General features: G+C 43.6%; 3 protein-coding genes across 6 annotated transcripts in view; 1 reads left to right on the top strand and 2 right to left on the bottom strand.

Annotated features, from left to right (window-relative positions):
- The window catches only part of KRCC1 (lysine rich coiled-coil 1), a 16,643-nt gene extending 4,963 nt beyond the window's left edge, over positions 1 to 11,680 (bottom strand). For 2 of the 3 annotated variants that reach the window (XM_047069111.1, XM_047069112.1), the window contains exons 1-2: positions 11,572 to 11,680; positions 1 to 113 (exon numbers count right to left, since the gene is read on the bottom strand). The gene's annotated coding sequence lies outside the window, so the exon portion shown is untranslated. Of the gene's footprint in view, positions 114 to 10,552; positions 10,639 to 11,571 lie in introns of those variants that run through there. The other variant, XM_047069113.1, reaches the window with a different exon arrangement.
- Positions 11,681 to 19,862: 8,182 nt separating this feature from the next.
- Positions 19,863 to 59,674, top strand: SMYD1 (SET and MYND domain containing 1). Of its 2 annotated transcripts, XM_047069666.1 has the most exons (10): positions 19,863 to 19,999; positions 34,414 to 34,590; positions 38,045 to 38,258; positions 43,943 to 44,073; positions 46,435 to 46,473; positions 49,393 to 49,582; positions 54,374 to 54,466; positions 56,616 to 56,779; positions 58,051 to 58,219; positions 59,515 to 59,674. In XM_047069666.1, the coding sequence occupies exons 1-10, from the start codon at positions 19,863 to 19,865 to the stop codon at positions 59,671 to 59,673; spliced, it is 1,473 nt and encodes a 490-aa protein (XP_046925622.1). In that variant the 3' UTR covers position 59,674. The 2 variants fall into 2 exon arrangements, with proteins under 2 accessions (XP_046925622.1, XP_046925623.1); XM_047069667.1 differs by lacking the exon at positions 46,435 to 46,473.
- An 8,704-nt stretch (positions 59,675 to 68,378) lies between these two features.
- Positions 68,379 to 71,589, bottom strand: part of FABP1 (fatty acid binding protein 1) — a 5,738-nt gene continuing 2,527 nt past the window's right edge. Inside the window, exons 3-4 of the mRNA XM_047067661.1 lie at positions 70,305 to 70,397; positions 68,379 to 68,429 (exon numbers count right to left, since the gene is read on the bottom strand). Of these exons, the coding sequence (XP_046923617.1) occupies positions 68,379 to 68,429; positions 70,305 to 70,397 (144 nt within the window). The remainder of the gene's footprint in view (positions 68,430 to 70,304; positions 70,398 to 71,589) is intronic.

The following is a 71,589-nucleotide window of genomic DNA, read 5'->3' on the forward strand; positions in this document are numbered from 1 at the left end:
CTTTATCAGGCTGGGAACTTGGTGAAGAGATCTGATCATATTCCCCCATTAATTGCTTCAGTTTTCTAGCATGGACTTTCCCCAAATGGTGAGACCGTGCAACAACCAGGAAGCTAAAAAACATGATGCAGAGATCCCAAAATCTATTTTTGTCTAATATTCCACTCCCAGTCATCTGAAACCAAGTACAATCTTGTTACAAAGATTAAATAGTTCAAAGTTTAGACTCATACCACCAACATAGATCCAGTATCTGAAAATTCACAAATCCATATCCTTTTTTATCATTTTACTTCCTATAAACCTGAAAGTTAGGCTAACTTTTTGAGCATATATTTTACTCCGGAAAAATAAATAATATTTTGTTTTACAACACAGTGACCCCAAATGTCTACCTCTAAATTTGAAAATAGCTTTCATGATTTTTAACACAGTCTGAACTAAAAGTTTAAGGACAGAGCTTTGTTTGCATTCAAATCAAAGTATCAGCTTCAGTAGAAATTATCCTATGATTCAGAAGATCTTTATTTTCAACCTCCCTCATAATATGAAATCCTTTGCAATTCAAACTATATCACTACTTCCCATATACCTTTTACAAAGAGTATGTGTAAAAGCTCAATATTTATTCATTCAATGTGGTATCTATGAATAAAATAAAGGGAGGGAAGATTGAAGATCGTATCAAACATTTAAGGTAATTATTTTCAATCTGTAACTAGATATCACTTCACATACCATCTCAAATCTTAATTTCCTGAGTGCTTGCAAGACTATCTACTAACTTTTTGCTAATTAGAATGAAATTTCAGTATGAAAACATTTAGTAAGGCTCTACTATTTAATATGGTAGTATATTCTTATTTAGTCCAGAATATATTCTGAAAGGGAAGTTACTGGGTCACCAGTAGGAGTCTGGACTTTATGGAAATGATCTATATTGAAAGGCTGGGAGAAGATATCTGGCCTTGGCATTTTTGTGTTTTATAGCAGACAATTTCAAGAAATAGTCTATTTTAAGATAGTTACTGATTCTAGCTGTATCTCTCAGGTCATCTGGGAATCACAGAGAGGAACCACAAACGATCTTTACCTGTGGTGGGCAACAGTCCTCTATAGTTGTACAAAAATGATCACAAGCAAGGCTCCCTAAACAAGGCTCAGATAAGCCACTCAAAGCTATAGTCATATTCACATATTAACTTCCAGAACTTTTGCTCAAAGTGTTCCTCACCTCAATAAATAGTCTACACCAAACTTACCACATGTATACTTGAGGTCTATACTATCTAAAGTTCCTAACAGTTGAAACGTATTTTTATTGAAATTTACTAATTTATAGCCAAATTATGGGAAGAGCCTAAATGTCCATCACCTGATGAATGGATAAAGAAGTTGTGGTTTATATACACAGTGGAATACTACTTGGCAATGAGAAAGAATGAAATATGGCCTTTTGTAGCAACGTGGATGGAACTGGAGAGTGTAATGCTAAGTGAAATAAGCCATACAGAGAAAGACAGATACCATGTTTTCACTCTTATGTGGATCCTGAGAAACTTAACAGAAGACCATGGGGGAGGGGAAGGGGAAAAAAAAGTTAGAGAGGGAGGGAGGCAAACCACAAGAGACTCTTAAAAACTGAGAACAAACTGAGAGTTGATGGGGGGTGGGAGGGAGGGGAAAGTGGGTGATAGGCATTGAGGAGGGCACCTGTTGGGATGAGCACTGGGTGTTGTATGGAAACAAATTTGACAATACATTTCATATATATATATATAAAGAAATTTACTAGTTTATAAATATGATACCAATCATAGAACGTCAAAATTGTACATCCTATGCAGCCACTTAAGTGAATATGAATTGGAACCACATGTACTGTCATGGAGAAAAGTCCATGATATATTAAGGGGAAAAAACAAGATGTAGAACTCTAGCTATCTACCTACCTGAGTACCTATCTGTTGATCAATCTCAAATCCAATTTTAGTATAAAAACACAACACAGAACCAAAAAATAAATATATTCACATGTATTTATTGTAAGGAAGGAGTTAAAGGAGCTGGGCTGCAATCCATTCACTTCCTTTCTGGGGGTGGGGGGAGAGGGAAGAAGGTAGGTGACTTCTGGACCTCTGAGAAAAGAGACCAATGATACTGGCTAAAAGAATAGGAACTTATCTTTGAAATGCCCTTAGCAAGATGTTCCTGGCTAAGGATGATCTACAGTAAATAAATTCAGGACCAATGAGGCATAGCTCTATGAAGAATGTCACATAAGCAAGGGTATATAAAATGATTCATAATTTAAATACCCACACTGTGTGAGGTGATCCTTATTTAGAAACCTCATCTATTATTTTGGGTTAGAGATGCAGGTCTGAGGAGCCATCTTTCATGTCCTAGAGATCTTTGCTTCTTTAGAGTTGCTTGATTGCTTGTATCCTTGAAATACTTAGAAAGCCTTGATACTAGGTAATATTACTGATTTGTGTTAGTGTGATTTGACAGTCTGATCTTGTATATCTCAATACCCATAGAAAAAAAAATCTGAAAGATATACACTTAATGGGGCTTGGGATATGAACTTAGGAAAGGAGTAAGAGACAATATTTAACATTCTGCTCTCTGCGTATGTCTGTACTGTTTTAATTTGTGCAAAAAAATTACTTTGTAATTAAAAACTCCATAAAAATTGAATTTAAAGGTTCTACAGGTTAATTTTCAGAACAAGTGTATAGATTAAAAAGGTTTGGCTAAAAATATTGAGTTCAAGAACTGTAAATGATAAACTTTTTAGAAAGGATGATATTTAAAAATGTTTCTCTAATATATATAGTATCTCTCTGAATTATTTCTGAGTTGTTATAATGTATATAATTTACTTATGACTCTAAAATTAAAATGAAAAGCAAGCCATAAAGTGGGAGAAAATATTCCCATCTCATATATCAGACAAAGGACTTGTATCTAGAATATATATATAACTCTTATGACTCAGTAAGATAAACACAAATTAAAATGGATGGGCAAAAGATTTTAACAGACACCTCAAAGAGTGTATATGTGTGTGTGTGTGTGTGTGTGTGTGTGTGTGTGTGTGTATGGCTAAGTAAATGCAAATTAAAACCACAATGAGATACTACTACACTATCACTGGAAATGATTAAAATTAAAAGGACTAAAAATACCAAATGTGGGTAAGGATGTTGAACAACTGTAATTCTCACACGTTACTAGTTAGAATTTAAAATGGTACAACTTTACAAAGCTGTTTGATAATTTCTTTAAACATTCAACATCTATCACATGACCCAGCCATTTCACTTGTATTTGTTCAAGAGAAACAAAAACATATATCCATGCAAAGCCCTGTACATGAATGTTCATAGCAGCTTTATTTGTAATAGCCCCCAACTAAAACAACCCTAATGTCTGTCAATAGGTTAATGGATAAACAAAACCTGGTATATCAATATGGTAGAATTATTCAGCAACAAAAAAGAAACAAAATAGCAATATATACACAACACGGATGAATCTCAAAGTCATCATGCTTAGTGCAAGATATGAGTACCTACTTGTATGATTCCCTATTTGCAAAAAGTTCTGGAAATATAAACTAATCTATAGTGATAGAAAGCAGATTAGTGGTTGCTGGGGACAGGAGTAGAGGGAGGGATGGATTGTAAAGAGGCATGAGCAAACTCTGGGTGTTGATGGAAATATCTGGCATTTTATTTATGATGGTTGCTGAGTATATACCTGACAAAAACACATTGCCTTGTGTACTTTAAATATGTGTGTATTTTAAGTAAAGTATATCTCAATAAAGTGTACTAGAAGAGCTTAAAGATCTATTAACAGATGTTTTTGGAAAATGAAATAATTTTACCTTAATTTGTTAAACTGGACTTTTAAATGTTGGTTTTCTTCCCCCAGAAAGTTTATCCACCTAACATAAGGCCAATTCACCTATGCAGAACTACTGCCCATCATATTGTGTCACTTATCTTGTTGCTCTTATGAGCCAGACATAGGGACTCTGGAGCCAGTTATTAGCTGTGTAAGCTTGGTTAAATTTCTCAACCTCTCTGTGCCTTAAGTCCCTCATCTCTAAAATAGGGATATAACATATACTTCAAAGAGCTGTTGTGAGCCTTAAGGAAATGAATATACATAAAATGCTTAGAACAGTATATGGTACATAGCAAGTACTGAATGAATGAGCTTTTATTGTTACTCAGGATTTCATCCATTTTACTGACCTAGTGAAATGTTCTCCCAGCCAACCTTTCTCGTAACTACAGAAAGCCAAATAAAGGAAAGGTTATGTGTAAACAGAGCGAGAGTGCCTGACAGGAGTACCTAATTCTTTGTATTTCAAGATAACTCATGTTTTAGAGGATCTTTTTAGTACTTATTTTTTGAAATGTTTATTTTTGAGAGAGAGAGCAAGCAGGGAAGGGCAGAGAAAGAGGGAGGGAGAGAAGCCTAAGCAGGCTCCACGCTGTCAGTGCAGAGCCCAATGCGGAGCTCAAACTCACTAAATGTGAGATCATGACCTGAGCTGAAATCACAAGTTGGACACTTAATCGACTGACTTCAGCTCAGGTCATGATCTCACAGTTGGTGGGTTCCAGCCCCACACTGGGTTTTTCGCTGACAGTATAGAACCTGCTTGGGATTCTCTCTCTCTCTCTCTGCCCCTCCCCTGATCACACTCTCTCAAAAATAAACATAGAAAGAAAGAGAGAAAGAAAGAAATGAAATGAAACGAAATGGAAATGAAATGAAATGAAAACTGGGGGCTCCTGGGTGGCTCAGTTGGTTAAGCGTCTGACTTTGGCTTAGGCCTTCATCTTGTAAGTTCAAGCCCCGCATCCATCTCTCTACTGTCAGTGTGAAGCCCACTTGCGATCCTCTGTCCCCCTTTCTCTGCCCCTCTCTTGCTCTCACTCTTTCAAAAATAAACATTAAAAAAAGAAAGAAAGAAAGAAAGAAAGCTGAAAGTTAGACTTGATCATTATTGTGTCTTCTGGCTGCTCTATTTTGAACCAATTCTTTGAAGATTTCAGTTTATATCCTGTGTTAACTGGTGCCATGTCTACTTTAATACCCAAAAGAGTATGGAATATCAAGCAGAAACCTCTAAGGATACTAGCTAATTTTACTACTTACAGGCTGGTATTAGGTCCCAAGCAAGAAATAGCTTGTCTTGACTGAAACTCATCTGGAGTATTATTTTAGATTTACCTTCTAATATTTTTTGGAAAAAATCTAGCAAAATTCTGAAAACTTTTCTATTTCTAGAAATAGATCTCATGTCCTGATCTGGTCCATAAGATCCAGCCCTGTGTTGGGCTCCAAGCTGAGCAGGGAGTCAGCTTGGGATTCTTTCTCTTGCCCTCTCTCTCTGCCCCTCCACTGCTCTTGCAAGCACGTGTACTCTCTCTCAAAAATAAATATTAAAAAAAATATATTAAAAAATGGAAATTGCAAAGCCTGAGCTTTTGCATTGTATAAAATGTTTTTAGTAAGTCTCAGTTCTGATGAATAAATCAACTGAATTTAAGTGAAAAATCTATTTAAAAAAATGTCATGCCCCACCGCACATCATTTCTGTTGTGACACGGCACTTAAACATTATACAGCATCTTTAAAAAAATGTGTATTAAATATCTCTGAAGAAAAAATGAGCAAAATTAGGATGTTAATTTGGTTAGTTTTAGCTCAGTTCTTTCCCTTTAATAAATACACCCCCAAAATGGTATGGTCTTATACTTTGTTTTTGAAGTTTATTTATTTTGAGAGAGAGAGAGAGAGAGAGAGAGAGAGAGAGAGAGAGAGAGAGAACGTGAGTGGGGAAGAGAGAGAGAATCCCAAGGAGGCTCCACATTGTTAGCTCAGGGCCCAATGCAGGGCCCAAACTCACCAACTGTGAGATCATGACCTGAACTGAAATCAAGAGTCAGATGCTTAACCGACAACTGAGCCATCCAGGCGCCTTACGGTCTAATACTTTTAAATCTAACTCAGTCAGAAGTATTAGGAGACGTTTTATATTTTCCCATTATTTGCATTTTTCTCTCAGCCATGTTATGTAGCATTCTCTGTATTCCATTAAAGCTATCTAAAAGTATTTTGTTTTTTTGATGCAGTAGTAAACAGTATTTTTAAAAATCTGAACTTACTGTTTGTTGCTAATATTGAGCAATACAATTGATTTTGTATATGGAGGTAATATTTTGCCCCCTTGCTAAATTTATTCTAGTAGCCTTTTCTGAGGTTCCTTGGCATTTCCTACATAGATGATCATATCATCTCCAAATAGAGAGTGTTATTTCTCTCCAATCTGAACATCTTTTGTTTTTCTTGTCTGACTGTACTGGCTAGGACCGCCAGTACAATACTGAACAGAAGTGGTGAGAATGTATAGCCTCCCCCCATTCCTGCTCTTGAGTTCTGCAATCTTTTAGCATCATTATAATCTCCGGAAAGGCTAAGCAGAGCATAGCATTACATTTTAGGAGACTAGGTAACTGACTGTTATCTTTGCTATCTTTTGTAACTATTTGTTATCTTTTCAGGTTTTTATTTTTTTATTTTTTACCTATTTATTTTTTAGAGATCTTAATTGTGCTAGACATGCAACCCTGTAGCTGTCAGCCTCGGTAAAAACTCCTAGCTATGTTGGTTATTAACCCTGTCTTTTCAGGAAAGTAGATTAGTATCTGATTTAGGAGTTTGCCAAGCTCTAGCTATTTCACACTAAGACAACAATCACAAAAATAACTAAGGGTTTACTACTATGGCAAATTTCCAATGATAAAATACAAAAGAATTAACAAAATCATTAATTGGGAGTACTACACATTTAATATAAAATTTATGTCTTTAAACTAAGTCTTTGAACATCAATAATTGTAAGTACTCTGTGGCTAGCTAGCTCAAGGATCATGCTTGTGAAGTTAGTTTTACTTGGACCCAAGGCAGACATCCAACATCAGAATGCCAGCAGATGCATTCCATTCCTTTCAAAGGATTAGTAAATGTGAATGTGAATAGGTCTGTAAGAAGTGGGGGAAAGCCTCAATGCTTTCACATAGATGCCCTAACATATATGTGATGAATATAGTAGGGGAAATCTTTTTAGCCATTTTAACATGCTTAGTCACTATTTTCACACACTGACATCTAATAAAGTCAGCAGATCTGCAACTAACAAATAATCATCAATGTCTCTCCAGAGATCTTTCTCCCCAACCATTCTACCCATCTGTCAACACTAGATTTACAACATAACGTGCCCTGGTGTGCATGTAGCAAATATGTCTTGGACAGAGCACAGCTTTATACAAAACAATGAACTACTCCTGATTATCCCAGGAGTCCTGGCTAATCCACATTTAAGACTACATTTTCTTTAATGTGTTCATCCTGCTATTTCTTATCAATTTTAGAAGTTGTCAATTAACCTGTTTCCTCCCCACTCCATGGAGAATTTGACTGCCTCACGCTACTATCCCACATTTCCTCTGCAGCCATTTTGGACTAAGAGATAGAAGTTGTGTGTCAGGAAGAAGAAAGCAATCATGCCAGCTCTGGAGCACTCACCATTAATGTAATTTGAGAGATAAATAAACTTTTATTGTGTTTAAAAGAACAAAAAACCCCCAAACTGCATTTTGTTTTTTCTTTTTCTAATTTCACAAAAAAACATTAACTACTAAGCTCTTTAAAAGGGCTGTGCCTAATTCATCAGTATATCCTTGGGACTGAGCACAGTACCTGATACATACCAGGAGCTCAAAAAATGTTTTCTGAATAATACAACAATGGCTATTAGCTAGATTTTTCTGTCATTTGATCCAAATCTCTGCTTACTATCATGAAAACAAAGGAAAACATTTTTAGGTAATGCTATGTAAATGGGTTACTGATTCAATAAGGAGTCAAAAATGTCCTTCATTCTAAAACCAAGTTCATTTAATTTCTTGAAAAGAAGCAAATAAGCTGGAATTGTTTTTTTGTGGTTTTGTTTTTACTAATCCTTCAGGAATATGATTACTTAAAAAAATTTTTTTAACTGTCAAAAATACTTGAGAAACCAAAAAACTTTTTATGAGAAACCTCACTGAATGAATCAGAGTGTCCTGGAAAACGTTATGACAACTTCACCATAAATTCTATATATGTGTCTTTTCATAGAAGTCTGGTTATGCGGTATTTCTTTGGGTTTTTGTGAGTGAGTTTAATTTCTCAATTTCCTATTTGTAATCTGACACTTTCTACATATTCTCTGCTTGCCAATATTTAATCCTTACTGACATCTGTTCATTATCAAGCCCATACAAAGGAGCTCCTCTCAGTGTTACAGCTATAGGTGAAAATGGTTTAGCAGATGTTCTTCAAATCAGTTTGAATGGTCCTATCAGGATCTTGACAGTCACTGGGATTTTAGTAACTGGAAGCACACTAATTCTTTCATACATTTAAGGTAAATCTCCTAACCAAGTCTTTTAAGGAAAAAAAAATACTGGGTCAGTAACAAGCAACATTTTTTCCCCCTCTTGTTTATGTACTGTCTTACCTGGCAATTATTTAAGGCTTTTACAAATATCTCAAGTAAAAATATATGACTTCTACTAGTGTTTTAAATAGTATAATATGCCACATATTTACCATTTGTTAGGTAGCAGTTAACTGAACAGTTAATGAAGGATATTTACCCAAAATAATGTCACAAGAGGTAATTTTTAGGTAGCGAATTATATTTTGTTTTTCATATCCTCATGAATAGTCTCAATCTTAACTCAGAGATTTCATCACTCTTTGAATGCCACCTGACGGCCATTATAGGTCGAGGTTTCGTGTTTTATGAACTGCTCTTCCAGTACACAGCCAGCCCATGGAAATATCAATACCGAACTGTAAAGCCAGTTAACAATTTTAAGGACCTCAGAGTTTGGTTGGTGCAGAGGTCCTCAACCTTGACACTACTGACATTTTGGGTAGGAGAATCCTTTGTTGGGGTGGGTGTGGGACTGCCCTGTGCATTTTATTTCTATCAAATAGATGCCAGGTAGCACCTGTGCTCACCCCGTCCTTCCTTGCCCAGTGGTGGAAACCAAAAATGTCTGCCAAATGTCCTCTGGGGTAGGGGTGCAAAATAACCCCTGGCTGAGAACCACTCAATTGGGCTAATCCCATTCCCCCTCCCCACAGATGACAAAACTCAAAATGGAAGTTTGGGACTTCGAAAGTTTGAAAAAAAAAGTTTGGGACTTACTCAAGTCATACAACTAGTGGACAAACTAGCACTAGAACCTAGTACTAGTCAAGATTCCTATTCCAGTATTCTCATTATACCACCTTGAAGTCATATAGAAAGGTTACTGCTAGCACTGTGTGAAGTGACACTGTACAAAGTCTTAAGAAATTGCACATATTTAAAGTCATCACACACACGAAAAACAAAAAATGCCATCTGGCAAAAAACTTGTTTTTCTGAGAAACTGTTTCCAAATCTTCCTGTGATCTGGCTGAGAGCCAAACTGAATTGTATAAACTATAAACCGTATAAAAATTATAAACTGTATTACAAATTACATAATCTATAAACTGCTCAGGCTTACTTGTTGGTGAGAGGCAGTAAGTCTGGTATGAAAACTAAATCCAGAGTTTATTTTTGACCTCAGAACAATGATAACTAACCTAGGCTGACTCAAGACGTTAAATCTAGTCTTCCGAAGGTTGCCTTCATTCAGAGATTTACTAGAACATCATTTGGTTGCAATGACTTCCTCATTCCATTTTTAGTGCATGGAATTTATATAAAGTGCTTATAAAAATGTTTTAAGAAACGTATACTTTTTTTTTTTACTTTGCCATTCCACCAAAGTGAAATATGTAAAAGATTATGGAATAGCACAGAAAAATAGAATATATCACGAAAAAGAGTAAAAACAAAATTATTTTCATGAGGTTATTATATTGATGCCTCTCCAGAAAAAAGGAATCTAAATTATTCTACAATATTTTGGCTTCCACTGTCTTTTCCCTCTGGGGACAAAAAGCAACATAAGTCAACACGATAAGTACTAAAAATGATGAGACTGAAGATGGTGAAATGTTTTACTGAGACCTGCAACGCGATCAAGCTCCACCATCTAAAATCCTTTCCTAAACTGCCTTACAGTCTTACCTCATAGTTTGGGACAAATAGGGTGTTCACAGGCATATAGTACTTGTAGGAACTTAAACATCTGTTAGATCGAGATGATGAAGAAATAGCTTTTTGTGTTAGGGGAAATGTGTTGGTGAGAACTGTGAAAACTTGGGCAGAAACACTCCTTCCAAACTCCTGCAGGGAGACTTGACCAAATTTTAACTTGGCCTCTAGCAGCTTAAGGCTGAATCCCAGCGATGACCCAGCCCCCTTTGGAGCTCCTGCAAGAAAAACCTCAGGGCTGTCAAAAAGAAATCTGCTGTTTTTAGAGCCAACACCTGATAACAGGTCCCCATCTCTCTTTTTAAGAGTACTTACTGAATTTGGATTGTGAATCCTTCCTGTCTCTGAGAAGGATGTGTCCCTCCTACAACTCAGGAGTGTCCTTCTCAAAGACCTGAAAGCCATTCCATTGAAGTGTAATCATCGGGAAGGAGACGCCTAGGTCTCCCAGTGGCTGTGGGAGGATAGAATCCTAAGGTCCCTCCCTACTTGCCAGCAGCCAGACACAGCTGGCCTAACAACATCCCCTTTGTAATTCCTCACTTCCTTGACTCTTCTGGAACCCCCACCTCTCCTCCAGTCCCTCATTTTCCCTTTGAAACTCCCAGTCACCTCTGCGCAAATGCAAATGGAGCTCAGCTCTTTCCCCTACAGTCGGGAGTGTCTGGTTAAATTCTGCTTTTCACCGCTCTCACTACTGTCCACTTTGCTACCTTTGACACTGATCTGTAGATCCCTACTGAACTCAGACCACTATCAAAATAGGCCTATAAATCTCAGAAGCTTGCTTGATAGGGTGTTATCCTCAAAAAGCCCCGGAAAACTCTCCAAAGGGACCTCTCAACGCCCTCATTCCTCCGCTCTTCCCCCAGGGCCCCGACAGTTTTAAGCTCCGGAGCTACTTCCTGCGGTGGGCAGAGTCCTAACTCCACTTCGGCCAAAGTGTCTACTTCCCCGGATGTTCAAGTTCACCCCGCCGAAGTTTCCTCGCTTCCACGTCTCAGGACGTTTCTCTCCTTATCCTCGGAGCTGCCTCATCCATCCTCCTTCCCTTTCCCTGCCACTCCAGTCAAGACTTCTCCCTGGACATCTCTCTGCCCCCTCAATCCTCAGCTTCCTGAGCTTGCTGGGGTGTCCCTTTCCCCTCCACGCTCCACCGGGGGGCCGTGGCGCCCCTTTCCCCGGGCGGCGGGTGGTGAGGAGGGCGGACGGACTCCGGCCCCGACCCGGTCGGCCATGGCGCACGCTAGGGGCGCGCCCAGCCTTCACTGGGCCGCGGAGGGAGCTGAGGGGCTGAAGACCGGGCCGCCCCCGCCGCCGGGGCGGGAACTCACCTTCTCTGAGGCAGGGGCGGGCGTCTACAACTACTGTCCCCCTCCCCGCCAACGCCGCCGGCCGGGGGATAGGCCGGGGTGGAGGTGGCGGAGAGGCAGGGACAGGCGCTGCCGCCACCGCCGCCTCCGCCGCCGAGCAGGCGGGGTGAGAGGAGGAGGCGGAGACCAGGCTTCCTGAGGGGAAGTCTCCGCCACCACCGGCGGCTTACTGGACGGCGCCAACGCCATGGCGGCAAGGCGCGCTACTGCGCTTGCGCGGGCGCCTCCCTTCCAGGGAGGCCCTTTAGCCCCGCCCCCTTTAGCCCGGCCCGTTTCGCTGGGGTTTTTTTTTTTGGGGGGGGGGGGGGTCCCGGCTCTAACTGTGGCTGTGTCCCCTCCGTCTCGTGTACTTTCCCCGGGGACTTTCCCCTCGTTGTCGGAGGGAAGGGAGAGCGCGTGGGGCCGCTCGCCTGGGGTGAGTGAATCTAAAACCGACTAAGAAAGAAAAAGTCTGGGAACCTCCGGATTCTTCCTCCAAAATATCTGAGAAATACGTCATCTCCTTTATCTGTTTGTCTTTCCTTTGTTAGGGCCTTTATTGCACAGAGTTAGAGTAAGCAGAAGGCTTGGTCCTGATACGTTGTCGTCACTGGTCCGTAAACATTTGTCGCTCTCCGTCAATATATGCCTATATGCGCGCACTCACACGCACAGCCAAACTCACCTCATCTCATTCCCCATCTCCCAGAGAAATCACTACCCTCCTTTGTAGTTTCTTTTCATATCTATATCTTTATTCCATACGTATGCGGCCAAAAACAGTTTGGATGATTCTTGAATTTCATAAGATTTGTATCTTTCTCTATGCAGTATTCTGGAACTTGTTTTCACTCAACATTTTGAGGTTCATCCAAGCTGTTGCCTTTAGGTGTTTGTTTCACCGCTGCACAGTATTCCACCCATTTTCCTGTTGAGGGGCATGACTCCTGGTGCAGGGTGCCAAAGTTTCTCTTGAATGGATTCTCCCTCCCTGTCACACTGCCATTGCCTAATTTCAGGTGCCCATCATCTCCTGTTAGAACCATGGCAAAAGATGCCTAACTTATCCTTCCGACTTCACCAGCCCGGTGTCCTCTCCATACTACTGCCAAAGCCGTCTGTGTAGAAGTCATTTTGGCTCTCCGTTGTCTGTTGGAGAAAGTCAAACAGGAGTACTACTGGGCTTCTGTGCACCCTGATCTCTGTCTTTCTACTGCTCACCTCCCCACCCTGCTTTCACTTTATGATTTAGCAACGTTAAACCTTTACTGATTCCTATAAATACCAAATTACTGCGTAACTCAGTTTATTGTATATGCTGCTCCCTCTTCTGGAATGCCTTCTCCCTACTTCCTAATGAACTCCTCCTCCCTTCGGAAGTAAATTCTGTCCTGAATGCAGCATTTCTCATTCCTATTCATTTCTTAATACTTTTGCTACATATGTATGTGTCCCCAAGGAACATGAAATATTGCTTTGCATGATTTAAAACTTTACATAAATGTTATTATACATACTGTTTATTCCCTTGCAACTTTTTTCACTTATTATATTTTGATATTGAGGTGTGCTGAGATGTGAGGTTCTAATTCATTTACCTTCACAGCTTTAGAGCATTCTGTTGCATGAAAACACCATGAACTAGCCATTTGACAGACATTGAGCCTGTTGTTCATTTTTGCTTTTATAGACAGTGCTGTTCTAATGTACTTGTGCAGTCTCCCTGTGCATACATGTGAGAGTTTCTCTGGGGTTTATACTTATGAGATGCTGCTGCTTTTTAAATAGAGGCTTTGATAATACCCACTTCGAAGGGTATTATGAAAAACATACGAGGTAATGTTAATAAAACATAATTTCAGACATTCATACATTTATGTTAGAAAACTTGCAAACGTATATGAAACAGTGGGTCACAAGGGCAATAGTCTGGTGCTAGAATGGTGAACAGAAGTATAATATGCATGCTCCTGTAGCTCTAAGGTACCCAACCTATTGTAGGTGTCTATACGTCTGCCATTTCTTTACCTCCACACCTCTGCTTGTGCTGATGTGTCCTTGGGGCTGAAATGGTCTCCTCCAGTTCTGGTTGTCTCACTCCCTTCTTATCTTTGTTGGCTACTTCTCTGAAGCCTTTCCTGACTCCTCAGGCTGCCCTGGATATCCTTTCCCCTCCCTTCCTGTATCTCTCTCACCATCTTTACATGCTCTTCCATAATCCTTTCTAAATGGTCAGTATCTTAAAGACAGGGGCTGCGTGTTACTCGTCTTTTATCCAGGCACTGAGCACAGTGCTGATAAATGTGCTGATAACTACACAGGAGTGGACTTAGGAATTCTTGGGAAGAAAGCAATTTGCAGCCAAAGATTTCTTGGAGCCAAAAGAAGAGAGATGGAAGCAAGCATGCTCTTTTGTTAGGAACACAGAGACCGGAGAATTTGAAGGGGTTTTTTGGAGGCTTTTTTTTTTTTTTAAATTTTAGAGAGAGAGGGAGGGAGACAGTGGGGGAGAGGGGCAAAGGGAGAGGGGTAGAGGGAGAGAGAGAATCTTAAGCAGGCTGCACACTCAGCATGGAGCCCAGTGTGAGGCTCGATCCCATGACCCTGGAATCATGACCTGAGTCAAAATCAAGAGTCAGATGCTCCACCAACCAAGCCACCAAAGTGCCGCGAGGGTTTGAAGTTTTGCCAATGATGTAGTTATATAGGATATAATGGACTGTTAAGGAGGAGACCTGCCCCTGTCATTCTGGAATGTGAGAGCTAGATGTAGGCAAGAACTTTTTCTTTGAATCTGTCACTCCTAGGGATTATAAAATGAATGAATGAATCAGCCAGTGAATTCACTTGAAGGCAGTGAGCAGCCCCTTGCTTATTTAACATTGCCAGGCTTTAAACTGTTATTAGTTTAAAGCAGGCGTTGGCAAACATTGTCTGTAAAAGGCCAGATCGTAAGTATTTTCAGCTTTGTGGGCCATATGGTCTTTGTTGCAAGTATTCAACTCTGCTGTTACAGTGTGAAAGCAACCATAGAAAATATGTAAACAGAATAGTATAGCTGTTTTTTTTTTTTTTTAAAGTAGGCTCTGTGCTCAATGTGGAGCTCAAACTCACTACCCCGAGATCAAGAGTCCCATGGTCCACCAATTGAGCCAACTAGGCGCCCCTAGAATAGCTGTTTTTTAATAAATTTTATTTATGGTCACTGAAACTTAACTTTCATATAATTTTCATGTATCACAACATATTCTTTTGACTTTCCCCCCCCAACTATTAAGGAAGGTACAAACCATGCTTAGTTCACGGTTTCAAAAAAAACTTGTTGACCCCAGGTGGAAATGAACCTTACTTCCAGGTACGAAGGGGGTGAAATCCAGTGATAAAGGACTGTTCTTTTACTAAACAAATCTTGCAGTTCTCTTGATTTACCACTAGATGGTGGTCCCTTGTAGGTGTGTGGCCCAGCCAGTGAGTCTTTCCAATAGAAGGGATGATTGAAGTTTTTCCAAGTATAGTAGATCAGCCGCTGCTTTGTTAACGCAGGCATACAAACTGTCCCAGGCTTTCAAAAACCATTCTTCTGGGTTTCATTTATGTCTCCACCTTCATACTTATTTGTACAAATTCCTTCCATTGCAGCAGATCAAACTGAAGGGAACGCAATCTCTCTCAAGTCCTCTGAGGTTATTTGCTCGAAGGCTCAGGAGGACAATAATTGAATACAGGTTATGGCTGAAGATTTGGGAGCTGCAACTTGGATCTGGGAACAGATATTACCTGAGATACAGGTTAATAAGTGGAGCTTATATTGAGACGATACTTGAAGCCCAAGTGTTGATACTTAAAACTCCAAAAGCAGCCCCCATTCTTGGCCTCTTCATGTCACCTTTTTCTACCCTTAAGGTGCCCAACTGGGGACCCAACATAGCCCTGGCTTAGCATCTTCTGCAACAATTTTCTCACACCTTTCTTAGGGTATGGGAGTATTTGGTAGCCATAGTGATGTTCTTGGCATGTATGTGTGGCCTGAGGTGCAAGGGAAGTTCAGCCGAAATAGAGGTGCATAGAACCATTGTGGTTATTCCTGTCATCCTCTTGTCTGAAATCTCCCAGCTTAGATCTCTCTTCCAGACTAGGAGTCTGGCTTGAGCTGTCCCATTTGTCTCCCTTTCTCACCACCCTTCTTTATCCAGACACACGAAAGAAAGAGACTGGATGGCTATTAAAATTTTTAACAATGGGAAAAGTTTCCATCTTCCTGGAGCAGAAAAGGGCTTGACAGAAATATGACTTTGAAGGTCCTTGAAGCTCAAGTCTGTGACCCTAGCCACCACACCACACTGTCACATGGTTATGTCCACTCTGCCCCCTAGTTGGATCTTTCAGCAAACATGGAATAAATCCGTTTCTTCCACACCTCGATATACGATGTTGAAGAGAGCTCTTAGGTTCTTCCTGAGTCTTTTCAGCTGAGCATCTCCAGTAGAGCAGTAAGATATCCTTCCAAAACTCTAGATGGATTTTTCCTGGTCATGAAGATGAGCAGTTCTCATGAAGGCCGTTCCACTACTTAGGGGCCATTTTAGAAATGTCACGGGGCAACTCTTGGTTGTGCAGTGGTGCTGGCATGTTGTGCGCAGGACCAGGGTCACAAAGAAGGTTTTGGGTCCCAGTGGAAAACAAAACGGGAGGGGGGCAGATGGGAAAAAACTATTATAGAGGATTTATGTTGATAAGCAGTATAGCAGGGACATGTACCAGGACATGTCCTTGTCACCAGCCTAATAACTGGAGCCAACATCCCCTGTGTCATTGATCCTGGCCACAGATGCAGGATAGCTTGGGAAGAAAGGAAGAGTCATACATTGAAGATTCTTTGCCTGTCCTACACAGCCTCAAACATACAGATGTACATTTTAGGTATATGAAACTTTGTTTATAATTATCAGAGTCTGGAATTCTGTTTTATATATAATCACAGAATCATTTTTAATATATCCTAAATTTTCCAAAGCAACCTCTTGTTAACTGAAGGATTATGCTTTCTTTCATTCAGAACTTGACTAAGTAAGAGTCATTCACCATTTCAGAAAATCACATCACAGACAACCGTGCCCTGTGTGATATTTGTGTCCCCAGAATCAATCTACGTTTTCGGCTCTCGCTCTCACAGCGATTCTACTGGAAGGTACAAACATATGACCGCTGTATCATGTTTTCTACTGTAGTTGTGCCCAAGCATATGCATAGTGAGTTCATTGACATATTTAATTTAGCATGATTATATATTATTTTATTATAGGCTAACTTTCACTTTATCTCTCCCTTATTAGGTTAGGTAAATGTTTTAGTCCATACGGGCTACAATAACAAAATACCACAGACTGGGTAGCTTATAAACAATAGAAATTTATGCCTTACAGTTTTGGAAGCTGGAAGTTAGAGATCAGGGCATCAGCATGGTTGGGTGAGGATTCTCTTCTAGATCGTTCACAGTCTTCATATAACAGAAAGACCTAGGGACCTCTCTGGAGCCTCTTCTTCACCAAGGCTCCACATTCATAATTTTTAAGCACCTCCTAAAGGCCATACCTACTAATACCATTCATTACCTTAGAGGGTGAGGACTTCCATATTTTGAAATTTGGGCTGGGGGCTGAGGAGAGTGAGATACACAAACATTCAGAGTACAACATATAGTAATTTATATTTTTTAGGTATAAGAGCTGGTAAATTATGTATGCCATTTCATTTCAGAGTAGCAAAAGGGATGTTATAAAATATTTACTAGAATGAAAAACTATAATATTTTATATATTTGTTTCCTGGTTTTGCCATAACAAATTACTTAGTGATTTAACATAAATTTACTATCTTACCGTTTGGTGGTCAAAAGCCAGAAATTGGGTTCACTGGGCTTAAATCAAGATGTCACCATGACTGTTTTCCCTCGGGGGGTCCAAGGGGGTGAAGCTGCTCCCTTGCCTTTTCCAGTTTCTAGAGACCACCTGCATTTCTTGTCTCATGACTCATCCCTCCATCTTCAAAGCCAGCAATATAGTATCTTCAAGTGTCTCTCTGACTCTGACCCTCTGCCATCGTCTTATAAGGATTCTTGTGATTCCATTGGGCCCTACTGGACAATCCAGGATAATCTCCCTCTTTCAAGATCCTTAACTTAATCACACTTGCAAAGTTTCTTTTGTCGTGTAAGGTAACATATTCCCAGGTCTGGGGAGCAGGGCCTGGACATCTTTGTGGGGGGTGGGCCTTTATTCTATTGACCACACTTTATTTTTTTTAATTTTTCAAGGTTTTTTAAAAATGCTTATTTATTTATTTTGAGAGAGAGAGAGAGAGAGAGAGAGAGAGAGAGAGAGAGAGAATCCCAAGCAGGCTCCATGCTCAGCATGAAGCCCCACGCGGGGCTTGAACTCATGACCTGAGTTGAAGTCAAGAGTCAGGTGGTTAACTGACTGAGCCACCCAGGTGCCCCCTATTGACCACGCTTTAATATAATACTTGTTCTGATAAGGTCAAGACCCACAGATATAACTAAAGCATTGGGCTTGATGTTCCCTCTCTTTCTGTCTTGGAGCAGCAAGATTTCTTTCTTGACCTTGGCTTGGGCTGAACCTGTTCCAGGGGTATAGTGTTTAGAGAACAGTCTACTCCCTTCCTGAGGGGAGCTCCGAGTTGCCAGGCAATGGGGGTCCAGGTATTCATTTGAAGTCAACCTGGATTGAAGAGCTCTTTTTCAATCTTTTTTTTTTTTTTTTTTTAACCACTGGGAGCATGTGATGTTTACTCTTTGGGGCATCCAGCCTTGTTTTATTTATTTATTATTAAAAAAAATTATTTTTATTTTATTTCTTTTTATTGAAGTATCATTGACATACAATGTTAGTATTAGCTTCGGGCGTACAACATAGTGATTTGACAACTCTGTATGTTACGCTGTGCTCACAAGTGTCACTACCGTCTGTCACCATACAAGGCTATTACAGACCATTACTATATTCCCTATGCTGTACCTTTCATCCCTGTGACTCATTCATTCCATACTGGAAGACTGTGTCTCCCTCTCCCCTTTTGCCCATGCCCCCACCCCTCTTTCCTCTGGCAGCCACTAGTTTGTATTTGTGAGTTTGTTTCCGCTTTGTTGGTTTTGTTTTTTAGATTCCACATATAGGTGAAATCACGTGGTATTTGTCTTTTCAACCTTGGGAAGAGCTGTCTGGCGATCAAGAAGAGTGGCATTTAGAGGCACCTGGCTGGCTCAGTCTGTAGAGTTTGTGACTCTTGATCTAGGGGTTGTGAGTTCGAGCCCTACGTTGGGTGTAGAGTTTACTTAAAAAAAAAAAAAAAAGAAGAGTGGCATTTAGGTCAATGGACACTTTAGAATTTTCCCTCCAATGTCCTTATTCCTGGGAGAGAAGAAAGACAGAGCATGTTGGTGTTCTCCTGGCAACAGACACGGTTTAAGGGAGATTTGATAAAAAGGCAGAAATGAGGGTTTTCATTTTCAAGGCCTATCTCCTCTCCTAGCCTGCGTCCAGCACCCCTGTATCATCAGGGGGCTCCCAGACCTCTGAGCCCTGCGTGGGGGTGCTGTGGGAGTCCCAGGTAATACTGGAGAAGAGGGATGTCACTTGGAGCCTAAATAGTACTGTTCTGTATGTGCGAAGGGGGTCAGTTGGGCATCTGCTGTATTCTGCAAGCAATCCACCTATGGGGGAGGGGAGAGGGGGACAAGGGGCCCATCTCACTTGAGAAAGTATGAGCCTGACAGCTGAAGGTTCCCAGAGCAGCAAGCATCACCTCTTCTCTTGGACCATTTCAGCTGTCTGCTTGGGATTGACAGAGGCATCTGGCTGCTAAAAATACCCCACTGACCAAGTGTTCCCTATTCCAACTGAAGCTGAGCACAACTGCCATCCAGGACTGAGCTGCTTCTTGCAAAGGAATTTTGCAAAAATTTTCAGGTCCAATTCGAGAGGTGCACCAGCCCGTGGTCATTTCTGCTTTGCCAGCTTTGCTGGTGATGAACGTGACCCTTCTCGCATCACCGTTCTCTTGCCTGCCCCATTCCCACCTCCAGGAAGCATGGCAGAGGGGGAGGTGAGGGCCCCATAGCTGAGAGGGGGTAGGGAAGGGGAGGTGCTTGTCCATTTATAGGCTTGCTCTTTGGGATGCTGAAGGTGCTGAAATAGCAATGACAGGGGACTTGGCTCCGTGTTAAATATCTGCCGAGCTGCCTGAAAGACTCTGAAATGACAATAGGGAGAATGGAGAACGTGGAGGTCTTCACTTCTGAGGGCAAAGGCAGGGGTCTGAAGGCCACTAAGGAGTTCTGGGCTGCAGATGTCATCTTCGCCGAGCGGGCTTATTCCGCAGTGGTTTTTGACAGGTATGAAATGTGGGGTGTTGCCTTCTTTTCTCTGTTGGTTTGGCCGGTGCCAAACTCTAAAACACTTTGCTCTCAAAATCTTCAGGGAAAGGGATAGAAGCCATTTGATCATTTTTAACAAAACGGCACTTCTGACAGCTGTTTTCTGGAATAACTTTTTCTGCAAAGCGTCATCACTAATGTGATTTGCTCTGGTCCCTAGGAGGGTTGTAAAGGTGAGCCAGGGCGCTGGGGTACTTTCTCACAATACCATTGAACTTGGCTGAGTGGGTGTGCTGGAGCCCACTGGAGAGGTGGGTGTGGTACTATAGGAAACATCTTTCTTTCTTCCTTCCTTTCTTTCTTTCTTACTTTCTTTTGTCCGTTCTTTCTTTTTTTTTTTTAAGTTTATTTATTTACTTAGAAGGGGAGAGGCAGAGAGAGAGGGAGAGAAAGGATCCCAAGCAGTCTCCATACTACCAGCACAGAGCCTGACGCAGGGTTCGAACACATGACCTGTGAGATAGACCAGAGCTGAAACCAAGAGTCAGATGCTCTACCGACTGAGCCACCCAGGCGCCCCATAGGAAACATTTTCTTACAAAAGGCTCCATGTTTTTAGCTTCTTGAGTATAATAAATATATTACAGCGTAAAGTAATTGCTGAGACTTTTAAAAAGTAATTGTAAACATTACAATCCATTTACATTTGGAACATTAGAATATCACCATGAAGCCGAAATCCCTTTTTACCGTTCCTACTCCCAATCCCAATCTCCTGTCTTTCCTCAGAGGTAATACTTGTTATGATTTTAATGTGCTTCCTTCTAGAATGTTCTTGTACCAGTACATACGTATATCTTCATTTATCAAGAATGTAGCACTGTAGTTTGTCTTTTTCTTTTTTTTAATAGAAGCGGTATCATACTTCAGATGTCATTCTAGAACTTGCTGTCTTCACTGAACATGTTTTTGATATCTACCCTCATGGGAACTATAAGTCTACAGATAATTCTTTTAAATCCTCAAAGATCTGTTTCTTTTACCCCCACGTAGATCTATCCTTGTTGATCCATATGCTATGTCGATCGCCAATTACAACTGCTGTGGATATTCTACCCAATAAATATATGAAAACTTATTTATCCACTTCCCTAATGAGAGACATTCAGTGGTTTCTAGCTTTTCACAAAAACAAACATTTCTGCAAATAAAATCCTAGACCATGTCCACTTGCACACATGTGTGATTATTCTCAAGGATATATGGCTAGAAGGGGAATTGTTCCAGAGTGTGCTGTTTCTATTTTAACAGGCCCTCCAAAGTGGCTCTATTAAATTTACATTCCCATTTCCCCACAACCATGTCTATACTTGACCAAACTTTTAAATTAGTATTAAATCTTTATTTCAAAACAAAACAAAACAAAACCTGCCCAGTGATTAAACTATGACAATGTTCCCTCCACCTAAAGCTGGGTGACCTGCCTGACATTGATGTGATCTGAATCAAGATGGCCTCTGATATCTAGGCTTTGTGGTTGGCTCGCTGTATAGACCATCCTGGGAACGGGCACTGCTTTTCAGAGATAATTCGATTAGCATTCAGATCTTCGTTTCTCCCTGCCTACCAGGACCTGCAGGGAGAGGGCAGTGAATGGAGTATGTGGCTGACTGCCACCTGCGGAATGTGAGGGGGCTGAGGAGACAGTTATACCTCTTCAACAGGAGTCTGTCTGGCTTTATTAATTTACTTGTATGTGTGTCGTGCATGGAGGTGAGTGTGGTAAAGGAGTCAGTCGGGTTCAGAATAAAGACAAAAAAGTTAGAAAACAGAAACTTGGAACACTCATCTTGATGCCGCCACTGAGTCGCCACACTGCCTTGTATAGAATACCTCCATTGGTGCCTCTAGTTCCCTAAAAGCTAATATAGCCAACTAGTGTCCCTTTTAAGAGTGGAGTTGAGTGGGTTTTCCTTCCATTATAAAAAGAAAACTAAGGAAGAAAAAAATCTTTAGTATCTTCACACAAAGATACTAACTCTAAACACTCTTGTCTGTTTCCTTACCATTTATTTTAAAAGGTAGGTTTCATTTGTACTGCACAGCTGGGATCTTCTTACAGAAACTATGATGTTTTACGTTTCATAGTTTAAGTACTTCTGGGTGACTGTACTCTCTTCATAAACATAGTATTTAATGGCTGTGTGTTCTCCTACAACTTTTTTTCTGACTGATGTTTACATGGTTTTCTTGGTATAAATAAGTCATCATTCATTAGAAGTAATAATTACAAAACAACTTTAGTGAACATTGCAGATAGAATGCTAGCAAAATGTTATGTTATTATTACAGTAATAAAAATTGGGATGATTGGGGTAAACGATCTTTAAGATGATTGAAAAAAAATCTAAAAGAGATACTTTTAAAAAGTGATTTTTCCCAAGTATGTCACTGCAAACATGAAGGGGCTGCGCTTTGGGTATACCAAAGATAGCTTGGAAAGGCATGGGAGGAAAGCTTTGCCCATCCTGCCCTCCCATTGTGGCCTCCTGGGGAGACTCAGCCACTGTAGATGAGAAACCTGAGGGGGGAGGTAGGACTGAGAGTGACCCACAAAAGAGGCACATTTTAATCATTGTATAGAAGAGATACATCCTAATCCATGTTATTGCAAGCCAGGCTTCCTGCCCTACCCTCCAAACACAAATATGAGGAAAGATTTTATTTTTAGTTGAGCACAACATTTAAATGAAAATTCTTTCAAACAATATATGACTTGTATGTACCTATATATGTTATGAAGCATAACAAGAAATGAACACCCATAAAACCATCATCCTGTTTAGCTAGAGTATGTGATTCTATTGTATCTTCTCTATCTTCGCCTATCCTGTCCCCAACTTGTCCCAAAGGTAACTAGTAGCCTGAATTTTATGTTCTTTATTCCGTTGCCTTTTGAGGAATAGTCTTACCACATGTGTACATATTCTTAAACAATATATAATTTACTTTTTTAAAGTTTATTTATTTTGAGAGAATGCAAGTACATGAGCAGGGGAGGGACAGAGAGAGGGGGAGAGAGAGAATCCCAAGCAGGCTCCATGCTGTTAGTGCAGAGTCCGACATGGGACTCAAACCCACAGACTGTGAGATCATGACCTGAGCCAAAATCAAGAGTCAGATGCTTAACTGACCGAGCCAAATATTTTAGCATTTAAAAATTCTAAGGAATGTTTAATGACTGCATAGTATTCCTTTTGACTGTTATATATCAGATTAGCAAGTGCCATCAAACTTGGATGTCAAAGTTGTTTCAGTTTTCCTAATAGATCTCTCTGTACATCTCTGATTATTTATTAAAGATAAACTCCTAGAAGTGTATATTTTGGATTGAAAAGACAGTTTTGAGTCTTTTACTATAGATTTCCAAATCACCCTCCCCCCCAAGAGGATTATACTAGTTTTTTCCACAAGGGTTATAGCATTTGCCTCCTTATCCAAGCACTGGCTAACACAGAAAACTAACTTTTACTTTTGTATTTTCCGACTTCACCTATAAAAACCTAGTACTATTTTGTTTTGAATTTTTTGATTAAGGAAGTGAGATTTTTTTAAAAAAATCTGTTTATTGATCATTACATCCTTATTTTGTGATTTGTCTATTTTCTATTGATGCCCTCATTTTAAAACTTTATTTGTTTATTTGTTTTATTACTCCTCATTTGTTTTATTACTCCTTAATAAAACAAAGCTCATTTGTTTCATTACTCCTTAATGTTTAGAACTTCTAAATTGTTTGAATTCTTATGAATCATTTTGGTTTATTAGCCCTTTTGATTTTAACTCTTTTCTAGTCCTCAGTTACTTTTGACTTTCTTTATTTTTCATGTCTTTTATTTTAAGACCTATTCATTTTTCTATCATATGTGTATATATATTATATATATAATATATATATTAAAATTATGCCTAAGCTTTAAGTTTCTTTTTTTTTAGTTTATTTTTATGCAGTTACTTATTGTCATTGAATTTATTCACTTTCATTGAATTTTATTCACATTCATTTCATTGAATTTATTCACTTTTAGCTTATTTAGTTCATTTTCTGTCAAGGGGAATGAGAAGATAAATGGTTTTAGCCGTAAGACTGACTCAGGCCTTCAGCAAGATTCAATCCTTATCTTTTCGCTGTTTGGTCTTGAAAGGACCCTTCCAGTTCTCTGAAGTAGAACCTTCATCTTTTCCAAACTGTAAAATCAGTTGGTTAGCCCAGTGGACCTACAGACTGAGGTCCATGGGGCGCCATTTATCACACTGAGTACAATTCCATTGCCACCATCACCATCACCGTCTTCAAACAAAACCCACAAACAAATAGATTCATGGCCAATGTGGAATAGAATCAGATTTGACCAGGATAGGAATTTGAAGCATATTTTACAATAACTTTGGAGAACTTCTTCTCCTAAAAGCCATCTGCAAATAACAAACTGTCATTTGCAAGACAGAGGGTTCTAAACTTTATTTTTGTACTTGACAGAAGGGTGAGAACCAAGCACCTTGAGCAGAAGTTATTTCTGGTCAAAATGGGATGTGTGGTGGGGAAAGTGCTAGTTAGAGCTCAAGACATTTAAGAATGAAGTAGGCCCTGGATACCTTTACCTTTAGAGGTTCCACCTCACAATATGTCAAAAGGTAGTTTTTGCTTACCACTTCTGAATGGGTTTTTATAACTTTGCTATTACAATTGTTATTCATTTCCATTTTGCATTTTTTTTTGTTTTAAGAAAATTTGGGGACTATTCGAAAGTGTGATGAATTCCAGACCTTTTCCTGGGTCACCTGTAAGCTTTTAGGCCCTTGACACCGAACCTCTGTTGCCTAATGGGAGACCAGGGCTACCAGTGCTGTCTGGAGATGGGAAGCTATTTCCGAGGTTTTGTAGTTTCTGGTGGCAACCTGGCAGAGATGAGGTCCTTGGGGAGTTGGGCAGTAGAGGGAAATTGGGTCATTTGACCCTGAAGATCTCTTCTAGCGTGAGATTCTATGGGTTTCATGATTTCTTCAGTACATGTGAAGGACTCCGGTGCAGCAACAGAGGGGTGCTGGACTAATATAAAATGGAGCTTATTCTGGTCATTTTTTATTTTAGCATTAAACACAAGACATGGCATGGGAATGGAGCTCATGAGCAGTTCCGGGAACCAAAAATGCTAAAATGTTAAAAATGGTTCCTTTTTAACAGTCCCAGACGTTATGAATTTAGAGTGCATCTAGGCTTTGGGTCCATGGATCCTTAGCTAAGGAGAGAACTATATTTGAAAGATCAAAGTTTATGTGGATGTGCATCTGTGCTTTTTATTTCTGGGGAGAAAGTCTATAGCTTTCATCACTTTCAAAATCACTTTCAACCCAAAAGAAGGTTGAGACCCATTGGATATATTCAGTCCTCTCTTATAGATCAGGAAGCTGAGGCTTAGTGAGGAGACAAGCAGGCCATCCCAGGTCATACATGGATGGACAAGCATAGGGCAGGACTAAGATTCCTGAGATCTTGTCCATTTATCACTGCCCCCCCCACCCCAAGTGGGTCTGGCATCGCTGACTTAATTTCTTCTTTCCTTGTCAGTCCAGTTAATAATATTTAGTCTTAATAAAGGAAACGATACTCATCCATCAATTTCAGAACAATCAAAATCTGGTTCTGGGACCTGAGAATGGTTAGATTCAGAGACTCCTAGGTAAAAAACAGGAATATACATGTGATTACACGGGAGACTTCCTGCCTCCTTCCTATAAGGACCCGTGCAATTGCATTAGATCCCCCGGGATGTTTCAGGATTATCTCCCCTTCTCAAGGTCTTTAACCTTAATTACATCTGTAAAGTCCCTTTTGCCATGCAGTGTAACATATTCACAGGTTCCAGGAATTAGGACCTTGACATTTTGGGGGGAGCTATTCAACCTACCACAACCAATAAGATGAATTTCCTATTAATCCAATTCATCACAAAAAAAAAATGTTAAGAAGGAGCAAGGATAGTGGATTTTTACAAAAATTTCTTTAAGTAAAAACTTGACTGGTTCCTAAGTGATTCTGTATACGCAGTTGAAAGTGTCTAGGAGATTATGCACACATATGTAGGAATAAACAATGATAAGAACATAAGAAAAAGTAGAGTACTTTAAGAGAAATTAATGCCAGCCAGGCTTTTTTGAAAATTGGACCAGTTATGAGCTTCAGGTCCACTGGAGATAGCTGGGCTTTTAGCCAGTGTAATTCTATATGGGCTATGGGAACAGCAGGATTAGTGTGGCATACACAACCAACACACTGTGGCCTTTAATCTGATAACAGCTGGTGGGGGGGGTGGGGGGAGCAAATGATGCTATAAATGGAAATCATTTAATAGAAGGATTAGGGAAATTCCTGAACAGTTAGTTCAGAAATGAATGAATCACTGTTTATTGTTCAATTTACAGTGTTAAACATTTACACTCGATGTTGCAGATAACCATAGCAGATTTAAAACTATGTCTTTATTTTATTTTAAGTAAGCTCTATACCCAGCGTGGGGCTTGAACTCACAACCCTGAGCTCAAAAGTCACATGCTATACCCACTGAGCCAACCAGGTTCACAATGTCTTTAGTTTGACAGTTTTAGTTGCAGGTGCAAGATGTGGTGACATGTCACATGCCCCGTTACAGGTTGTATTGCTACATTTTATGAAACGCATTTAATCCTTAAATGCAGAAGTTTGCAAATAATTGCTTTTTAAATATAAATGAGATCAAATGCCAGGTTGTCCCCACAGTGATTTCCTCTTCAGTCATGTGCATCTGAAGATGTGTTTTAAGCATGGGAAATGAGGTGTGGTCACAGCTACAGTGTTGGAAATGCAGACAGGTCTGAGTTGGGAATGTGAGTTGTGGCAGAGGAAAGCTTGAGAATTGCTACTTGAATATAGAAGAGATGTTAAAAAAATAGGCAATACCTAGATCTGACCTAAGGAAGCAGTATCACCTAACTTCTTAAGCTTAAGCTAAGGTCTGTATAGTGCAAACATGAATCCAGCGATGCCCCTCAGGGGTTGACATGGGCCATTTCAAAACAATATTAAGTAGATGCCATGGGGAAAAGAAAATGAGCCTTCCAACTCTGGGTGGGTGTCTCTTCTCTGCAGGAGCCTTCAGTGGTTCCCCCTTTGCCTGCAGAATAAGGACATACTACTGAGAGTAGCATTCCAGGCCCCCTCGCCTCTGGTCATTGTTCCAGCATCATTTCCCAGTATGGTGCATCCTATGATCTTGTCAGATAGCTACTCCCGTCTCTCCTGTATGTACCTGTGCCCCTATATGGACGCCTTTGACTCAAGCCAGTGCCTCTCCACGGAAGAACTGACGGTCTCTGAGTACAAACTCGGCCCATCTTTAGAGGGTCAGAACAGTGCCTCCTCCCTTCACAGATGATTGCCTTCCCAGATTCCTCGCCTCCCCCACCTCAGTGGGAGTTAGGCTTCCCTCGAACCCTGCAGGAGTTACCTGCACTCCCAGATGGCATGCCTCACCTTGCTTATATGTGTTTATGCCCCGCTCAGCCTAGGGACCGCTCAAAGGCAAGGTTTGTGTCTTGTTTATCTTTAAGGCCCTGTATTACCAAGTTCAACGCACAGCACATAATGGATGCCCAATAAATACTTGTGAAAGGAAAGTAGAGTGGAAGGGATGAGGAAGGAAGGAGAGAGGAATTTAAAATATTGTAAAATCCTCTGGGTACTTGAGGAATGTGGGATGTTCTTTAGGACGTGCTCCCTTCCCCCTTGGTTTTTGAGGGAACAACTCCTGGCAGGCTGAGAGTCTTTAAGCAGTACAGAAAGCGAGAGCTATTGGTTCAGTCCTTTCTGGCTGTGTTTTTAGGCGGCTTGTCCACCTTGCAGGCGCCTTCTCTTGGCATTTATCTGTCCAGCAACTGGTTATTTCCATATAAGGAGTTGAGCAGCAGCTGCCCTTCTAGCCCTCTTGATTCTGACAGGTGACATGACCCAGGGCAGGGCTGCAGAGCAAGGAGTGAGTGGGGACCCGCTGGCCAGGGCAAAGAACGCTCAGGGCTGCAGACAGAGCCCAAAAGTGGGCTTTGGGGACTTCCCCTGTCCTCTGTGCTGGGCGCAGTGGCAGACATGAGGAACCCCTATAAGGATCCTCATATCCCCAGGAGGGTAGTAATCACTACTCCTAAGGGTTGTTGTGAAGGTTTAACAAAGGAGAATTGCTTACAACATCTCTTTGAAAATTGCAGGGGGGTGTGTGGGTGGGAGTTAACATCCTCTGTGGGCACTGGGGAAAGAGACTAGGAGGAAAAATGGGACTTCCTGAAGGCTGCCTGGCTAAGCCTGGCTAGAAGAAGCATCTTTCTCCTGCAACCCCAAAAGTGGTTTTAGGACTTCCTGTCTTCTGGATTCTCTCTCTCTCTCTCTTTCTCTCTCTCTCTCTCTCTCTCTCTCTCTCCCTCTCATTGGGGTTAGTAAGAATGAGGGGAGGTATTTCTGTCAGAGAATTACCTGCCCTTCCTACAGGGGTTCTCTGCTAGCCTGGAGGTCTTTCTCGCTGGTGGCTGCCTGAGAATTAGTGGATGCTGGAGGACAGAAGGAGCTCTGAGATCACCTGGCCCAACCTCCCCATGTGACAGATGGGCAGGTGGACCCGGCTGTCGTCTACTGAGCACTATCTTGTGCCAGGCTCAGAGCTGGCTAACTTTACATTTAATCTGATAGTGGTGGGATTTGGGAACTTCTTTGTACTCTTCTTCTTGCTTGAATTTTTAAAAATAGTAAGCATGTTTCATTAAAAAGTAATATTTGTCTAAAAGATATCAAGATCTAGGTGTTGTTATGGGGCACCTGGGTGGCTCTGTCAGTTGAGCGTCTGACTTTGGCTCAGGTCATGATCTCACGGTCACGGTTCATGGATTGGAGCCCCAAGTAGAGCTCTGTGCTGACAGCTCAGAGTCTGGAACCTGCTTTGGATTCTGTTCTCCCTCTCTCTCTGCCCCTCCCCCATGCATGCTCTGTCTCTGTCTCTCAAAAATGAATAAATGTTAAAAATTTTTTTAAAAAGGCATTAAGATCTAGGTATTATTATTCCCATTTTCACGTATGGAAATGAAGGCCCAGAGCGGTTAGGGTACTTGCTTGAGGTAGATACTGGAATCCGGAGTTGAACCCAGCTCTGACCGGTTCCAGGTCTGACCTTCCGTAATACCCATCCCACCACTATTAAAGGAGATGGAGACCAGAGAGGTGGGCTTTTCTTTTTTTTAATTAAGCTTCCCCTTTCTGCCTGCCTGACACTTCCTTGCACACCCCACCAGAAGGAGCAGGTTTTCTCTCATCTCTACATTCTTGCTACTCAAAGTCACAGCTCAGCATCACCTAGGAGCTTGTTAGAAATGCAGAATCCTGGGCCCCACTCCAGACCTACTGAATTGGAACCTGAATTTTGACAAGATCTCTAGTGATGTGTGTGCACACAGAAGTTCGAGAAACCCAGCTCTGCTTCAAACCTACCCCCCTCGTCCTTCCTGGTTCCAGCCTCATGGCTAAGCTTTACTGGCAGGTGAGGTAATGGAGAGAAAGGTCAGCCTCATCCTAAGGAGATCTAAGTTAGGAGATAACTCCCGATGCTTTTTCACTAGCCTTTAAAACTTGCCTCCAGGCCCTAGCAAAATTGTAGGATGGGTTATAAAACAGGTGTGTAAGCCTTTGGAAATAGTTTGCATAGTTGGGTGGCTAACATTTGGAACCCACTATTAGTTCACTGTAAGAAAAAGAATCATTCAAAATTGACCACATTTTCTTTTTATGAAAAGTAATTAAAAGTTTATTATAGAAAAGTGTAAAGACTCTGATGAGACAAGATGATGTGAAATGTTGAACTGATGAATTGAATTGATGGTAGCTGAATTGATTCAAGGACTGATAATTGATTGTATAGTGACTGGAGAGGTCTCTCTATCATCCAGTCTGGGGTGAAGTCTTTACACTGTTAGACTGCATTTGTGAGAAATGCAGAATCCTGGGCCCTACTCCAGACCTACTGAATTGGAACCTGAATTTTAACAAGATCTCCGGTGATGTGTGTACACACGGAAGTTCGAGAAACCCAGCTCTGCTTCAAACCTACCCTCATCGTCCTTCTAGTCTCCAGCCTTCTCCTTGTCAAAATGGTTGTTAGTGACTTGGGAGATGTGAGGGGCTTTCCACTAGAATTTCTTATGGACATATTATATAGCTATAGTTCATGGCAGATTGATTATTCTATAATCAGGCTCCATTAAGAAGTGTGTTAGGTCAGTTTATGGGGGCCTGGATGCAGGCTCCAGGACAGATGTATTGTCCCTCTATGAGCCAGACTAAGAAAATTTGAGCCTCACAGGCAGTGTGGACAAAGGAAGGGCAATGCCAGAGGTCCAACCATGGGGCAGACAGTAAGGGGGCATTGTCTGCACAGAATTTAAAAACAATAACAGAACTGACTTTTAAAAACCTGACTAAAAGATTCTGTTTTTATTATCACCATGCACCAGTAATTCTAAACAATGTCAGGGATAAAATACTCTTCCTTGGGAAAAAAGAAAAACTGTGTTTATCTAAGTTCTAAACAATTGCCGTTGCATAAACTTCGAACTGGCACATTTTAAATTTTTTTTTTTTCAACGTTTATTTATTTTTGGGACAGAGAGAGACAGAGCATGAACGGGCGAGGGGCAGAGAGAGAGGGAGACACAGAATCGGAAACAGGCTCCAGGCTCTGAGCCATCAGCCCAGAGCCCGACGCGGGGCTCGAACCCACGGACCGCGAGGTCGTGACCTGGGTGAAGTCGGACGCTTAACCGACTGCGCCACCCAGGCGCCCCCGAACTGGCACATTTTAAAATCACATAACCCTTAATAAACATTGTATTCTGCCTGGGAGCTAATCCGGGAGACTCTCAGTTGGCCCCTAACACATGTTCCCAAACACTACATGTTTGTTGCAAGAACAATTTCTTAAGGTTAACAATTGCTTGAGCTTATGAAGGCCACAGCTCATGTCTCCAACCCCAATGCTATTATCTCTTCCTGAAGTTTAAGTGTATTAGAAATAAGCAGACCCCAGGGGTGCCTAGATGGCTCAGTTGATTAAGCGTCTGACTTCAGCTCAGGTTATAATCTCATGGCTCATAGGTTCAAGCCCTGCATCAGGCTCTGCGCTGACAGCTCAGAGCCAGGAGCCTGCTTTGGATTCTGTGTGTCTGCCCCCCGCCCCCGCTTATGCTCTGTCTCTCTCTCTCTCAAAAATAAATATTAATTTTTTTTAATTTTAAAAAAGAAAGAAATAAGTGGAGCTCATAAAGATAAAGCAGAAGAACTTTTGTCATTCTAGGTGACCACCTGGAGTTTGTGGTCCTTTTTAAAATGTGAAACAGTGAAATGGTGTGAGAACTGCAATGCATAATATTTGGTAGGTGTAAATTCCAGTTTCAACATGAAATATGCATACGAATGTGAATATATGTGTACAAATAAAAATATGAGGATATAATGCTTGAATGTTCTAAAAATATCAGTTTGGGTATAAAATGTTAGGGCAATCCAGTGCGGGTTTGTTCCCTGATGGACATCCCTAGGGCAGATAGGCATGGAATTCCAAGTGACAAGTCACAAATGGCAGCCTGCATGATCACACTTGCTTCTAACTCTCCCCTCTCCAGACCATTTCCCTTTCTTTCCTGCCTTGGGTTTGTATTCCTGGTCTGAGTCCTGATACCCCAGAGGCGAGAATCTGCTCCTCCTTCCCCATCCCAAACTAAGAGATGCTCTCAGACTTGGAGATGACTCATGGCTTAGCATACTGTTATAAGTGATGAAAAACTGAAAGCTCAAAATGATTTTGACCGTTTGGAATACCATAAAGGTGAAGACCCCACTTCAGGTTAAAAAATTCAATGTCATGAGGAAATTTGGGGGAATGTGGATAGGTTCACTGTCTTGGTCATACTGATGGTTTCACAAGTATATGCACATGTCAGAGTCTACCAAATTAAAGATTTTGGATATGTATGTCAGTCATACTTCAAGCTATTTAAAAAAGGTAGCATCATATGGACAAGTGGAGGGAAGCTCTGATTTGGCTGTGTGCCTTTGAGAAAACCTGGGATGTACCAGTGACTAGATTTTTAATTTTATCTCAAATAACTGAGTTTTTTGCAGGAAAGCATTTATAGCACCACACCTGGATACCATACTCTGTTCTTGGCCCTGTAATTATAAAACTCTGTGACCCAGTATCCACCATTGAGTGGCCAGGAGACAGGATTTGGAGCCTCACTGGGATCCAAATTACTTAGGTTCTTCAGCAATTCAGTCTCTGCTGAAGAACTTCACATTTCTGCCAGAGAATGCCATCTTGACTTGAGGCAGATACGAGAAATTCATAGCTCTCCATTTCTAGGGGTTTGAAGATTCCACTAAATGGTCAGGGTCCTGCATGAGCCTATCTGCTCTGTTCTGCTGGAGCACTCATGACAAATGCCCTTCTCAAGCAGGGAATACCCTCTGTGGTATAGCTACGATGGGCTGCAGATTCTGTGCAAATATAGCATATTCTAAATATGCTAGTGTAATTCTACTCTTCCTCTCCCATTGGGAAAGCTTAAGGGATTGCATGGGAGTGAGGAAGACATTATTAGGGGGATAACTTTGAACCTGCTCTAAACTTATAACCACTAACCTTCCATGCCCATGAGTATTTCATGATTAGTAACAAGTTATAAGCAACATACCTCACAGCAGATGGGGACACAGCAATGTGTTGAGTTGGCCACCCAGTGGCTGAAAACTGGACTCCAGGAAGCCCAGGACCTAGCTTACAGCAATAGCCTGAGCAGTGCCCTCAGTTTGGCTCTCTACCTCTCTCCATTTCTTGATGCCCTCCTGGGGCCACAGGGCCTGACCTTTGGTCTCCTTGAGCCCAGCGCCCTAGCATTGGTCACTGAATCTTGCTTGATTGCCCTGCTGCACCCACTTTCCTTTGGCTACAGGGACCCACTGTGGGCGCATCAGAGACCGGAATAGGACTGTTGAAGGAGCTGGGAGTGAGAGGGCGAATGAAAGGGAGTCACAGCAGCGGTCTTCAGATTCTTGCATCACTGACCTACCTAGGCCTGTTCCACTGGACAAGGATCCAGAGAGCCGAATTCGATGATGGGAGTATGTTTCTCAGGAAGGCAAATTCAGGCTGAACTCAAGGAGGAAATCTGCAACAATTAGGACTGGCCAACAATGGATTAACTGTTCTTGGAAACAGTGTACTCTATTTCACTATGGGAACTTAAAAAGTGCAAGGTCAAGGATGGACACAGGGATTTCTGTGTTTGTATGTTCTATTGAAGGTTCTTTCTTCAGGCCCCAGCCTTCTGTGATTCCAAAAGCTCCTATTTTCCTATACTTTTGAGATGCCTCTTTAGACCATAAACTCCAGTCTGAGTTCACATACCCATTTTTTCCCAGGGAGCTCAGCGTTTCTGTGCATACTGCTGAGCTTGTTTTCATCATTTTTCTGCTTCAGTGGCCAGGGTTTCTTTTCTCCACATTGCAGAGATATTGAGATATTGCGCATCACGCCAGATTTCACTCACTCTTGGTATTAGGTTTCCATCATACTAGCCTGTGCTGTTTTCTGCCTGAAAGACGGCTCTAACCTGGGAGACACGAAGCTCTCTCTTGGGAACACTGGGGGGTGGGAAATACGGGGTAAGGAACCTCATCTACCTATTCATCTCTCCCTCTCCCACTGAGTGGGCAGGCATGACCTTCCATGTCACTTCCACTCTCTCTCTCTGAGTCAGGAGACTACAGCGGGTAACCTCCGTGACATCAGTAACCTTGTAATTGTTACTCTTGCAAAACACACGGAACTGTGACATACATCAGAATGCGCAGACCCCATTTTGCAAAAAATACATCATGTTTCACGTCCCATCATATCGTAGGTAGTTATGAGTTTTATTCTTCAAGGGAAAGGGGCATTGCCTTTCAAGAACAAGAGGGTCATGTCACACAGAGTGCTATGGTACCAGTGACCTGTGGCTTTTGGCGAGGGAACCATGAGGAATTTCCACCTAGTCCTTTGGCCTGGAAGGCTTCCTGGGCTCCTCAAGTGTCTGTTCCAGTGTGTTCCAGGAACACCCCATGGGGCCGCTATCATAGCTTTCTCATGCAGGTTATGTATTCCCAGTGCCTACCGCATATGGGTCTAAATCTACACTTGCAGAATTAAATTGAAAGGCTTATGTGCAGCGTGCAGTAGTGTCCCCACGTTGGGGTCCAATGTCCAGTGCAGTCCCTGTTTGCTGTGCCACCCCCAATCACTTGTTTCTCCCTTCATTCCCAGCCTTGTTAACTTTGTGTGCCATACCTGCTTCAAGAGGCAGGAGAAGCTTCATCGCTGTGGACAGTGCAAGTTCGCCCACTATTGTGACCGCACCTGCCAGAAGGATGCTTGGCTGAACCACAAGAACGAGTGTTCGGCCATCAAGAGATATGGGAAGGTGCCCAATGAGAACATCAGGTCAGAGCTGGGCCCCGGGGCTAGTGTTTGGAATTCCCAAATGTCAGGTGGGGAAGGCGTTAGTGACAAGCATTCCCGGCCCAAGGAAGCCAGGCTGAGTGCAGATCAGGGTAGAGCCTCAGAGAGACTGGATAGGGGCGTCTCTGTGCACTCCCTTTAGGTGTGGGAGCCCATCTAGAACTGGGTGTCTGTGGCCATGGTTTTAGTCCACAACCCGTCTAGACTTGACTGCAGACCTGTTCTCAATGGCTCCCTAGTGTTTAACTTTAAAAAAAATTTTTTTTTGATCTGCCAATGTTTAAAAAAATTGGAAAATTCCACATTAAAAAAGTTAGGATTTCTGGTTTCTCTTGAAAGAAAAAAATCTGAAGATTTGGCAAAATGAGCTAGAGCTCAACAGCAGCTGAGCTATTTAATTCCAGCAGAATTAAACACACAAAAAAGCAGAGCTTTTTTTTTTAAAGGTTTTATTTAAATTCTAATTAGTTAACATACAGTGTAATATTATTTTCAGGTGTCCAGTGTAGTGATTCAACATTCCCATACATCACCCGGCACTCATCACGAGTGCGCCCCTTGATCCCATCACCTATTTCATGCACCCACCACTCTGGTAACCATCACTTTGTTCTCTGTGGTTATATAGCAGCATATCTGCAATAGTCAAATTACAGAAACAGCTCAAGTGTCCATCGACTGATGGATGGACAAGGAAGATGTGGTATATATACACAATGGAATATTACTCAGCCATCAAAAAGTGAAATCTTGCCATTTCCAATAAAATGGTTGGAGCTAGAGAGGATTATGCTAAGTGGAATAAGTCAGATTTCACTCATGTGGAATTTAAGAAACAAAACAAATGAACAAAGGGAAAAAACAGACAGGTAAACCAAGATAAAATGCAGAGCTTTTCAAGTAACCATAGCCCACTAGTCCCTTGACTTGTGCACACATCCCTCTGCACTCATTATACACGAAAGACATTCACAACAGTTAGTGGCATCCCCAGGGCGGCTGCGGCCAGGAATCTCAGGGCCAACACCGCAAGATAGGGCTGCAGGTGAGTGCTTGGGAGGTGGTGTTGGAGAGCAGAGGAGAAGGGGAAGGTGAAGTTGGGACCATTTTCAGTGGGTAGGGTGGGAAGTTCAAGTACAGAATGGAATCATCATATCCTAGTAATTTTTAGGAAACTACAAAATGAAATGGCTCAGTCAGCCTCCCCATCCCCTTAGTTCCACCTGTTGAAATCCTGCTTCTTTAAAAACATGTTCTTTTGCAATTTTATTTTATTTTCCTGTTTTAAAAATTTCAGCTTTATTGAGGTACAATTGGCATATAAGATCGTAAGATATTTAAGGTGTACGTAATGATGATTTGATGTGTGTATACAATGTGAAAGGACACCTCTCATCTAGTTAATTAACATACTTATCACCTGACATATTTATCCTTTTTTCCCCCAAGTGAGAACCTTTATGTTCTACTCTCTCAGCAGATTATAATTATACAGTACAGTGTTGTCAACTGTAGTCACTATGTTTTACATTAGATCCTCAGGCCTTATTTATCTCCTAGCTGAAAGTTTGTGCTTTAACTAGCCTCTCCCTGTTTCCCCCACTACCCAGACCCTGGAAACCACTTTCCTCTGTTTCTATGAGTTTGACTTTTTTCTTTTCTTTTTTAAGATGCCATACATAACTGATACCATGCAGTTTTTTTCTGTGTCTTGTTTGTTTCACTTAGCACAATGCCCTCAAAGTCCATCCATGCTGTCTTAAATGGAAAGATTTCCTCCTTTCTCATGACTGAATAGTATTCCATTTTATACATATATATATACTGTATATATATTATATATACATGTATATTATATATATTTATATTATATAATTATATATTATATTTATATATTATATATACAGTATATATATATGTGTATATATATCTACACACACACACACACACACACCACATTTTCTTTATCCATTCATCCATTGATGGACACTTAGGGACCATTTCCCTAATATTTGGAGGCAACAGACACCCTACTGGAGCCTTATTTTCTCCAGTGCTGTCCTGAGCTCCATGTGGGGATACCTCAGTTCCCAGGCACCTGGGATTGCCAGCAGGGCATCTTTTCAGAAATAACTCTGTGACCCAAACGAGAGGAGAAACGGGCCTGTTCTTTGCCAAGGAGGTCCCTCAGGGACAGGATCTGCCTTAGGCCCCCACCCCCTTGCAGGTGCTTGGCCAGCATGCATTCAATGAGTAGCCGAGAGTTGCCAAAATGCCCCTCAGTCATAGGCTTCATCTAGTGGGCATAGGCTGCCAAATAGGTAACCCTCACTGTCCTCAAGATGAACTGCACCCTTCTGTCTCACACTCCACACCCTGTGCTCTCCAGGGCTCCCTCCTATGCCGCCTTACCTCCCCTCCTCCTTCAGAGCCCTCTGCCTCAGCCAGGCCAGCCCCCTCCCCTCCCTGCTTCCTGCATGTGCCAAGCCTGTAGCTGCCTCCGAGCCTTTCCGTATACTGTTTCCCCACCCAGATTGTCTTTCCCACCTCTTTCTTTAATCACTAAGACTACAGATAAGTTCACACACATGTAGACATCTGTTACACCACTTTGTCTTCCAAATATTATGTCAGGGGATATGTATTATCATCTTTTACTGGCCCTTAGATAGGTCCAGGGAATTGCCCAAGGTCACATAGTAAGTGGAAATGGATTTGAACCCAGGTTGTTAGACTCCTTCTCTAGTGCTCATCTCAGTTAGCCATATTATCAGGAGAGACCCAGGCTGCCATACCTCAGTGTCCCCAGATGCCTTTTTCATGGTCTCATAGACCCCACATGACCTGGCTCCTGCCCACCTTTCCATCTTTATTTGCTCTCCACTCCCTACTCACTATGCTCCACCCACCTTGGACTTCCTGCTGTTTCTCCATCATTCCAAGCCCATTCCTTCTTCAAGGTCTATGTACTCACTGCTCCTTCCCATCTGCACAGAGCCAGCTCCTAGTCATTCCATTTTCAGCTTGAGTATCATCCTCAGTATCACCTCCGCTAATCACCTTGGCATCCCTTCCCCCAGTCACCCTCTACTATGTTTTTATTCTACCCTAGTGTATTCTTTGCGTTGCACTTAACGCTAGCTTAAATTATTATTTTTTAAACTTAGGTCTCCCCACTATAAAAGGGATAGTGAGGGATGGGCATTGAGGAGAGCACCTGTTGGGATGAGCACTGGGTGTTGTATGGAAACCAATTTGACAGTAAATTTCATATTAAAAAATTAATAAAAGAAGAAAATAAAATAAAGGCTCCACGTTAAAAAGAAATTCCATGTATGTAGGTCAGCCCTGTGCCTGACATGCATTAGGCGCTCAGTAAGTGTTTGTTGAATGAATGACTGTGCTGGGGCATCCCTAACCCTGCCCCTCTCCACAGGCTGGCGGCCCGCATCATGTGGCGGGTGGAGAGAGAGGGCACTGGGCTCACAGAGGGCTGCCTGGTGGCTGTGGATGACCTGCAGAACCATGTGGAGCACTTCGGGGAGGAGGAGCAAAAGGAGCTGCGGGTGGACGTGGATACTTTCTTACAGTACTGGCCGCCCCAGAGCCAGCAGTTCAGCATGCAGTACATCTCACACATCTTTGGCGTGGTATGATCCCCCATAAGGTGGCGGGGGTGGGAGGTGGCAGCTGGGATTGGTCAACCAAGAAGTATTCAGAGGCTACCAGGCTGGAGCCAGGGAGGGGAGGCCGAGAGAAGGACCAGAGGGGACAGAGGCCCAAAGTGAAGAACTTTCATCCCATTTCTGTTGTTCTGGCCTTGCTTACCAGAAAGTCATTCCCACCCTATCAGAAGCAGGCATCCCACACACAAACTGTTGGTTATCCCTGCATGGTAGATTCGGATAGGAATTGACCTTCTTATTTATCTGTGCTTTCTACTTTCTCTTGTTTATACTGAGAGCAAAGACTCAATCACCATCCCTTGTTGCCCAAGTCACTCTGGAAATGAGATCCTTCCTTTTCCCAGGTATGGTAGGCAGGATAATGGAGAGCCTGGAGTCGTGTGTTATGGACATTAGGGAGACGAGAGGAAGGACTTTTGGAGAGAGCTGCCTTGGAGGAGCAAAACCAGAGCTCTTGTAGCCATAAGAGGCTAAAGCATGGGGGTAGGAGCTTCATGGATCAGCAGGTTCAGGCCTTGGGTTCTGGGGGTAGATGTCTTCCAACTGGCGGGTCTTCCTTCTGTGGTGCTGATGAGTGGGCTGAGGGGGGAGGTTACTGTAATAACAACAATAGCATGATCATACTCTACATCTGTCCTCACCATGTGCCAGAACTTCTGTGATAGAGCGCTCTAGAGAAACAGAACCAATAGCGCGTGTGTGTGCGCGCGCACGTGCGTGTGTGTGTGTGTGTGTGTGTGTGTGGAGAGAGAGGGAGGGAGGGAGGAAGAAGAGATTTATTTTAATAAATTGGCTCTTGTGATAGTGGAGACTTAGTAAATACAAAACCTGCTGGTAAGCTGGCAGGCAGGGGGCCCGAGAAGAGTTGCAGTTCAAGTCCAAAGGCAGTCTGCTAGCAGAATCCTTTCTTGTTTGGGGGAGGTCAGTCTTTGTTCAGTTATAGACTTCAAAAAGGAAAAGAGCCATATCATCTTGTCAATAGATGCAGAAAAAGTATTTGACAAAATACAGCATCCTTTCTTAATAAAAACCCTCAAAGAAATTGGGATAGGAGTAACATACCTTAACCTCATAAAAGCCATATATGAAAAGCCCACAACTAAAATCATCCTCAATGGGGAAAAACTGAGAGCTTTGCCCCTGAGATCAGACAGAGATGTCCACTCTCACCACTGTTGTTTAACATAGTGTTGGAAGTCCTAGCCTCAACAATCAGACAACAAAGTGAAATAAAAGGCATCCAGATTGGCAAAGAAGAAGTCAAACTTTCACTTTTTGCAGATGACATGATACTCTACATGGAAAACCTGAAAGACTCCACCAAAAACTGCTAGAATTGATGCATGAATTCAGCAAAGTTGCAGGATACAAAATCACTGTACAGAAATCGGTTGCATTTCTATACATCAATAATGAAGCAACAGAAAGAGAAATCAAGAAATCGATCCCGTTTACAATTGCACTGAGAACCATAAAATACCTAGGAATAAACCTAACCAAAGATGTAAAAGATCTGTATGCTGAAAACTATAGAAAACTTATGAAGGAAATTGAAGAAGATACAAAGAAATGGAAAAACATTCCGTGCTCATGGATTGGAAGAATAAATATTGTTAAAATGTCAATACTACCCAAAGCAGCCTACACATTCAATGCAATCCGAATCAAAATTGCACTGGCATTCTTCTCAAAGCTAGAACAAACAATCCTAAAATTTGTATGGAACCACAAAAGGCCCTGAATAGCCAAAGTAATGTTGAAAAAAACAAAACAAAACTCAAAGCATGGGGCATCACAATCCTGGACTTTAGCCTCTATTAGAAAGCTGTAATCATCGGGGCGCCTGGGTGTCTCAGTCAGTTGAGCGTCCGACTTCGGCTCAGGTCATGATCTCACAGTCTGTGAGTTCGAGCCCCGCGTCGGGCTCTGTGCTGACAGCTCAGAGCCTGGAGCCTGTTTCAGATTCTGTGTCTTCCTCTCTCTCTGCCCCTCCCCCACTCAGGCCCTGTCTCTCTCTGTCAAAAATAAATGAACATTAAAAAAAAAAAAAAAGAAAGCTGTAATCATCAAGACAGTATGGTATTGGCATAAAAACAGATAATACAGATCAATGGAATAGAATAGAGAACCCAGAACTGGACCCAAATATATGGCCAACTAATCTTTGACAAAGCAGGAAAGAATATCCAATGGAAAAATGTCTCTTTAGCTGATGGCGCTGAGAGAACTGGACAGCAACATGCAGAAGAATGAAACTGGACCACTTTCTTACACCATTCACAAAAATAAACTCAAAATGGATGAAAGACCTAAATGTGAGACAGGAAACCATCTCCTCCTAGAGGAGAAAACAAACAACAACTTCTTTGACCTCAGCCACAGCAACTTCTTCCTCGACACGTCTCCAAAGGCAAGGGGAATAAAAGCAAAAATGAACTATTGGGACCTCATCAAGACAAAAACTTCTGCACAGTGAAGGAACCAATCAACAAAACTAAAAGGGAACCGACAGAATGGGAGAAGATATTTGCACGTGACATATTGGATAAAGGGTTAGTATCCGAATTCTATAAAGAGCTTACTAAACTCAACACACGAAAAACAAATAATCCAGTGAAGAAATGGGCAGAAGACATGAATAGACACTTTTCCAAAGAAGACATCCAGATGGCCAGCAGATACATGAAAATATGCTCAACATCACTCATCATCAGGGAAATACTTCACACCAGTCAGAGTGGCTAAAATTAACAACTCAAGAAACAACAGGTGCTGGTGAGATTGTGGAGAAACGGGAACCCTCTTGCACTGTTGGTGGGAATGCAAACTGGTGCAGCCGCTCTGGAAAACAGAGAAAGTACCTCAAAAAATTAAAAATAGATCTACCCTATGACCCAGCAACAGCACTACTAGGAATTTATCCAAAGGATATAGGAGTGCTGTTTCATAGGGACACATGCACCCCAATGTTTATAGCAGCACTTCCAACAATAGCCAAATCATGGAAAGTGCCCAAATGTCCATCAACTTATGAATGGATAAAGAAGATGTGGTTTTGGGGCACCTGGGTGGTTCAGTCGGTTAAGCGTCCAACTTTGGCTCAGGTCATGATCTCATGGTTCGTGAGTTCGAGCCCCATGTCGGGCTCTGGGCTGACAGCTCAGAGCCTGGAGCCTGCTTCAGATTCTGTGTCTCCTTCTGTCTGCCCCTCCGCTGCTTGCACTCTGTCTCTCACATTGTCTCAAAAATAAATAAACATTAAAAAAGGTTTTTTTAAAAAGCTGTGGTTTATATATACAATGGAATACTACTTGGCAATGAGAAAGAATGAAATCTGGCCATTTGCAGCAATGTGGATGGAACTAGAGGGTATTATGCTAAGTGAAATAAGTCAGAGAAAGACAGATATCGTATGTTTTTACTCATATGTGGAACTTGAGAAACTTAATAGAAGACTATGGGGGAAGGGAAGGGGAAAAATAGTTTTAAACAGAGAGGGAGGTAAACCCATGAGAGACTCTTAAATACAGAAACAAACAGGATTGATGGGGCAGTTGGGGAGAGGGTAAAATGGGTGATGGGCACTGAGGAGGGCACTTGTTGGGATGAGCACTGGGTGTTGTATGTAAACGATGAATCATGGGAATCTACCCCTGAAACCAAGAGCACACTGTATACAATGTATGTTAGCTAACTTGACAATAAATTGTATTTTTTAAAAATGTAGGGGCGCCTGGGTGGCGCAGTCGGTTAAGCGTCCGACTTCAGCCAGGTCACGATCTCGCGGTCTGTGAGTTCGAGCCCCGCGTCAGGCTCTGGGCTGATGGCTCAGAGCCTGGAGCCTGTTTCCGATTCTGTGTCTCCCTCTCTCTCTGCCCCTCCCCCGTTCATGCTCTGTCTCTCTCTGTCCCAAAAATAAATAAACGTTGAAAAAAAAATGTAAAAAAAAATACGGGCTTCAGCTGATGGCATGAGGCCCACCTATACATTATGCAAGCTAGTTTGCTTCACTCAGAGTCTACTGATTGATTGATTGATTTAAACTTTTTAACGTTTATTTATTTTGGGGAGAGAAAGAGAGAATCCAAAGCAGGCTCCAGGCTCTGAACTGTCAGCACAGAGTCTGATGTGGGGCTCGAACTCACAAGCTGTGAGATCATGACCTGAGATGAAGTTGGACACTTAACTGACTGAGCCACCCAGACACCCCTAGTCTACCGATTTAAATGTTATATACAGAATACTGTTTAACTAAATATCTGGGCACTACAGCCCAGATTAACCATAAAATTAACCATCATAACTTTCCATATATTTATTTTATGCAATCTTTAAATACAAGATGAAATCATTGCCTTTAGCACTCCAATTTTATAGAATAAGAAGCCTAGGCCTGGAGAGGCTATGTTATCTCCAAAGCCCACATAGTGATAATGGGCTGGTATCCAAGAAAGGAGTAGAAGCAGTCTGGCAGGTGATTCTAGATTTTTTACTCTTAGCAGTTATGCTCTATAGCCTTGGGGTGAATGGGTGTCACAGACCGATCCTGGGTATCCCTAAAGTGGTCCAGGGATTAGAGTCACAAGACCACATAATCACCAAAGTGCAGAGCTGAAAGAACTCTTAGAGATCATCTAGTCCAACCTACAGATGGGAAAACTGAGGCTCAGGGAAGAAGGAAATTTGCCCGAGGTAACAGCTTGTTAGTGGTACTGACAGGCTTGACTTCATGTATTTGCTGAATGACTGGCGAGATTGAATGGAGAAAGGGACATTCCTGCAATATCTATGACACATAGCCACGTGAGTGCATGCATGCATATGCATGAGCACAGTGTAGCACATGTTTACATACGTATTTATGCAGACAGCAGACGTTTGTGTGCAGTGGTTAATGTATTCTAGGTTGTATTTATTCTTATGCATTTTTTTGGAAAAGGTATTTGGAATTTGTTTCTATAAAGAATAAGTGATTTTGGGGGAAAGGAAATCAATAGAGTGCCACATAAGTAGTAACCAACTTGATTTGTCTTGCATTCAAAGATACATGTTAAGTGTTACACTCAACAGATTTTAAAATTGTGAACAGGAGTAAAAAATATCCATCCACCAGACCCAAAACAATCAAAAAGAGATGTCAATTTTATGAGCAGCTATAGGAGTTGAGGGTGGGTAGGCAAAGGAAGCAGGGGAGGCACACAGCCCTCTGTATCTACGCACACACACACACACACACACACACACACACACACGTGCATGCACACACATACACAGAGTAAGGCAGAGCAGGTCATGGAGAAAAACCAAAATAGATACTGGGGAAAACTCATGTGAGACCCAGAAACAGGAAAAGAGGGAGACTTCTCAGAACCAACGTTTCCATCTTTGGCCTGTTTAGAATACAGCTACCAAAAGCTTCCAAGGTGGCTTTGTTTTTTGGCAAGTACAGTACTCTCCCAGGGTGCTCACCTTGAGGGTCCTTTGGAGTCACCTAGAGAACAAGAGATTAATTGTTTTGTTGCAGACTCTCTAAGCATCTCCAGGATTAGACTGAGTCTTCTATTTTCTTGAACTTTGAACAGACAAGATGGTGTTCTGTCCTTGGTCTATGTCTGTTAATCGACTGTTTTATCTTTTCCTCTGAGTAGATTAGCTGCAATGGCTTCACACTCAGTGACCAGAGAGGCCTGCAGGCAGTGGGTGTGGGCATCTTCCCCAACCTGGGCTTGGTGAACCATGACTGTTGGCCCAACTGCACCGTTATATTTAACAATGGCAAGTGAGTATGTCTTTAACTGGGGATGGTATCATGGGGATGTGGACCCTATTGTGTTTTCTCTACTTGACCTAAACCAAACTGTGGAACCTGAACTAGCATGGATTTTGACTGGGCAGCAAATAGAAATTTTGTTCTAGGGGCACTTGGCTGGCTCAATTGGATGAGCAAGCGACTCTTGATCTTGGGGTCATTAGTTCAAGCCCCACATTGGGTATAAAGATAACAAAAAAAAATTTTTTTTTAAATAAAAAACATTTCATTCTAGAATAATTGTGGATAAGAGAAAGGTAATGAGAAAGCAAAGGATTCCACATGGGTAATAACTGAGTCTTTGCATGTTTCTTGAGGCTGCCTAGATGTGTTAGGTAATTTATTTATTTTGAGAGGGAGAGAGAGAGAGAGAGAGGGAGAGAGAATCCCAAGTAGACTCCATGCTGTCAGCATGGATGTGGGGCTCTGTCCCACGAACCATGAAATCATGACCTGAGCTGAAATATAGAGTCAGATACTTAGCTGACTGAGCCATCCAGGCGCTCCAAACCTCTACTGTATTAAAGCTCAAAGCCTGGGATTATCTACCAGGCAGTCATTGCAGAACAACATCAACTGAGAAGGTGCTTGGCAGAAGCATATATTAGTCAAGGTCCCAGCAGAAATCAGAAGGTACACTCAGTGTTTACCCAAAGATAATTTAATAACAGGAAAATTTACAGAAGTAGGGGTAAAGTTTAAGAAACTAACAAGGAATGGTGAGGTGTGCAGGGTCTAGCAATAGTATGAAATCCTTACCACCTCCAGACCTGGAGGGGCAGGTGGAGGAAGTACTGTTCCTGCATCTGGTGAGAGCTGTAGCATGGGAGAGTTCTGTTTCTCCACTCTCCACCCAGTGGCTTGGCTGTACTGGTAAAGAAAACTGGCACTGCTGGAACCATGGCCAGGCAGAGAGGGAGCCAGGAGAATTAAATACCCCAGCCTCCCTCTCCTCCCATCTTCTGATCCCCTCCCACTGGCCAAACTCCAACCAGAAGCCAGAGAGCAAAGGACTCTGGGTGATGAAGCTCCCAGAGGTCATCCCCCCTCACCCCCAACTCCCAAGGCACAGATCAGGGGACAGAAGGACAAAGAATGGATCTTGGGATGGGCATAAATGGAGAAGTCAGCAAACAGAATGAGAGCCTGGCTGTCCATGACTCAGGGCTGGGGGAATTTGGAGGACGAGGCCTAAGCAATATTACTTATTTTGCTCTTAGAGATGAGACAAGATTTTATGACAGGTGTAAGTCAACTCTGAGCCATCAACAATGAGCTGCTTTGCCCCCAAACTTCCTGGAAACCAGAGACAACGGTTTCTGGTTCTCAGTCAAGAATCAAGTCTAAACCCCAATATAGCAAGGACTCTGCTTTCCCTTTTCCTTCCTATTTCTGGAAACAAAGGCCTGCATGACACCAGGCTCTAAGCAAGTGAGAAAGTTACTCAAGACAGAGAAGTTTATTTGGGACCCAGATCATTTTTCCCCGGAATTTGCATTTCCCTTGCTAAGCCTCTTGGGGTCATTGACGTGGACCTCATAGAATACTCCTCAGAGGGGCTGTTGTCCCAGGTTAGCCTGCTTGGCTGAGGATCAAATTCAGCCATATATGGGGCTGGTCTTTTGGGACACCACTCCCCTAAGCAGTGTTGACCCAGGCCCCCCCCCGCCCCCCCCCGTCACTACATGTAACAGCTGTAGGAGCCCAGGAACCCTTTCTTCAGACCAAATCTGATGTCTGCTCTGGCTTCTTTGCATCCACTAATTTTGAGCAGCCATATTTACCTGGCTTCTTGGCTGTTGTGCAAAAGAAGGTGATTTTGCAGTCATAGTCTAGCTGCCTGCCATAGTGGAAAGAACCCAATTCTAACCCAATGGAATTTTACATGGAATTTTACATACTACCTATGTGACCGAACCAACCTCCATTTGCAGTTCACACAGTCCCCAAGATAGACATCAAAGAGGCCACGATGCTTGTGAGTGAGATAACAGCACCCATACAGGGTTTAGCACCTATTATTAAATGCACTGTCTCATGGTAGTCCCATTACCAGGTTGCAGTTGAGGACGGTGAGCCCAGGAAAGGGAAATAACTTGTCCAGAGCTGAAGACCTTTGAACCCAGAACTTCTCATTCTAAATCCAGTGCACTTTCCACTATAGCAGTCTGCTTCTTGTCAAGTGAGCCCCCACTGGAAGGGGCTGGGATAAAGGTGGTGGTGATGGCCAAAGCTTTCATTGCATAAGCTGGAATGCTGTGCTCCCTTGCTAGCTGTACTGGACCAGCCAATGGTAATGATTTCCATTCGGGTGTCTGTTTTGTCTTTCAGTCATGAGGCAGTGAAATCCATGTTTCACACCCAGATGAGGTGGGTCAGTCCTTGCAAGCATCCCTGCCCCTCTGACCCATCTCCCTCACTTGCCTGGTTTGCTGGGGCCGCCCCCTCCCGAGACTCCGAAGCTGCTCTCTGGCTGTAATATCCTTCCACAGCCCAGAGTCTGGTCTTTGCTGAATGCTATATTTTAAATGCATATATATTAATCGTTTTGTTCCTCACCCACCCACTCCCCACCGTGCCTTTGCTTCTTTTTTTTCCTGTCTTTCACTCCTTGCTTCTCTCACTACCCCAATCCCAAAGCATGCCAGTCCCTTCTAGTCCACATCACCTTAGCAAAACCCACGCTGTCCGTCGAAGTCCTGCTTATATAAAATGAGGATGCTGATATTACTGACGTACTAAAGGGACTGTGTTTATGTATAACCCCCAATTTCTCACCCAGACTGTCTTCTGAATATAGCACCTGTAGCTGCAATCTTTTTGATAAATATTTATTTACGCTGTTTGTTCAATGTTTCTGGCCAACTATGAATTAGTGGTTTAGGTAAGATTTTGCTTTTACTTTTCTTAGTGACAAATAAATGGCCCCAGGTGGATCTATTTCTCAGGCTGGGTTTGAAAGTACTTGAAATGCTCTTTAGATTAAGAACAAAACTCTGCATGGGAGTTTGGGCTCTGGGAAGGCAGGGGTAGGAGTGGTTGCTGCATTGGAGTATGTGTTGGTCTGCATTACATGTGACTTTGGATGATTCCCATCATCCCTTGGGCGTTTGGTCCCACATCTGTAGAGCAAAGGTCAAGATGAGCACATCTCTAGGGACCTTCCTAATTTTAAGTCTCTGGGGCTCTGCACTGCATTTCTAATCTCTCCAAGAAATAAATACGTTAAATAAGTTGCCTATGTGTGCCTCAGTTAGCTGAACTCCAGAATTGCAGGCATTAAAGATGGAAAAGGGAGAATGGACTGATGGTTGCTATTCATCCCCTGACCCTGAATCCCAAGTTAGGTGAAATGGGGCATGCATATTTTCATATTTAAGGGATACGAAGTTCATTTGGTTTTGAAAATTCTCTACATAATTGAGATAATTTGAGATACTCTGAGACCTTGCGAGAACTGACTGAGCTGTGATAGGAAGAAAGGCTATTGGGAATCCTCACTCAGTTGGCATTGAATCACTGTTGAATGGGAATATGTCACAATGGAGCCATGTGGGGTTGGTGGGGGCAGAATTACTTACCTTACCAGGACCAGATGCCAGAGATCCACACTCAACACTGGCCCAGGAGTTGTTCACATGGAACGATTTAGAACATTGGCAGAGCTCTGAAGTCAAAGGCTTTGGTGCATTTCTTTCCCTGTGCATGGCAGACCTGGGAGGCAGACTGAGGACACTCTAGGGAGAGGATTATATTGAGATGAAGTGTGAATGGCACTCGATTTTTCATCTTGACTGTTGCCAAAGTGCTGTGGGACCTCATGGGGGGAGTTCCTTCCCCTCTCTGGGTGGCGGTGCCCTCCCTTGTGAAATGGGGACGTTGATCCCCTGCAGCTGAGACTATTAGGATTCTAAGCTGGGCTGTGAGGAGAATCATACAACTCACCTCTCCCTCTTGCCTTTCACCATGGCAGGACAGCTGCTGCCAAAAACTGGGGTGGGGAAGAAAAGAAAGGGGTCCCACGGGCACATGAACAGGCACTGAGACTTTGCCAGGCTCCCTCTGAATTGTTTGTATATATTATCACGTTTATTTGGCATGTCAGGGTACCCCGATTTGGGAGAAGGCTTTTTTACCTTAAGTGGTCACCTAAGATACTTGGACATGCCTGTCACTTCCAGTCAGTGGTTACTCACCTGGTTGTCACCTCAGAGTGTGTGGAACGAGCCGGTCACATGGTGTCTGACTCAGCCTCTCTGGGAGGTAGCGGAAATAAACACAGACCTGTCTGCAGATGTTCTCCCCAGCCCTCTGCGTCCTGCCACCCACTCTCTGGGTGATGGCTTCCCACTGGGCAGTGAGAAGATCCTGGGGGGACACAAGAGCACAGCTAGGCAGCCAGCTTGCGGGGCTCCCCGGTTGTTCTCTGTAGCTCCTGGCCTTGTGGTGGAGGGTGCATGATTGAGAGGCCCACGAGCTGCTCTGCTTGTTTGGCTTAGCTGGATGTCAGCTCTGCAGCGAGTGGGCTTTTGTCCTCAGCACCTTCTGTATCTGTTACCTGGTAAGGTGGTAGTGCTGTAGGTAATGAGAGGGTCAGGTCTAGGCTGGAAGGGGATTGAAATGCCATCTGCTGTTGCTACCTACCTTCAACCAAAACCCGCGTCCCCCCCCCCCCCCCGGTAAATACAAAATGAACAATGCAGCAGGCTAACAGAGCCAGCCTTTGTTTATTCGTCATCAGCGATCTCCAGGCCTGTCTCTTTCCATAACGTAGACCAGAACCAGTGGACTGAGGGGTAGGTGAGGGAGGGCTTAATGTTGAACCCAGAACAGGCCACAATTGTGGGTAACTGAATGTACGTACTTTCAAAAGAGTAGTCTCTAAACTAAGCAGAGGCAACTGTTGAGTCTTCTCCTATTTGGAATGTTTACCTTATTATTTCTCCCTTCCTTTGTTGCAGGCATCCAGTAGCTAAATGTACAGGGATAATTGCAGGCGGGGAAGCTACGTATGGCTTTGTGACTGTGCCCAGCCCTCTCCTGGGAATCCATTTAATTGGATTTCAGAGCAATTAACTGAATGGAGCAGATTTGATTGTTATAATGTGTAGAGCAGAATTATCCAGAAAATTGTCCTTTGGGTCCTTTGGGGGTGGGGGTGGGATTGGGAGTTTTCTTGGAGTGCTAGTGGGAGTTGTCTTTAAGACTCAACTCCCTGAGACCTTGGAGAGCAGAGACCCCACTCTGAGAGCCCTGGATTTGATTTACTCTTTCCTCTACCTTGTCCAGAATTGAGCTCCGGGCCCTGGGCAAGATCTCAGAAGGAGAGGAGCTGACCGTATCCTATATCGACTTCCTTAACGTCAGTGAGGAGCGCAAGAGGCAGCTGAAGAAGCAGTACTACTTTGACTGCACGTGTGAGCACTGCCAAAAAAAGCTGAAGGATGACCTCTTTCTGGGGGTGAAAGATGACCCGAAGGTACTTGTAGTCCTGCTCCTGGGGTGTCTGCGACCATCTTCTCTGGGAGCCAGCAAGGGTGGATTTCACAGCTCATCCGTGCAGAGAACCAGCCTGTGACTATTAGAAAGGTGCTGTGGGGTGGTGGACAGGACATAGAGGAAAGGTACCAGCTAGCATCCTGGGGCCACCACTTGCCAGGTGTTTGCGTTGGTGAAGTTGCTCAGTGTTCTCATCTGTAAAATAGGAATGATGGCACCCACCAGAAGGGGTTGCTGTGGGGACTGAACAAAGTGATAAATGTAAAGGAAGTGGCATACAGAGTGGACACTGAGTAAATTTTAGTTCTTCTCTGTGCCCTTTTGCTGGTTAAGTAATGCTGAGAGTTTCATATATTGAGACCAGATGGGCAAAGAGATTATTTGCCTGGTTATCACAAAGATATTCCTAGTCCCATGGAAATGGGCAGTGTAGAGATTGGGTAATGTGCTTAAATCCTGAATAGCTTGTTGCCTGGTTGCTGGTGAGACCACCAAGCAGCTAAAGGATTCCTGAGGGGGATTTCAGGAGCTTGGCTGAGCTGGGAGAGAGCCCAGCAATGGTATAAACAAAAGGCTAAAACTGGACTCCTCTTGTTCCATTTTCCCCCATGGAAAAGTGCACAGGTGGAGGGTCAGGTGGGGGTCTTCTCCCTGCTGAGGGGCTCAGCCAAAGGGGTTCAGCAGTTTTATGGACCTGAGATGGGGAGAGGGTGGAAGAAGCTGTGGGGGAAGGGCTAAGGGTAGAAAAGTACTGGGTACCAAGTTGGAGTGGGGGAGAGAATCTTCAAGGTTCCCTCCTCCTCCTCTGGAAGGAGGCCTCCAGAGGTCAAGGCCTCAGGTAAAGAGACCTAGGAATGAAGGCTCCTGGCTAGGAATACGACCATGCAATATGTGGCTCTTGGTTCTCCTCTCTTTACTTTAGATACGCTGCTACCAGCTGGTGATGATATGCCCACGTCTTCCAGTGTGGAATTGCAGAGTTGGCGTCTCTCTTGATATAAAAGATTGATGATTTCTGCTTGAACCTACCTGGATTCAAAGCAAAAGCTTTCTATTGTTTTTATGTAAAATTTGGTTTCTCTATGAAAATAAATAAACAAAATAAAAGTAACCCAAACCAAAATTAGTCAACCAAAAAAATTCATCAGAAAAAAATTGAGTTTAACCTATTTTTATTTTTTTAAATGCTTATTTATTTTGAGAGAGAGAGAGAGAGCAGGGGAGAGGCAGAGAGAAAGGGAGAGAGAGAATCCCAAGCAGGCTCTGCACTGTCAGCGAGTGTAGGGCTCGATGTCACGAGTCATGAGATCATGACCTGAGCCAAAATCAAGAGTCGGACGCTTAAGCAACTGAGCCACCCAAGTGCCCCAAATATTGAGTATAATTTTTTAAAAAGCAGTGCATCCTAAGGCAAATTCAAGGCCATTATAATGTAGTAGAAAGAATACTGGAAAATGAGCCAGGAGGCCAGTGTTAAGAGTTCGGGCTATGACACTGAATGTTTCTGAGTGTGGGCAAGCATCTTCCTTTTGAGCCAGTGTCCTCATCTGTAAAAAGGGAGTTGCACTGTTAGCAGTTTTTTCAAGCTTATCCTATCTATGTGGTTGTCAAAGCTGCTTTTCTTTAAATGCGTTTATAATGCGTTATCTCAGCCTGATAAGCCCTGTCCAGTAATCCAGGCTTTGTGACTCCTCCTCAAACTTTTGATTCGCATCAGAATGCCTCCTGACTCCTTAATACATGTATGTGTTAACTCGTTAATATGTGTGCGTATGTTAACCTGGATCAAAGTCAAAACCAAATATTTACAAAATGCGAAAATAAAACCAAAATGTTTAACATTCCCCTCAACTGTAGCTTTGGGCCCTCCTTGTTTGGATTGCTTAGGTTTTTCTTTTTCTGTCTCCTCAGTTCTCACCCCTGGTTTTCACGATAGGAATATGCCAGTTTTTCAACGTTGGGGAACCAGTATCCCTCTTTCCCTCTTCTCTTCTACTTCTGGCTCCTCCCTCTCCAGTGGGTCCTTCCCTTCTGATGATTCCTCCCCATCTGATGACTTCTCCCCTTCCTCCTAGTCTTCCTCCTCCTCTTCCTCTCGCTCCTCTTCCACTGACGTTTCCCTCTGCTCCAGCTCCTTACTCTTGTCCTCCTGGTTTTCTATTTATTTTGCATTTCTGGGGAGGAGAGTCTCTCTCTGCAGGGTTCCTAAAATCCTATCTGCAGATCCTGCTTTCCTGCCTTTACTCTGAAAAGTGGAGCCAAATGGAACAGCCCTATTTCCTTTCTCAGAATAGCTTTATCACATGTTGCACATGCAATTAACAACCTACTAGCCAGGTTGTTTTGAGAATCTTGGCAGCTGCCTCCTTGAGCAAATTTGATTCACTTCCAAAGCTTGAAGTAACACTCTTCCTTACAACATCAAATTGAACAAGAATTTTATTAGTACCTGACCACTTGGTATTCTCCAGCTCTACCCTGATTTCTCCAGAAGATTCCTACGAATTTTGAGTTTTAAAGATGATGGAACTTACTATAGATTAGAGATTAGTGCTCATAAACTAGAAGTGCTTCAATGACTCATTATTTGAGCAACAAGCAATGGATGAAAGGAAAAATCTAGGTTTGACAGATTGGTGGTACACCTCTGGACTACCAGTTACAGAACTCTGCCCAACCAGATGAGACATAGACCCCCTCTTACTTATGTGCTTGATTCAAATGAGTTTAGGAAAGCAGATATGCACTTAAATGACCTGTCTGGAACTGAGACACAATCCGAGTTAACAGAAGGCAAAGAAGTACTCTGGAGCTAGAGGGTAGCCAGAAGCCAGAAATCTGAGCCACATCAAAGATCAAGACAAAGGTTGGGTCAGGAGTGAGGCCCGTGAGCAGAAATCACAGCACTGGTGGATGCAACACTTGTTGGCGTCAGGCCACGCAAGACCCCAGAGATGCAGAAGGATTCCAGGGAGGCCAGATGCAGAAGGAAATGAGGGTAGTCAAAACCGTAGTGTTAGTTAACTAACACTTTAGTTAGTTAAGAACTCTGCGGAAGCCAAAGTGCAGTGCGTAGAATAAATACAAAGGCCATTCCTTAGAATATCCTGACCCTGAAGCAAGCTGTCCTGGCCAGGGCCTCTCATACTGCAAGGTGGATACTCAGTATAGAACTGGCCCAGGACAGCTGGGAGACCAAGGGAAGATCCTGATCTCCATCTATTAAGGGACTGTATTTTTATGGGAACAGATACCCATCCTCTTGTTACTTTTTGGTGGTTTGGTGAAGGTCATGATCTCACAAAACAACGTAAGCAGCAAATCGAAATGGAGCCATTGGACCCAATTCCTTACAGTGAAAAAATTGGAAAACTGGTTGAATAAATTATTCTGGCTTTATATAGTGGAAAAGTCTATAATTATTAAGCGTGGTGCTGTATTTTTATATTGACAGGGGAAAATATCCATAACGTACTGAGTGAAAGAAACAGACTATAGACAGAAATCTGATACTATTCCAGTTAGAAGAAATATTTGGTGCTGTTGGCATATACACACACGCATGTGCACATGTACAGGTGGTTCAGCCAGGATATACTGCTAAGGCCGTATAAATGTATGGCTGCTTATGGTCAGTGTCTGTTCTGATTGATCAGTGCCTTTCCTGTACCAGTTGTTAAATATTTTAAATATTATTCCTGTATATATGCATTGGAAAGTGTTCCTCAAAATGCTATGTTCATCTTTGGGTGGATTCCAAGGATTTCTGGTTTTTCTCCATGCTTTTTTCACGTGTTTTAGTTTTTTGTTTTTTGTTTTTTTTTACAACTTCTATATATCATTTTTATGGTCGGAATAAATAACAAAGTTTTTTTCATTTTGGAAAAAAGTTTTATCAGATTTGTGTAGGCAAAAAAAAAAAAAAAAGGAAAAGAAAAAAATTCTTATTTTTGTATTCCGGAAAAGAGTTTCTGATATGGATGAGCCCAGCAAGTAAACTTTCTCTTTGGACACTGAGAAGTTTGGCACTTCTTATTCAAAATTATGATGCCCTCGTGGGCTTTTAATTATGGTGCCTCCTTGCCTGAAATATCAAACCTTGGTTTTTGAAAAATAAGATCACTGGACCATGTAGGCAAATGCAGTAAGCCTGATGAGTCTAGATTTCACAGAGACAGCTGACAAATTCTCTCATGATATAATTTGGTCAAGACAAAGAAATATGAACTGGGTACAAAGATACTTTGGAAGGGTTTGAATGCCCACAACCACAAGTCCCTTCTATAATGAGCTCAATGGCAAACTGGAGCACGTTTTTTTGGTTAAGCCGTAAGCTTCTGTCCTCAGTCCTGTGCCAGTCAGTATTTAAATCCATGACTTGTGCGAAGACTAAAATGCGAGGGCATTACCTGTAGAACACATGGTTGACTTGAAGTAAAGACAAATAATGGAAGATATTTTGGGTGATAGAATGAGAATGTCAGATTCTGCACTGGGGTTCCAAAACCCAGGCATGAGCACCAGGTGGGGAACAATTGTCTGGCAGCAAGGTGCTAGGGCTTGGTCAGTCAAAAATGCATGTGAGTCAGAAGCATGATGAGGGAGCTGGAAAAGCTATAGGGATCTTGAGCAGCATTTATGGAAATGAAGCATTCAGAATGAGGAAAGCGTTAATCTTGTCCTACATTGAATGTCAAAGATGGCAGCTATTCAAAGATGCAATGGGTTGCTTCGTGAGGGGGTCTCTAACTCAATGTTCCTTTTTTCCCAGCCCTCTCAGGAAGTGGTAAAGGAAATGATACAGTTGTCCAAGGATACACTGGAAAAAATTGACAAGGCTCGCTCTGAGGGTTTATACCATGAGGTAAGAATTCATTTTTATAGGGATGAGGTGGGGAAGAGGGCAGAAAGATTCTCTAGTATGGGAGGGACATGGGGAGGGGTGGAGATGAGGAGGCTACCCAGCAGGTTGTTTTTCTGGAGGATAGCCCTTGGTTTGCACCATGACTCTTCTTGCCCTTAAGCCTTTAGCATCTCTTGGGGATGTGTTCTCAGTGATTGCTCAACCGACTAAAACTGGGTCTGAGGAGAGCACAGGCAGCCTGGCAAATGTCCCTGGGGGGTCTGTGATATCTCAGGTTGGCATCAGAGGTGGAGAAATGGAAATGGCAGTGGGTCGCCTGCTTTTTCCTAATTGAATGCATGTCCTGGCTACAGTTTCCAGTCTCTACCAACTGAGCATTCAGCCCTGGCTCTCGAAGCAGCAGGAATTGTCAACTGGATGTACACTAGAATCTTGGAAAACTCCTGATGCTCAGGCTCCGACCTAGGACGTTTTCACCCAAATCTCTTGGGGGTAAAACCCAGATGTCAAGATTTTTAAAACTCTCAAGTGATTCCAATGTGCACCCAAAATGGAGACCCACTGCCACACACTGACCTGCAGAGTACTTGCATCAGATTTACCTGGGCAGCTTGTTGGAAATGCAGATTCCCATGTCTCGCCCCCTAAGATATGATTTGTCAAATCTGCAACAGAACACAGCGACTGTGAATCAGTGTCTTTCCCCCAGGCTCTTTCAACAACCCAGGCATGTAGCTGGGTTTGGAAGCCACCAAGGCATGGCAGTGAGAGATGAATTTGTTTTCATTTCCACCTGCTTCTCCTTTATTTTCATCCTCTTCATTTACTTATTCATTGCACATTTGTGAGCCCTTACTGGTGGGGTGACCAACGCGAGACATGCTCCTTGTCTCCCAGGAGTTCTCATGGGTGGGGAGACAGGCACGCCAGCAGGGTGTTACTGTACAATGTGGAAAACCTATGTCAGAGGCACGACGTAGGAGCTGAAGCAATCAGGAGGGCTCCGCTGGTTCCAATCTTCTGACTTCTCATTTCTCCCCTTCCATTCAAACCTAACAGGACCAGGTGTAGACCTGGACACTGGCCCCGTGGGGTTAAGAGGATTGTCTTCAGGATGGATTGATGTCAGTCCACAGTTGGTCACACCCCCCACCCATGGGACTCTGGGAGAGTCTCAGAGCAAAATTAGTTTCCGCTCATTTGAGATGGAAGGAATTGTGTGACATTTCTCCCATGACAGCGGCAAGTGAAGGGGGAACAACGAACAACTAAAATCTAGAGGCCATCTGACTTTGTAGGATGCAACCCAAGCCCATGTGGACACAGGAATCAGTCAGAAAAGCCTGACTCCAAGCTCAGTGGGGTCAGGCCCATCTTATTCCTTACCAGAACCAAGGTGACATCCTCCTGGTGGGTCTCCCAGCCTCCTGGGAGCCTCCCTTTCTGCCAGCTCATCTTGTATGCTTCCATCGGGGAATGATTGTCCAAACTCTCTGCATAAGGACCACCCAGGAGCTTATACACCCTACAGATGCCAGGGTCCCTCCCCCAGATATTTGCTTTCAGTTGGTCTGGGGTAGGGTCCAGACACTGCTGTTTTTAAAAATGTCTCCAGGTAATCCCAGAGCCCAACCAGGGTGGAGAGTCACAGGAATGGTGGTTCAGATAAAGCCCGGCTGCTTAGTTTGAATTCTTGCTCCATGTTTTACCACCTGCGTGACTTTGGCAAAGCACTTAACCCTTTCTGTGCTTCAGTTTCCTCATCTGGTAAAACGGGAATGTTAGTAGTACCTATCTCATTGCATTATTGTAAGAGTCAATCAATCAATCAATCAATCAGTCAATCTCTCTCTCTCTCTCTCTCTCTCTCTCTCTCTGTCTTTCATAACTCTCTGCTACCTACTGATTATGAAAACTCATTTTTGTCATATGTCAGCCATATCTCCCACTGTCACCCTTTCCATCCCTGCATCGTAGCCAAATAGGGCCATTTTGCTATTCAGATCACAGACTGGTGCTCCTGCACCTCTGTCAGCCATTTCCTCGGTCTTAAAAGAACGAATGTCTAGTGTCATCGTGGTGCCCCCATATGTGAGCTAAGTGCATGCTGCGGTGCCGTGGTCACGGTCAGGTCCTGTGTCTCCTCCAGGTTGTGAAATTGTGCCGGGAGTGCCTGCAGAAGCAGGAGCCGGTGTTTGCCGACACCAACCTCTACACGCTGCGGATGCTGAGCACTGTTTCGGAGGTCCTCTCCTACCTCCAGGCCTTTGAGGAGGCCTCGCACTACGCCAGGAGGATGGTGGATGGCTATATGTAGGTAACAATGCTGGGTCTCAGAAAGTCTCCTGGAAAAGTGTCTATTCCAGGGATGGCAAAGATGGCACCCATATTGCTGTCTCTCCCTCCTGCACCCACGGGAGGCATCAGTAATCGACCATGGTCCTCTTTATCTTTAAGTTTATTTATCTTATTTTGAGAGAGAGAGAGAGAGAGAGAAAGCATGTGTGTTCGCATGAATTGGGGAGGGGCAGAGAGAGAGAGGGAGAGAGGGAGAGAGAATCCCAAGCAGGCTCTGCACTGTCAGCGCAGAGCTTGATGCGGGGCTCGAACTTACAAACTGTGAGATTATGACCTGAACCGAGATCAAGAGTTGGCTGCTTAACTGACTGAGCCACCCAGGTGGCCCAGTCCTTTTTATCTTTACAACTGAGTCTTTTTACCATGGTGCTCTGAGTGGTACTGACCGAATGATCAGAGTTAGTACCTGAGATGATACCTATGGGTCATCCCTGGTCTTTCCCAAATCCTCTAGCACATCTACCACTTGGGTGGCCCCTTCTGCGTTTGGTTTTCTTAAGGCTAAGTTCAGCTTGCTTTTAAGTGCTTCGAAAGGATTTCCCCCTGGCAGTCAGCACAGGCAACCCTGTGACCTTTCTTTTATTAAAGAAAAAAAAAAGGTGTTAGCCATCCTTGCTTATAAATTAGAAAATGCACAGTTCCTGCCTTCCCTCAGCCAATGTCTTTCTCTTGCCTTCCATGTCCACATTGGCATGTGAATTTGTATCTTTGACCAAATGAGTATGTTGGCACAAGAAGGTACATTTTTTTTGGAGAGAATGTTCCTCATAAACAAAAGCCAGGAAGACTGTACAATATGCTAAAAGGAAGCTCTGTTAGGACCCTGCCAAGGAGGTGAGAATACAGTTCTGTCCCAAAAAGGACATTCAAGTTATTTTTATTCCCCTAACATCTACTTTGCAGGGAGAAGGCTGGGGTGCTCCTGAGAGCTCCCAGCCTCCTGTCCTCTAGTTCAGAGTCCAATCCTGACTCCATTTCCCCATGAGGACTTGCCTTGGTGGCCCAGGTCAGAGTCTCAGCTCTCACAGCCTCACCATTCGGTGTTTTTGGTCACTGCCCACCTTCTCTGTGGCTCAGGCCCTGCCCAATGGGCTGTAGATGCCTCATGGTGCTGATGGGAGAGCAGATGGACTGAATCAATGAGGGTACATGGTGAGCTGTCAAATACCGTGCACCTCTCAAGAAGGTTGGGATGATTTGTACAATTATTTGCTATGCCCCCACAGGAAGCTCTACCACCCCAACAATGCCCAGCTGGGCATGGCTGTGATGCGGGCAGGGCTGACCAACTGGCATGCTGGGAACATTGAGGTGGGGCACGGGATGATCTGCAAAGCCTATGCCATTCTCCTGGTGACACATGGACCCTCCCACCCAATCACCAAGGACTTAGAGGCAAGTAGCATCTCAGAGATGGGCGTCCTTGTCTGGCCTGAGCTCTCTAAGGATGGGAGCTGCAGACCCCAGAGTTCTGGACTCTGCATTTGGGGAGTCCCATAGATTGCCTGCTGGAGCAGAAGGGAATTCAGAACTGCTTTAGTTCACCACCCCCCTTGTTTTACATCCGAGCAAACTGAGGCCCCGGGAAGGGGATTAACCTGTCTCTGGTCATGTAGTGAGTGGATGGCAAAGCTGAGGTTTGAACCCTGAGATGCTCCAAGCGTGGACTGGGAAAGCCTAACCAGCAGTATGCGTGCGGCCACGTACATTAGAATTTGTGCCGCATAGAGCAGAGCTGGGGAGCATAGGCCCTGGAGTCAGGCTGCTGAGACTGAACTCCAGCTTTACCACTTTCTAGCTGTGTGAGTGCAAACGTGGAATGTGTGGGCCCCAGTCTCCTCATCAGTAAAATGGAGAGAAAGGATAGGGTTGTGATAAGGGTTCAGTGAGTTAATGTGTAAAAAGCACTCAGAACAGTGCCTAGCAAATGGCCTGGTCTTAATAGCTGGGGTTTCCTTTGTGTTTGGAAGAGCTGGTTTATTTGAGGGTGACAGGGTTCAAAGGACGGTCCTCATTCAGTATGGTACAGGGAAAGAGGACAGACTTCAGTGTCATAAAACGTCTGAGAAGACTAACTTTACGTATAGTATATTAAGTTTGCCAAAGGCTCTGCCTTCTTCACTGCTGTATCCTTAGTGCCTCAATGATGCCTGGCCCTTGGTAAATGTTTCTTGCATGGAAATATGGGAGCATAGGGGCTTTTCTATGCATCACATACTGTAATCTTCTTGTTCCATTGTGACGTATGAAGGAATCTCACCCACTTTATGTGTGAGGAAACTGAGGTCTGAAAGGAGGTGTCATTTGCCTAAGGTCCCACAGTGTTAGTTGGGACCTATGTGCAGGATCCAGGGTTCAAACCCAATCCCCACCTGTCAGTTCCTGTGAACAAGCATTCTCTGCTGTGAACAATCCCTCAAGCTACTTTCTCAGGGGTCTGCCTCCCTCTCCCTAGCAAACCGAGCCCACTCCCAGGACTTCAAGCCCCCAGAGGATGTGTGTGTGTGTGTGTGTGTGTGTGTGTGTGTGTGTGTGTATCTTTGTGTCCTCTGAGTGGGAACAGCTGAATCTCAGTGTCTGGGAGTCATTTACCCCATTGTCTGCCCTTTCCAAAAGGGCGAAGGTAGGTCAGAGGCCAATACGTCCTGGTGACCTGTCATCACCGTTTATCGTGTATTTATGTCCGACAGGCCATGCGGATGCAGACGGAGATGGAGCTGCGCATGTTCCGCCAGAACGAGTTCATGTACCACAAGATGCGTGAGGCCGCCCTGAACAACCAGCCCATGCAGGTCATGGCAGAGCCCAGCAATGAGCCAGCCCCGGCTCTGTTCCATAAGAAGCAATGAGGACCGGTCTGGTGGGGGAGGGGCACCGTGGCTGGGGACCTGGGGAGACGTTCTGGAGGTGGTAGGTTTCTGGGAAGACCCTTGATGAGGAAGTTGGGGTCATGTTCACGCTTGTTGCTGTGGGAGTATACTGCTCTATGTTCCTAAGTTCATTTTGGTCCATTTAAACTCAGTTCGATTCAGTTGAACTCTACCCCAGCCCAGCCTAGCCTCGCCCAATTTATCCTGTAAATATTTATTGGGTGGTAGACCCAAGGGATAAAGAGGCTTCAAATGTAGCTGGGCAGACAAAATGTAAACAATTAAAACACAGTATAATAATAAATGCAATGGTAAACTATATGGGGGGGGGTGCAGTGGAGGGCATGTGGCTGGTGTGTGTGTGTGTGTGTGTGTGTGTGTGTATGCATGTGTGTGTGTGTGTATGCATGTGTGCGTGTGTGTGCGCACACGCATTTGGAGGAGTGTCATGGAGGAGATGATATTTGAGCTAAGAGGGTGGCAGGTGCCAGGAGTCTCAAGTGACTGCTGACCCACCTGTGCAGGTATCTCAGGGACTGCTGGTCTTACTCATGGTCTGGAATACTCAGGTCTTGTCCAACTAGGATGGATGATGTCTAGTTTCCTCAGATTAGTGTGGGATTATAAAGAAGGGGTGATGTTTGGACCATTTGAGTTCTACTCAGAGAACCAAAACCTCTTAGTAAATATGAGAATGAGATGAATGTGCAGAAATAGGTGGGGCTTTGCCCAAACCACTCAAGGCCTTAGTTTAAAGTCTGGATTCCAAGTATTATTCTGAAACTATTTCTAAAACACACAGAGGGAATGTCTCCCCCCACCCATCCTCACTGTCAAGCCTTGATTCCCTGTGATGTGGGTGCTACTTGAACAATATCTGAGATTTTATTGGCCACTGGTCAACCAGGACTGAAGTCTTAGCAGGGTGAAGCTGAAGGAGAAGCTTGGAAACACACATACCTGATGGTCATGGGTTCAGCAGAATTGGTTTGGGGAGGTTTTATTTGGTTACGTGTGCCTGGATAGTCTTTACTGGCTTAGGCGTCATCATAGGCCCCGAGCAAATTTCTATTCCTGGTAAGGAATAATTATGATTTCTCTTGCTTAATTTCTCTCACTGCCCATTCCCCGAGGCCTCTTCAAGTCTCACCAGGGGGAAAGTCTAATCCGGACTCTGAACGCCTAGGTTAGGATCTCCTTGGGGACGTGACTGACTTGTCATCATTTCCTGGGAGGTTGCTGTGGTTTCCACCCAAGAGTTAGGGTCTTGGGATCAGCCAAATCTAGTTGTTCCATTACCTTCTGGGGTCCTAAACTCCTCACCAATGTTTTGGGGGAATCCTGGAGCAAAGCTATCCATTTGGGGAGTGTCACCAACTCTTCTATACCACCTGGGGCCACCCTTGATCCCAGAGCTCTAACCATCTGGAAGCGATGCCACCAGGCCCCATATTTGTCATCTCTGCCTAAAGTGTTGGTTCCTCTGTTCCTACTTTTTCATCCTCAAAACCACCCACTGCCTCCCTGCCTCCAGTGGCTCTGCAAATATGCCAAAAAACTGTCCAAAAGCTCTGTGAATGTGCTACGTCTTTGCACAATATTCATGTCTGGCATTTGGCTCTTCTTCAAGGATACCCCCTTCTCTAGAAGCTTTCACAGGAAGATTGGCCATTCTTCTAAGCCTTCATACCAACAGACCTACAGATGGCACCAGCATTCTTCCAGGGGCCCAAATGCACATTGAAATAATCGCTCTTCTGCCTCCTATAAAACCTGCCCCCCGCCCACTACCCTTCTCTGTCACTGTCGTCTGCCATTCCTCCGGTCATGCTCCCATATTCATGGTCTTATTTTCCACCCCCTCTGCCTCAAATTTGGTGTCTTCAATGTCCCCTCACAAAAATCATCTAATCCTCTTGCTTCACAGATTCTTTACTCAATTACAGATATCTTTCCAGTTTTTCCATTAGCACCCTCTCCTGACCATAGTTTCTCCATTTTTATTTTATTTTATTTTTAAGTAAACTCTATATGCAGTGTGGGGCTTGAACTCACAACTCTGAGCTCAAGAGTCACATGCTCTACTGACTGAGCTAGCCAGGCACCTCAATTTCTCCATTTTTGGTGTTTAACTTTCTGGTCATTGCTTCCTACCTTTTCGCCTCTCTTTTTTCTCCACCCCAGATTACTATATGACATGTAGGAGTGTTTCACCCTGCTACTTTCTTTGCTTCCTTCCAAATAAGCTTCTGCCCGTTGTCCCTTTCTGCCTGGCAGAGTCTCAACCCTGGATTAATTTGGCTGTCTTGTTTTCTGTCTGCTGCTCCTGGAGATGCTAAGAACAGTCAGGGAGAACAGTGGCTCTCTGAAAACATGCACTTCTACAAACTCCTTGCCAACCTCAGCTGGCCTTTGGGTGCAGCCCAGAAGTATTTCATGTGCCCTTCATTGGCTGTCTCTCCCTTTTGCCCAGTAGCTGTTTGAGGCCTTCGCTCTTGTCCTCGAGTCCTCTGCTTTCAGCAGAACCTCATCTCCTGCTTCATGGAGAAACAGAGGCCAGAAGATGGGACTCCCTCAATCCTCTTCCCACATTCATGCACGTCTTGTCTGTGCTTGACCTTCTTTTCCTCCTTCTCACACTCGTGGAACGGGAGCCCCTCTCCTCCCACAAAGCTAACTCTCCACCTGTGCTGTGGACTTCTTCCCCTCTGATGTCCTCAGGGCCTTGCTTCACCTTTCATTCCCTCACCACCATGGATCCTTGACATTCCTCTGTCCACTGCCTTCTTCAATGCCATCAACAAACGTGCTGAGGGCTCTTTGATCATAATCTTCACAGCCGAGTATTTTTTTTAATGTTTATTTATTTTGAGGGAGAGCGTGCAAGCAAGGGAGGGGCAGAGACAGAGGGAGAGAGAGAATCCCAAGCAGGTTCCATGCTCAGTGCAGACAGAGCCCAACATGGGGCTCAATCTCACGATCATATCATGACCTGAGCAGAAATCAAGAGTCAGACACTTAACTCAGGAGCCCACTGAGTACTTTTTTTAAAGGACTTATCTCTCAGGGCACATGTGTGTCTCAGTCAGTTAAGTGCCCTACCCTTGATTTTGACTCAGGTCATGATCTCATGGTTTGTGAGATCGAGCCCCGCATCAGGCTCTATGCTGACAGCGTGGAGCCTGCTTGGGATTCTCTCTCTTCCTCTCTCTCTGCCCCTGCTCCCACTTGCATGCTCTCTCTCTCAAAATAAATAAGTAACCATTAAAAAAAATAAAAGACTTGTCTCTCATAGTTCTTCTCTGCCTTTCTTGACTTCTCATTTGTTCCTGAACCCACTGCAGGCTGGCTTCCTGAACTCCACTGAAATGGCTCATACCAAGGCCGACTCTGGTGGGCGGGTACCTTAGTCTGTATATTATTTGGCCTCTTTGCACAGTTGACACTCCCAGCCCTTGATATCTGGATACCACTTCTTGTGATGATCCTCTGGTGTGGTTTCTCTTCTTCCCTGACCCCATTTCTCTACCTGCCCCGGAAACATTGGCGTATTTCCTGGGATCGGGTTTGTTCCTTCTGCTCATTCTTGGTCCGTGCTCATCTTGCTTTGCGCACTCCCTGCGTGAGCCCAGCCAGGCCTTTTGTTTAATCACCTCCTTGAGGCTGATAGTGTTAAATCTGTATTCCCAGACCTTGCTCTTGAGCTCCAGCCCCGCGTACCCCCTCGAATGTTGTCCAGGCACACCACCCTCGTCACATCCAAAACGAAACTCTTTCTCTTTCCTTTCTCCCCTCCCCCGCATCTGCCCCTCAGACTGACTTCTGCTTCCACTGCATCCTAGACTCCAGTCAAACCCATTCACTCCTGGGTCCCTGAGTGACCCATGTTCTCCTGGGCCTCTCTTTGAATTTTGAAACATTCTATCTAAAATATCTGAAACCTGCCAACTCCTATTCATCTTTCAACATCCGGTTAGGAAATCACCCCTTCTGTGAAGCCTTCCCTGAGCGCCTTGGATTCTGCTGGCTGCCTATCTCAGTCTCTCACATCACCCTCGAATCCCCCACCATCGCACTGTCCTCATGACTAATAATTGCCTTTTTCCTTGTCTGCCTCCTCCATCAGATTGTGAGCTCCTGGAGGGCAGGAGCTGTGTCCCTTTCTTTGTCTTTCAATCCCCAGAACCTGGCACAGGTCCTGGGACTAGGTGCTCAGTTAATATGTGTTGAATGAATGAATAAGTGAATGACTTTGCTCATCTCAGAGCAGAAGAGACAAGTAACACTGCGTATTTTTGAGTTTTTATGTTATAGCAGTCAACAAGGCCATTAAATCGTCCATATTTCCAAGCAAATATGTGTGGCTTCTTTCTTTCTGATAGTCTGTTTAGAGCAGAGTTCTCTGATAGAACTTTCTGTAATGATGAAAATATACCATATCTGTGTTGTGCAGTACCGTAGCCCCTAGCCCCTACACCTTTCAAGCTCTAGCAATGTGTCTAGTATGAGTGAGGAGCTGAATTTTAAATTTTATTTAATTTCAACTAATTTCAGTTTTAAAAGCCAACGTGGTTACTGGCTGCTGTATTAGACAATGCAGTTTTAGGGAATAGTGTGGTTTTTAAGATTATGGATGCAGAGACAAGTGACGTTCCTTTCTCAGCTCTCCTAATGTTAGCATGACCTTGGACTGGTGATTTCATCCATGCCTCAGTTTCCTCATTTCTACCTACCACACAGAGTTGATGTGAGAATTAAACTTTTAAAATGTGAAAGCCCTCTGAATGGTGCCTGGCTCATCCTGAGTGCTTCGTGGGCACTCCGGCCATGGTGCTGTCCAGGGTCCCTTCCCCTAAGAGGAAAGTGAAGGTCGAGGGTAGATGCAAGCAGCAGTATGTGGGAACCAGCTCTTCCCGGCCTGTGAGAGCGGACTGTGCACATCTCTTCCAAACTCTGCATTCATCAACATCGCGTCGATAGCTTGGTATTGGCCATGGTGGGAATATTTATACCGGGGCAATTGGCTTAACTTTAAAAGAACACATTCATTTGTAGTGTTGTCAATCTATAAAAACGCGGTCCGCTACATACGAGTAGCAGAACGAGTAGTTAAAAACGCCATTAAAGAAATCTTTCCTGGGGCACCTGGGTGGCTCCGTTGGTTAAGCGTCAGACTTCGTTCGGCTCAGGTCGTGATCTCAGGACTTGTGGGTTCAAGCCCCATGTCGGACTCTGTGCTGACAGCTCAGAGCCTGGAGTCTGCTTCAGATTCTCTGTCTCCCTCTCTCTCTCTGCCCCTCCCCTGCCCATGCCCTGTCTCTCTCTCTCTCAAAAATAGATAAACATTAAAAAAGAAAAAAAAAGAATGCAGGAGGGAATCAGCATAGTTGGGGCATGTAGCAGAGAGAAGAGGAACATATGTGAGGGCAGTCAGAGGTGCAAGTTGTTGGACTGAGGTGTGCACAGTGCTGATGATAACATCCAGTGCGTGAGGGTTAACAGCACCTCTGGAAGCTGCCTTGCCCGCTCCCTGCCCAGCACTACATACAAATCCCCCAATCTCACGTTGCCCAGGAGTACCTCATCAGTCTCAGAGAAGCACAACACACAGCCTGACCACGGGCCGCCCCATGGGTTCAATAACTCAGAGTATGGCTATGCGACAGTTTATCTAGCCCTTTCTTACTCGTGGGCATTTTTATATATGTGTTCAAACACTTCCCTAGGGAGACATACAAGAGTGGCATTGCTAGGTGTTAGGGAACTTAGAAAATATTAGTAGGTACCGTTACACAATTTACATCTCTACCAGTGATGGGAGAGCAATTCTTGACTCATATCCTTGCAAACGCTCCTTGTTATCAATCCTTTTACTTTTTACTAATTTGATTTGTAATATGGTATCTCATCTTAAAACCCTCCTCCCTGATTACTTTGAGACTAAGCATTCACACTGTGAATTGCCCATTAATGTGCTCACCCCACCTTCCCATTGACTTGTTGGGCTTCTTACTGATTTGGAAGAGGTTTTTATATTGTGTCAACCTCTCTTATGTAAGTCACAAATAATTTCTCCCACGCGGTTGCTTGTTTTGGAAACTGTGTTTATAGTCTCTTTTCATACAAACCTTTGTAATATGGATTAATCTTTTTCTTCATGGTTTTTGCACCTATACGTCAATATATACTGATTTATCTACTATGTCTATTTTTAATGTTTCACATTTATTCATTTAGCTCTTTAGTTCGTCTAGAACTTATTTTTGTGAATGGCGTATTGTAGTGTGCTTTAGGGTTTTTTATTTTTCTTGTATCTCCTACCTCTGAATTCTTACTGAAGCTCTGAAGCTCTTTCCTTAAGTGTGCCTCAGTCCCCCAAATTATGGGCTCCCTCTTTTTCTAAGACCCCACTCCACATATGTCAAATACTGTAGTGGAAGGCAGGAAGAATTTCATCCAATAAACTGGTGTAGATAAAATGCCAGAGGGAGGAAAAGAGTACTTTCAGCTGTGCAATTCAGGAAGTCTTCTTGAAGGAGGCAGCACTTAAATTGCTAGGGCAATGAGAAATTGTTTAGCTTGATTGGAATGTATATTATAGGAAAGGGTTGAAGCTAGATAAGGCAGGGCAGGCTATAATCAAGCAAGGGTCAGCAACCTACAGTCCATGGGTCAGATCCAGCTGTCACTTGTTTCTATATGGTGTGCAAGCTAAGAATGGTATTCTGTGTTTAAATGGTGAGAAAAAAATCAAGAGAAGAATGCTATTTTATGTCAAATGGAAATGATATGAGATTAAAATTTTTTTAATGTTTACTTTTGAGAGAGAGAGACAGAGAGTCAGAGTGAGAGAGAGAGAGAGAGAGAGAGAGAGAGAGACGGAGTAGGGGAGGGGCAGAGAGAGAGGGAAACACAGAATCTGAAGCAGCTCCAGGCTCTGAGCTGTCAGCACAGAGCCTGACGCGGGGCTCAAGCCCACAGACTGCAAAATCATGACCTGAGCTGAAGTCGGACACTTAACTGACTGAGCCACCCAGGCACCTGGAAATGATATGAAATTTAAATGTCAGTGTCCATAAAGTTTTGTTGGAACACAGCCATGCCCATTTGTTGGTGTATTGCCTGGGCCTGCTTTGTGCTATAAGAGCAGAACTGGGCAGCTGTGACGGGGACTGGATGGCCCATAATGCTGAAAATATTTACTCTCTGGCTTTTTATAGAAAAGGTTTCCTGCCTCCTGATATAGAGACATGAATGCAGGTTGAGGAGTTTGACTCTTATGTGACAGGCAATGAATTAGGAGGCTTTATGATCAGTGCTATTTTTACGGAAGAGGACTATTAGGAGGGTGGAGATTTGTAGCTGAGAGAGAGAGAGAGGGGTGGGAGATGCCATAGGGCCTGTGCAACCATCCACATAACAAGTTATGGGGTTTCAACTCCGGAAGTGGGAAGAGAGGAGGTGGCAAATGTGACAGGTTCATTCATATTTAAGGCAACTTTGTTGAGAGTGCTCTGTGGGCTGGTGCCATTCTGGGGCTGAAAGACATGATTAAGGTAGACGTGTCTGGGCTTGGCAGTTCTTTGGATGTGGGGAATGAGCACCGTATCAGCTTGCTAGGGGTGCCATTTCAAAGTACCCCGGACTGCGCAGCGTAAACAACAGAAATGTATTATCTCACAGTTCTGGAGGCCAGAAGTCTGAGATCATGGTGAAGACAGGGTCATGCTCCCTCTGAAGGAGGTAGGGAAGGATCTGTTCCAGGTCTCTCTCCTAGATTCTGGTACATCCTTGGCTTGTGGCTACATAACTCTGATCTCCGTGTGGCACACTCCTCGTGTGGATGTCTCTGTCTGCAAATGTCTCCCTTTCATAAGGACACCAGCCATAATGGATTAGGGGTCCCCCTTACCCCAGCATGACTTCCTTTTAACTTAACCAATTATATTTGCAATGTCTGTATTTCAAAATAAGGTCACAATCTGCCGTCCTGGGGGTTAGGACTTCAACATGTGAATTTTAGGGGGGGCGGGGTGCAACTCAACCTATAATGGCTACCGGAGCCTGATACAAAGTGCTGTTCAGAGAAATCTCTTTTCCACATTCTGCCTTTGCCCATAGCACAGAGGGAATGTCCACCTGACCTTCCTCTGTCCACTTCTGGTGCCTCCTGCTAAGCTCCTCCGTCAGCCCTTCTCCAGGAGAGTGAATTGTTCATTTGGTGGGTCAGAGCCTGGTCTTTTGGTTCATGTCCCTTGGTGGGCGGGGACACCGTGACCACACTGACAGGCATAGCTCCCCTTTGCCTGCGCAGCATTCCTGTTCTCTGTCCCCACAGGCAGCCAACACACCCTCTTACTCCAGCTCCTTGCCTGTCTGGATGACCAGGAACGTCATTCCAGGGCTGCTATACACATCCAGCCACATCTTGGGTTCCCTGTAGGGTCACTTGAGTGGGCAGCCTAGGGTCCACTTTCAGGGTGAGAATCACCCTTCAGACTTGACCCAGCAGGATGGAACCTGCAGATGATCAAGGTTTACAAAGATATAGGTGGTCAATGCACACTGATACTCATAGCACCATCAATGACAGGCTGTCGAGAAGAAAATACTTTTTTTTTAAAACAAAGTTCACTTTATTACATTAATTTTACACAGTAAAAGAATATGAAATGCAGACTTGTCTAAATTCTCTTGCTGATTCTCTTGAAGACAATGTTATTCAGTGTCATGGTCTGAAAGTCAAAAAAAAAAAAAAGAAAAAAATCACAAAATGTTCATCTGATGTGGAGTTGCAAAAGGTAATTAAGGCTACAAAATCATCCCAAATATGCTAGCATGAGAAACAACCCGAAGTTTTCTATAGGACCAGAGGAAGGGTTGGCAGTCTTTTCTAAAATCCCATGCCAGATCTTGGTCACTTCACTTCCTCATGTGGAGAGTTGTCCTGCCTTTTAGTGAATTCCTTTCTATATCAATGGCAGTTAGGGCAAGACCATCCAAATGGGTCCAGTCCAGTCCAATTTCTCAGTTTCATTGAGTGCCTGCTTACTACGTACCAAACACATGTTGAGGACCAAGAGCACATGTGCATGGAAACACACGTAAGCACGTAGCCTGGAACATAGTAGGTATTGCAAAATTTTCCTCCCAAAGAGCTATGAAGCATATAAAAGCATTGGACCATTGGATTAACCAGTTTTTGAATTTTTGAGGGACGTTCCTTTCTTCCACATGACCCCACCACCACTGCCCCCCACTGGTTCTCTTGAACAGGTCTGTGACAATGACACAGGGTAATGTCATCAGGGTTACAAAGGAGCCCCTTAGCTTCAGCAGCAATGGAATAGAATGGAAAGAACTAGGTTTGAACCATGGTTCTATAGCTCATTAGCTGGGTGACCTTGGACAGGTCAGCCTGTCTATTAAATCCCTCAGCCTGCCTCCCTCGCAGCAGAGGGAAAGATTAGGGGAGCTATCAAATGCATATCAAAGTACAAAAAAAGCCTATCAAAGGACTTTGGCCAGAACTGAGTCTAGGCTCATCTCCCTTCCTCCTTCTGGCACCTTCCTGATGTGCTGTGAATGTGTCCAACAGGGGTGGGACCACATGTTTCCTGGCTGACTCTCACACCCTCCCTAGTTGAGGGATTTTTCCCACTTGAACAGGGGTGCAACAGACTCCCTGGGTAGTGTTCTGCCTTCTGTTACTCCCCAAAGCAAAGAAGAGCCATGGGAATATAACTGCAGGAGAAACACTGTACTATTCACCCCCAAATCAGGGATAGGACATGGTCGACAGTCAGGCACCAAGGAGGATTGCACAACTGGTGTGTGCCATTCTGATAAGCTGCCACGAAGCTGCTATGAATATGATTCTCCTCGTAAATGCCTGTGAGCAAGTCTTGTGGCCACATCCCAGTGGCGACTGAGAAAGGAGGGCCACGCACGAACAGTGGCTCGTCCTACCAAGCACCTCTTGTTGCCCCATCCCATTTGGGTATGGGTGGAAGAAAGGAGACAGCAATGAGGAGAGAAGGAAGAACGGGGGGTTGACCCTGACCTGGAAAGTGGGGACGGAAGGGCAGACTGAAGGAACTCAGGAGAGGTGGAGAAGCACCAGCTGGGGCCCACCTCCAACACATGGGGGGTCTTGGGTGAATTAAAAAAGGACGCCCCTTCCTCAAGATACTATACTTCTATCTGCTGGGAAACTATCCAAATACACTGCACTAATTTTGTCAGAACAAGACGGTTAACTGACATGCACTTCAAGATGGTAATAAGAATACAAGTCTACACCATCTATAATGGGAGTGGCTCCCTGTAGGGTTGTGCAGGGTACAGCTGTGGAGGACGGCCCTGTGTGACAGGCCCAGATCAGAGGAACCCTAGTTCTGCCATTCCCTGGCTGTGTGTTGCCTCAGTTTCCCCACTTAGAAAACTTAGGGTTGTTGGGTAGATAGAATGTGTGTAAAGTGCCGAACATAATGGGTCCTCAGTAAGTGGTAGCAGAGACTGACAACAGGAAAGGTGATAGAGCTCCTCCCCCCTCTACCTCTCCCCTCCCCTCAAGCACCGGGAACCATAAGCTCAGAGGGCCAACTTACGTTGGTGATTATGTCGCCATTGAGTTCGGTCACAGACTTGATGCCTTTGAAAGTTGTCACCAGCTTATTGTCACCTTCCATCTGAACCACTGCCTGCAGGAGACAGAAGGGATGACCTGTGAGGAACGTCTCGCTGATGAGGCTGGCTCCTCCCCTGCGGGGGTCTCTGCTTACGGCAACCTCAGCCTAGCATACCCCCTTGTTCTCCAGCTCTAAAGATGGGAGGTTCATTTAAAAGCTAAAGAAGGGGCGCCTGGGTGGCTCAGTTGGTTAAGGGTCAGATTTTGCCTCAGGTCATGATCTCCCGTGGGTTCAAGCCCTGCATTGGGCTCTGTGCTGACAGCTTGCGGAGCCTGGAGCCTGCTTCAGATTCTGTGTCTCTGTCTCTCTCTCTCTGCCCCTCCCCTGCTCACACTCTGCCTCTTTCTGTCTCTCAAAAATAAATACAAATTAGATAAAAATTTAAAACCTAAAGAAAATGTCAGGGCTCCTTTTGTCAAACTTTTATTTTTTTTATTTTTTTTTAACGTTTTTAATTTTATTTTTGAGAGAGACAGAGACAGATTGCGAGCTGAGGAGGGGCAGAGAGAGGGGGAGACACAGAATCCGAAACAGGCTCCAGGCTCCGAGCTGTCAGCACAGAGCCTGACACGGGGCTCGAACCCATGAACCGTGATATCATGACCTGAGCTGAAGTCGGCCTCTTAACCGAAGGAGCCACCCAGGGGCCCCAAAAACTTTTGATTTATGATATGTGAACTAGAAATGAGCATAGGACACCGAAGTGGTGTCGACTACAAGCACTAAAATAAAATCAGTAAAATCTTAATTGTCCAAGCTGATGGAAAGAGGTAGTAGCAAAATTCCAACTACTGGCCAGTTGGGAAAACACATATTTAGCTTTGGTATGTATTCCTTCTGGCATGTTTATATTTTCTATCGTGGTCTCTGTTTCAAGCCTTATGCGCCCAGGAAGAAGCAACAGAAACCCAGCAAGTAACAGAAGACCCTGGCCAAAGTTAGAAATTTGCCTCCAGGATAGACAATTAGAAAAAGACACTGTGGTAAAACCTGTAAGGGCTTGCCCCTTACTATGGGCCTCTCAAGACAATTTCCTGTTACAGATTTCCTGAGCTGTGATGTTATATCTGGAGAAGCGGAAATAAGAGGCCATCAGAAGAGGTAAAAAGGCCAGCATGCTGAGGCCGATGCATAAAGTTGTCTGGAGGGGAAGGGTAAAGATGGCTGCTCTGTGGCGTTGGCTGTGCTGGGGGTGTGTGGACTT

The sequence above is a fragment of the Lynx rufus genome, unplaced genomic scaffold (assembly GCF_022079265.1).
Source record: "Lynx rufus isolate CCGP_SWC_20201006 ecotype Redwood Valley unplaced genomic scaffold, mLynRuf1.p SCAF_8, whole genome shotgun sequence".
NCBI classification, from domain to species: Eukaryota; Metazoa; Chordata; class Mammalia; order Carnivora; family Felidae; genus Lynx; species Lynx rufus.

Bases quoted from the DNA above. Each gene is read 5' to 3' on its own strand.
- SMYD1 (XM_047069666.1), top strand. From the start codon at position 19,863: ATGACAATAGGGAGAATGGAGAACGTGGAGGTCTTCACTTCTGAGGGC. The intron at 20,000-34,413 runs GTATGAAATGTG...CTTCATTCCCAG, and splicing joins TCCGCAGTGGTTTTTGACAG to CCTTGTTAACTTTGTGTGCC. The intron at 46,474-49,392 runs GTGGGTCAGTCC...TACCTTGTCCAG, and splicing joins ATGTTTCACACCCAGATGAG to AATTGAGCTCCGGGCCCTGG.